The sequence below is a fragment of the Oncorhynchus nerka genome, linkage group LG5 (genome assembly GCF_034236695.1).
Source record: "Oncorhynchus nerka isolate Pitt River linkage group LG5, Oner_Uvic_2.0, whole genome shotgun sequence".
NCBI classification, from domain to species: Eukaryota; Metazoa; Chordata; class Actinopteri; order Salmoniformes; family Salmonidae; genus Oncorhynchus; species Oncorhynchus nerka.
The window spans coordinates 13,717,458-13,782,054 of NC_088400.1; the positions used below are offsets into that span (position 1 = coordinate 13,717,458).

The following is a 64,597-nucleotide window of genomic DNA, read 5'->3' on the forward strand; positions in this document are numbered from 1 at the left end:
ATGGGTAGAGGCAGGTAGCCTAATGGTTAGAGGCAGGTAGCCTAGTGGTTAGAGGCACGTAGCCTAATGGGTAGAGGCAGGTAGCCTAATGGGTAGAGGTAGGTAGCCTAGTGGTTGGAGGCAGGTAGCCTAATGGGCAGAGACAGGTAGCCTAATGGGTAGAGGCAGGTAACCTAATGGGTAGAGACAGGTAGCCTAATGGTTAGAGGCAGGTAGCCTAATGGGTAGAGGCAGGTAGCCTAATGGGTAGAGGCAGGTAGCCTAATGGGTAGAGGCAGGTAGCCTAATGGATAGAGGCAGGTAGCCTTATGGGTAGAGGCAGGTAGCCTAATGGTTAGAGACAGGTAGCCTAATGGGTAGAGGCAGGTAGCCTAATGGGTAGGGGCAGGTAACCTAATGGGTAGAGGCAGGTAGCCTAATAGGTAGAGGCAGGTAGGCTAATGGTTAGAGGCAGGTAGCCTTATGGGTAGAGGCAGGTAGCCTAATGGTTAGAGGCAGGTAGCCTAGTGGTTAGAGGCAGGTAGCCTAGTGGTTAGAGGCAGGTAGCCTAATGGTTAGAGGCAGGTAGCCTTATGGGTAGAGGCAGGTAGCCTAATGGTTAGAGGCAGGTAGCCTAGTGGTTAGAGGCACGTAGCCTAATGGGTAGAGGCAGGTAGCCTAATGGGTAGAGGCAGGTAGCCTAGTGGTTGGAGGCAGGTAGCCTAATGGGTAGAGACAGGTAGCATAATGGGTAGAGGCAGGTATCCTAATGGGTAGAGGCAGGTAGCCTAATGGATAGAGGCAGGTAGCCTTATGGGTAGAGGCAGGTAGCATAATGGGTAGAGGCAGGTAGCCTAATGGGTAGAGGCAGGTAGACTAATGGGCAGAGGCAGGTAGACTAGTGGTTAGAGGCAGGTAGCCTAATGGGTAGCCTAATGGGCAGAGGCAGGTAGCCTAATGGTTAGAGGCAGGTAGCCTAGTGGTTAGAGGCATGTAGCCTAATGGGTAGAGACAGGTAGCCTAATGGGTAGAGGCAGGTAACCTAATGGGTAGAGACAGGTAGCCTATTGGTTAGAGGCAGGTAGCCTAATGGGTAGAGGCAGGTAGCCTAATGGGTAGAGGCAGGTATCCTAATGGGTAGAGGCAGGTAGCCTAATGGATAGAGGCAGGTAGCCTTATGGGTAGAGGCAGGTAGCCTAGTGGTTAGAGGCAGGTAGACTCATGGGCAGAGGCAGGTAGACTAGTGGTTAGAGGCAGGTAGCCTACTGGGTAGAGGCAGGTAACCTAATGGGTAGAGGCAGGTAGCCTAATGGGTAGAGGCAGGTAGCCTAATGGGTAGCCTAATGGGTAGAGGCAGGTAGCCTAATGGTTAGAGGCAGGTAGCCTTATGGGTAGAGGCAGGTAGCCTAACGGTTAGAGGCAGGTAGCCTAGTGGGTATAGACAGGTAGCCTAATGGGTAGAGGCAGGTAGCCTATTGGTTAGAGGCAGGTAGCCTAATGGGTAGGGGCAGGTAACCTAATGGTTAGAGGCAGGTAGCCTTATGGGTAGAGGCAGGTAGCCTAATGGGTAGAGGCAGGTAGCCTAATGGGTAGAGGCAGGTAGCCTAATGGGTAGAGGCAGGTAGCCTAGTGGTTAGAGGCAGGTAGCCTAATGGGTAGAGGCAGGTAGCCTAATGGGTAGAGGCAGGTAGCCTAATGGGTAGAGGCAGGTAGCCTAATGGGTAGCCTAATGGGCAGAGGCAGGTAGCCTAATGGTTAGAGGCAGGTAGCCTAGTGGTTAGAGGCATGTAGCCTAATGGGTAGAGACAGGTAGCCTAATGGGTAGAGGCAGGTAGCCTAATGGGTAGAGACAGGTAGCCTATTGGTTAGAGGCAGGTAGCCTAATGGGTAGAGGCAGGTAGCCTAATGGGTAGAGGCAGGTAGCCTAATGGTTAGAGGCAGGTAGCCTAATGGGTAGAGGCAGGTAGCCTAATGGGTAGAGGCAGGTAGCCTAATGGGTAGAGGCAGGTAGCCTAATGGGTAGCCTAATGGGCAGAGGCAGGTAGCCTAATGGTTAGAGGCAGGTAGCCTAGTGGTTAGAGGCATGTAGCCTAATGGGTAGAGACAGGTAGCCTAATGGGTAGAGGCAGGTAACCTAATGGGTAGAGACAGGTAGCCTATTGGTTAGAGGCAGGTAGCCTAATGGGTAGAGGCAGGTAGCCTAATGGGTAGAGGCAGGTATCCTAATGGGTAGAGGCAGGTAGCCTAATGGATAGAGGCAGGTAGCCTTATGGGTAGAGGCAGGTAGCATAATGGGTAGAGGCAGGTAGCCTAATGGGTAGAGGCAGGTAGCCTAAGTGGTTAGAGGCAGGTAGACTAATGGGCAGAGGCAGGTAGACTAGTGGTTAGAGGCAGGTAGCCTAGTGGTTAGAGGCAGGTAGCCTACTGGGTAGAGGCAGGTAACCTAATGGGTAGAGGCAGGTAGCCTAATGGGTAGAGGCAGGTAGCCTAATGGGTAGCCTAATGGGTAGAGGCAGGTAGCCTAATGGTTAGAGGCAGGTAGCCTTATGGGTAGAGGCAGGTAGCCTAATGGTTAGAGGCAGGTAGCCTAGTGGGTATAGAGGCAGGTAGCCTAATGGGTAGAGGCAGGTAGCCTATTGGTTAGAGGCAGGTAGCCTAATGGGTAGGGGCAGGTAACCTAATGGTTAGAGGCAGGTAGCCTTATGGGTAGAGGCAGGTAGCCTAATGGTTAGAGGCAGGTAGCCTAGTGGTTAGAGGCACGTAGCCTAATGGGTAGAGGCAGGTAGCCTAATGGGTAGAGGTAGGTAGCCTAGTGGTTGGAGGCAGGTAGCCTAATGGGCAGAGACAGGTAGCCTAATGGGTAGAGGCAGGTAACCTAATGGGTAGAGACAGGTAGCCTAATGGTTAGAGGCAGGTAGCCTAATGGGTAGAGGCAGGTAGCCTAATGGGTAGAGGCAGGTAGCCTAATGGGTAGAGGCAGGTAGCCTAATGGATAGAGGCAGGTAGCCTTATGGGTAGAGGCAGGTAGCCTAATGGTTAGAGACAGGTAGCCTAATGGGTAGAGGCAGGTAGCCTAATGGGTAGGGGCAGGTAACCTAATGGGTAGAGGCAGGTAGCCTAATAGGTAGAGGCAGGTAGGCTAATGGTTAGAGGCAGGTAGCCTTATGGGTAGAGGCAGGTAGCCTAATGGTTAGAGGCAGGTAGCCTAGTGGTTAGAGGCAGGTAGCCTAGTGGTTAGAGGCAGGTAGCCTAATGGTTAGAGGCAGGTAGCCTAATGGGTAGAGGCAGGTAGCCTAGTGGTTAGAGGCAGGTAGCCTAATGGGTAGAGGCAGGTAGCCTAATGGGTAGAGGCAGGTAGCCTAATGGGTAGAGGCAGGTAGCCTAGTGGTTAGAGGCAGGTAGCCTAATGGGTAGAGACAGGTAGCCTAATGGGTAGAGGCAGGTAACCTAATGGGTAGAGGCAGGTAGCCTAATGGATAGAGGCAGGTAGCCTAATGGGTAGATGGGTAGAGGCAGGTAGCCTAATGGGTAGAGGCAGGTAGCCTAATGGGTAGAGGCCCTAATGGGCAGAGGCAGGTAGCCTAGTGGTTAGAGGCAGGTAGCCTAATGGGTAGCCCTAATGGGCAGAGGCAGGTAGCCTAATGGTTAGAGGCAGGTAGCCTAGTGGTTAGAGGCAGGTAGCCTAATGGGTAGAGACAGGTAGCCTAATGGGTAGAGGCAGGTAACCTAATGGGTAGAGACAGGTAGCCTATTGGTTAGAGGCAGGTAGCCTAATGGGTAGAGGCAGGTAGCCTAATGGGTAGAGGCAGGTATCCTAATGGGTAGAGGCAGGTAGCCTAATGGATAGAGGCAGGTAGCCTTATGGGTAGAGGCAGGTAGCCTAATGGGTTAGGCAGGCAGGTGGGCAGAGGCAGGTAGACTAGTGGTTAGAGGCAGGTAGCCTAGTGGTTAGAGGCAGGTAGCCTAATGGGTAGAGGCAGGTAGCCTAATGGGTAGAGGCAGGTAGCCTAATGGGTAGAGGCAGGTAGCCTAATGGGTAGCCTAATGGGCAGAGGCAGGTAGCCTAATGGTTAGAGGCAGGTAGCCTAATGGGTAGAGGCAGGTAGCCTAATGGTTATGGGAGGCAGGTAGCCTAGTGGGTATAGACAGGTAGCCTAATGGGTAGAGGCAGGTAGCCTAATTGGTTAGAGGCAGGTAGCCTAATGGGTAGGGGCAGGTAACCTAATGGTTAGAGGCAGGTAGCCTATGGGTAGAGGCAGGTAGCCTAATGGGTAGAGGCAGGTAGCCTAATGGGTAGAGGCAGGTAGCCTAATGGGTAGAGGCAGGTAGCCTAGTGGTTAGAGGCAGGTAGCCTAATGGGTAGAGGCAGGTAGCCTAATGGGTAGAGGCAGGTAGCCTAATGGGGCTAATGGGCAGAGGCAGGTAGCCTAATGGTTAGAGGCAGGTAGCCTAGTGGTTAGAGGCAGGTAGCCTAATGGGTAGAGACAGGTAGCCTAATGGGTAGAGGCAGGTAGCCTAATGGGTAGGACAGGTAGCCTATTGGTTAGAGGCAGGTAGCCTAATGGGTAGAGGCAGGTAGCCTAATGGGTAGAGGCAGGTATCCTAATGGGTAGAGGCAGGTAGCCTAATGGATAGAGGCAGGTAGCCTTATGGGTAGAGGCAGGTAGCCTAATGGGTAGCCTAATGGGTAGAGGCAGGTAGCCTAAGTGGTTAGAGGCAGGTAGACTAATGGGCAGAGGCAGGTAGCCTAATGGTTAGAGGCAGGTAGCCTAGTGGTTAGAGGCAGGTAGCCTACTGGGCAGGGCAGGTAAGGCAGGTAGCCTAATGGGTAGAGGCAGGTAGCCTAATGGGTAGCCTAATGGGTAGAGGCAGGTAGCCTAATGGTTAGAGGCAGGTAGCCTATGGGTAGAGGCAGGTAGCCTAATGGTTAGAGGCAGGTAGCCTAAGTGGGTAGAGACAGGTAGCCTAATGGGTAGAGGCAGGTAGCCTAATGGTTAGAGGCAGGTAGCCTTATGGGTAGGGGCAGGTAACCTAATGGTTAGAGGCAGGTAGCCTTATGGGTAGAGGCAGGTAGCCTAATGGTTAGAGGCAGGTAGCCTAGTGGTTAGAGGCACGTAGCCTAATGGGTAGAGGCAGGTAGCCTAATGGGTAGAGGCAGGTAGCCTAGTGGTTGGAGGCAGGTAGCCTAATGGGCAGAGACAGGTAGCCTAATGGGTAGAGGCAGGTAGCCTAATGGGTAGAGACAGGTAGCCTAATGGTTAGAGGCAGGTAGCCTAATGGGCAGAGCAGGTAGCCTAATGGGTAGAGGCAGGTAGCCTAATGGGTAGAGGCAGGTAGCCTAATGGATAGAGGCAGGTAGCCTTATGGGTAGAGGCAGGTAGCCTAATGGTTAGAGACAGGTAGCCTAATGGGTAGAGGCAGGTAGCCTAATGGGTAGGGGCAGGTAACCTAATGGGTAGAGGCAGGTAGCCTAATGGTTAGAGGCAGGTATTCTAGTGGTTAGAGGCAGGTAGCCTAATGGGTAGAGGCAGGTAGCCTAATGGTTAGAGGCAGGTAGCCTAATGGTTAGAGGCAGGTAGCCTAGTGGTTAGAGGCAGGTAGCCTAATGGTTAGAGGCAGGTAGCCTTATGGGTAGAGGCAGGTAGCCTAATGGTTAGAGGCAGGTAGCCTAGTGGTTAGAGGCAGGTAGCCTAATGGGTAGAGGCAGGTAGCCTAATGGGTAGAGGCAGGTAGCCTGGGTGGATGCAGGTAGCCTAATGGGTTAGAGGCAGGTAGCCTAATGGGTAGAGGCAGGTAGCCTAATGGGTAGAGGCAGGTAGCCTAATGGGTAGAGGCAGGTAGCCTATGGGTAGAGGCAGGTAGCATAATGGGTAGAGGCAGGTAGCCTAATGGGTAGAGGCAGGTAGCCTAATGGGCAGAGGCAGGTAGCCTAATGGTTAGAGGCAGGTAGCCTAATGGGTAGCAGGTAGCCTAATGGGCAGAGGCAGGTAGCCTAATGGTTAGAGGCAGGTAGCCTAGTGGTTAGAGGCAGGTAGCCTAATGGGTAGAGGCAGGTAGCCTAATGGGTAGAGGCAGGTAGCCTAATGGGTAGAGACAGGTAGCCTAATGGTTAGAGGCAGGTAGCCTAATGGGTAGAGGCAGGTAGCCTAATGGGTAGAGGCAGGTAGCCTAATGGGTAGAGGCAGGTAGCCTAATGGATAGAGGCAGGTAGCCTTATGGGTAGAGGCAGGTAGCCTAGTGGTTAGAGGCAGGTAGCCTAATGGGCAGAGGCAGGTAGCCTAGGTGGTTAGAGGCAGGTAGCCTAGTGGTTAGAGGCAGGTAGCCTAATGGGTAGAGGCAGGTAACCTAATGGGTAGAGGCAGGTAGCCTAATGGGCAGAGGCAGGCAGGTAATGGGTAGCCTAATGGGTAGAGGCAGGTAGCCTAATGGTTAGAGGCAGGTAGCTTATGGGGCAGGCAGGTAGCCTAATGGTTAGAGGCAGGTAGCCTAGTGGGTAGAGACAGGTAGCCTAATGGGTAGAGGCAGGTAGCCTATTGGTTAGAGGCAGGTAGCCTAATGGGTAGGGGCAGGTAGCCTAATGGTTAGAGGCAGGTAGCCTTATGGGTAGAGGCAGGTAGTGGTTAGAGGCAGGTAGCCTAATGGTTAGAGGCAGGTAGCCTAGAGGCAGGTAGCCTAATGGGTAGAGGCAGGTAGCCTAATGGGTAGAGGCAGGTAGCCTAGTGGTTGGAGGCAGGTAGCCTAATGGGTAGAGGCAGGTAGCCTAATGGGTAGAGCAGGTAACCTAATGGGTAGAGGCAGGTAGCCTAATGGGTAGAGCCTAATGGGTAGAGGCAGGTAGCCTAATGGGTAGAGGCAGGTAGCCTAGTGGTTAGAGGCAGGTAGCCTAATGGGTAGAGGCAGGTAGCCTAATGGGTAGAGGCAGGTAGCCTAATGGGTAGAGACAGGTAGCCAATGGGTTAGAGGCAGGTAGCCTAATGGGTAGAGGCAGGTAGCCTAATGGGTAGCCTAATGGGCAGAGGCAGGTAGCCTAATGGTTAGAGGCAGGTAGCATAGTGGTTAGAGGCATGTAGCCTAATGGGTAGAGACAGGTAGCCTAATGGGTAGAGGCAGGTAACCTAATGGGTAGAGACAGGTAGCCTATTGGTTAGAGGCAGGTAGCCTAATGGGTAGAGGCAGGTAGCCTAATGGGTAGAGGCAGGTATCCTAATGGGTAGAGGCAGGTAGCCTAATGGATAGAGGCAGGTAGCCTTATGGGTAGAGGCAGGTAGCCTAATGGGTAGCCTAATGGGTAGAGGCAGGTAGCCTAATGGTTAGAGGCAGGTAGCCTAATGGGCAGAGGCAGGTAGACTAGTGGTTAGAGGCAGGTAGCCTAAGTGGTTAGAGGCAGGTAGCCTAATGGGTAGAGGCAGGTAGCCTAATGGGTAGAGGCAGGTAGCCTAATGGGTAGAGGCAGGTAGCCTAATGGGTAGCCTAATGGGTAGAGGCAGGTAGCCCTAATGGTTAGAGGCAGGTAGCCTTATGGGTAGAGGCAGGTAGCCCTAATGGTTAGAGGCAGGTAGCCTAGTGGGTAGAGACAGGTAGCCTAATGGGTAGAGGCAGGTAGCCTATTGGTTAGAGGCAGGTAGCCTAATGGGTAGGGGCAGGTAAGCCTAATGGTTAGAGGCAGGTAGCCTAATGGGTAGAGGCAGGTAGCCTAATGGTTAGAGGCAGGTAGCCTAATGGTTAGAGGCAGGTAGCCTAATGGGTAGAGGCAGGTAGCCTAATGGGTAGAGGTAGGTAGCCTAGTGGTTGGAGGCAGGTAGCCTAATGGGCAGAGACAGGTAGCCTAATGGGTAGAGGCAGGTAACCTAATGGGTAGAGACAGGTAGCCTAATGGTTAGAGGCAGGTAGCCTAATGGGTAGAGGCAGGTAGCCTAATGGGTAGAGGCAGGTAGCCTAATGGGTAGAGGCAGGTAGCCTAATGGATAGAGGCAGGTAGCCTTATGGGTAGAGGCAGGTAGCCTAATGGTTAGAGACAGGTAGCCTAATGGGTAGAGGCAGGTAGCCTAATGGGTAGGGGCAGGTAACCTAATGGGTAGAGGCAGGTAGCCTAATAGGTAGAGGCAGGTAGGCTAATGGTTAGAGGCAGGTAGCCTTATGGGTAGAGGCAGGTAGCCTAATGGTTAGAGGCAGGTAGCCTAGTGGTTAGAGGCAGGTAGCCTAGTGGTTAGAGGCAGGTAGCCTAATGGTTAGAGGCAGGTAGCCTTATGGGTAGAGGCAGGTAGCCTAATGGTTAGAGGCAGGTAGCCTAGTGGTTAGAGGCACGTAGCCTAATGGGTAGAGGCAGGTAGCCTAATGGGTAGAGGCAGGTAGCCTAATGGTTAGAGGCAGGTAGCCTAATGGGTAGAGGCAGGTAGCCTAATGGGTAGAGGCAGGTAGCCTAATGGGTAGAGGCAGGTAGCCTAATGGGTAGAGGCAGGTAGCCTAATGGGTAGAGGCAGGTAGCCTAATGGGTAGAGGCAGGTAGCCTAATGGGTAGAGGCAGGTAGACTAATGGGCAGAGGCAGGTAGACTAGTGGTTAGAGGCAGGTAGCCTAATGGGTAGCCTAATGGGCAGAGGCAGGTAGCCTAATGGTTAGAGGCAGGTAGCCTAGTGGTTAGAGGCAGGTAGCCTAATGGGTAGAGACAGGTAGCCTAATGGGTAGAGGCAGGTAACCTAATGGGTAGAGGCAGGTAGCCTAATGGTTAGAGGCCAGGTAGCCTAATGGGTAGAGGCAGGTAGCCTAATGGGTAGAGGCAGGTAGCCTAATGGGTAGAGGCAGGTAGCCTAATGGATAGAGGCAGGTAGCCTTATGGGTAGAGGCAGGTAGCCTAGTGGTTAGAGGCAGGTAGCCTAATGGGCAGAGGCAGGTAGACTGTGGTTAGAGGCAGGTAGCCTAGTGGTTAGAGGCAGGTAGCCTACTGGGTAGAGGCAGGTAGCCTAATGGGTAGAGGCAGGTAGCCTAATGGGTAGAGGCAGGTAGCCTAATGGGTAGCCTAATGGGTAGAGGCAGGTAGCCTAATGGTTAGAGGCAGGTAGCCTAATGGGTAGAGGCAGGTAGCCCTAATGGTTAGAGGCAGGTAGAGTGGGTAGAGCAGGTAGCCTAATGGGTAGAGGCAGGTAGCCTAATGGTTAGAGGCAGGTAGCCTAATGGGTAGAGGCAGGTAGCCTAATGGTTAGAGGCAGGTAGCCTATGGGTTAGAGGCAGGTAGCCTAATGGGTAGAGGCAGGTAGCCTAATGGTTAGAGGCAGGTAGCCTAATGGGTAGAGGCAGGTAGCCTAATGGTTAGAGGCAGGTAGCCTAATGGGTAGAGGCAGGTAGCCTAATGGGTAGAGGCAGGTAGCCTAATGGGTAGGCAGGTAGCCTAATGGGTAGCCTAATGGGTAGAGGCAGGTAGCCTAATGGTTAGAGGCAGGTAGCCTAGTGGTTAGAGGCAGGTAGCCTAATGGGTAGAGACAGGTAGCCTAATGGGTAGAGGCAGGTAACCTAATGGGTAGAGACAGGTAGCCTATTGGTTAGAGGCAGGTAGCCTAATGGGTAGAGGCAGGTAGCCTAATGGGTAGAGGCAGGTAGCCTAATGGGTAGAGGCAGGTAGCCTAATGGATAGAGGCAGGTAGCCTTATGGGTAGAGGCAGGTAGCATAATGGGTAGAGGCAGGTAGCCTAATGGGTAGAGGCAGGTAGCCTAGTGGTTAGAGGCAGGTAGACTAATGGGCAGAGGCAGGTAGCCTAATGGTTAGAGGCAGGTAGCCTAGTGGTTAGAGGCAGGTAGCCTAATGGGTAGAGGCAGGTAACCTAATGGGTAGAGGCAGGTAGCCTAATGGGTAGAGGCAGGTAGCCTAATGGGTAGCCTAATGGGTAGAGGCAGGTAGCCTAATGGTTAGAGGCAGGTAGCCTAATGGGTAGAGGCAGGTAGCCTAACGGTTAGAGGCAGGTAGCCTAGTGGGTAGAGACAGGTAGCCTAATGGGTAGAGGCAGGTAGCCTATTGGTTAGAGGCAGGTAGCCTAATGGGTAGGGGCAGGTAGCCTAATGGTTAGAGGCAGGTAGCCTAATGGGTAGAGGCAGGTAGCCTAATGGTTAGAGGCAGGTAGCCTAGTGGTTAGAGGCAGGTAGCCTAATGGGTAGAGGCAGGTAGCCTAATGGGTAGAGGCAGGTAGCCTAGTGGTTGGAGGCAGGTAGCCTAATGGGCAGAGGCAGGTAGCCTAATGGGTAGAGGCAGGTAACCTAATGGGTAGAGACAGGTAGCCTAATGGTTAGAGGCAGGTAGCCTAATGGGTAGAGGCAGGTAGCCTAATGGGTAGAGGCAGGTAGCCTAATGGGTAGAGGCAGGTAGCCTAATGGGTAGAGGCAGGTAGCCTTATGGGTAGAGGCAGGTAGCCTAATGGTTAGAGAGGCAGGTAGCCTAATGGGTAGAGGCAGGTAGCCTAATGGGTAGGGCAGGTAACCTAATGGGTAGAGGCAGGTAGCCTAATGGGTAGAGGCAGGTAGCCTAATGGTTAGAGGCAGGTAGCCTTATGGGTAGAGGCAGGTAGCCTAATGGTTAGAGGCAGGTAGCCTAGTGGTTAGAGGCAGGTAGCCTAGTGGTTAGAGGCAGGTAGCCTAATGGTTAGAGGCAGGTAGCCTAATGGGTAGAGGCAGGTAGCCTAATGGTTAGAGGCAGGTAGCCTAGTGGTTAGAGGCACGTAGCCTAATGGGTAGAGGCAGGTAGCCTAATGGGTAGAGGCAGGTAGCCTAGTGGTTGGAGGCAGGTAGCCTAATGGGTAGAGGCAGGTAGCCTAATGGGTAGAGGCAGGTAGCCTAATGGGTAGAGGCAGGTAGCCTAATGGTAGAGCAGGTAGCCTAATGGGTAGAGGCAGGTAGCCTAATGGGTAGAGGCAGGTAGCCTAATGGGTAGAGGCAGGTAGCCTAATGGGCAGAGGCAGGTAGCCTAGTGGTTAGAGGCAGGTAGCCTAATGGGTAGCCTAATGGGTAGAGGCAGGTAGCCTAATGGGTTAGAGGCAGGTAGCCTAATGGGTAGAGGCAGGTAGCCTAATGGGTAGAGACAGGTAGCCTAATGGGTAGAGGCAGGTAACCTAATGGGTAGAGGCAGGTAGCCTATTGGTTAGAGGCAGGTAGCCTAATGGGTAGAGGCAGGTAGCCTAATGGGTAGAGGCAGGTAGCCTAATGGGTAGAGGCAGGTAGCCTAATGGATAGAGGCAGGTAGCCTTATGGGTAGAGGCAGGTAGCCTAGTGGTTAGAGGCAGGTAGCCTAATGGGTAGAGGCAGGTAGCCTAATGGTTAGAGGCAGGTAGCTAATGGGTAGAGGCTAAGCCCTAATGGGTAGAGGCAGGTAGCCTAATGGGTAGAGGCAGGTAGCCTAATGGGTAGCAGGTAGCCCTAATGGGCAGAGGCAGGTAGCCTAATGGTTAGAGGCAGGTAGCCTTATGGGTAGAGGCAGGTAGCCTAATGGTTAGAGGCAGGTAGCCTAGTGGGTAGAGGCAGGTAGCCTAATGGGTAGAGGCAGGTAGCCTAATGGTTAGAGGCAGGTAGCCTAATGGGTAGAGGCAGGTAGCCTAATGGTTAGAGGCAGGTAGCCTAATGGGTAGAGGCAGGTAGCCTAATGGGTAGAGGCAGGTAGCCTAATGGGTAGAGGCAGGTAGCCTAATGGGTAGAGGCAGGTAGCCTAGTGGTTAGAGGCAGGTAGCCTAATGGGTAGAGGCAGGTAGCCTAGTGGTTAGAGGCAGGTAGCCTAATGGGTAGAGGCAGGTAGCCTAATGGGTAGAGGCAGGTAGCCTAATGGGTAGAGGCAGGTAGCCTATTGGTTAGAGGCAGGTAGCCTAATGGGTAGAGGCAGGTAACCTAATGGGTAGAGACAGGTAGCCTAATGGTTAGAGGCAGGTAGCCTAATGGGTAGAGGCAGGTAGCCTAATGGGTAGAGGCAGGTATCCTAATGGGTAGAGGCAGGTAGCCTAATGGATAGAGGCAGGTAGCCTTATGGGTAGAGGCAGGTAGCATAATGGGTAGAGGCAGGTAGCCTAATGGGTAGAGGCAGGTAGCCTAGTGGTTAGAGGCAGGTAGACTAATGGGCAGAGGCAGGTAGACTAGTGGTTAGAGGCAGGTAGCCTAGTGGTTAGAGGCAGGTAGCCTACTGGGTAGAGGCAGGTAGCCTAATGGGTAGAGGCAGGTAGCCTAATGGGTAGAGGCAGGTAGCCTAATGGGTAGCCTAATGGGTAGAGGCAGGTAGCCTAATGGTTAGAGGCAGGTAGCCTTATGGGTAGAGGCAGGTAGCCTAATGGGTAGAGGCAGGTAGCCTAGTGGTTAGAGGCAGGTAGCCTAATGGGTAGAGGCAGGTAGCCTATTGGTTAGAGGCAGGTAGCCTAATGGGTAGAGGCAGGTAACCTAATGGTTAGAGGCAGGTAGCCTAATGGGTAGAGGCAGGTAGCCTAGTGGTTAGAGGCAGGTAGCCTAGTGGTTAGAGGCAGGTAGCCTAATGGGTAGAGGCAGGTAGCCTAATGGGTAGAGGCAGGTAGCCTAGTGGTTAGAGGCAGGTAGCCTAATGGGTAGAGGCAGGTAGCCTAATGGGTAGAGGCAGGTAACCTAATGGGTAGAGGCAGGTAGCCTAATGGTTAGAGGCAGGTAGCCTAATGGGTAGAGGCAGGTAGCCTAATGGGTAGAGGCAGGTAGCCTAATGGGTAGAGGCAGGTAGCCTAATGGATAGAGGCAGGTAGCCTTATGGGTAGAGGCAGGTAGCCTAATGGTTAGAGACAGGTAGCCTAATGGGTAGAGGCAGGTAGCCTAATGGGTAGAGGCAGGTAACCTAATGGGTAGAGGCAGGTAGCCTAATGGGTAGAGGCAGGTAGGCCTAATGGTTAGAGGCAGGTAGCCTTATGGGTAGAGGCAGGTAGCCTAATGGTTAGAGGCAGGTATTCTAGTGGTTAGAGGCAGGTAGCCTAGTGGTTAGAGGCAGGTAGGCTAATGGTTAGAGGCAGGTAGCCTTATGGGTAGAGGCAGGTAGCCTAATGGTTAGAGGCAGGTAGCCTAATGGTTAGAGGCAGGTAGCCTTATGGGTAGAGGCAGGTAGCCTAACGGTTAGAGGCAGGTAGCCTAGTGGGTATAGACAGGTAGCCTAATGGGTAGAGGCAGGTAGCCTAATGGGTAGAGGCAGGTATCCAATGGGTAGAGGCAGGTAGCCTAATGGTTAGAGGCAGGTAGCCTAATGGGTAGAGGCAGGTAGCCTAATGGGTAGAGGCAGGTAGCCTAATGGGTAGAGGCAGGTAGCCTAATGGTTAGAGGCAGGTAGCCTAATGGTTAGAGGCAGGTAGCCTAATGGGTAGCCTAATGGGCAGCAGGTAGCCTAATGGTTAGAGGCAGGTAGCCTAATGGTTAGAGGCAGGTAGCCTAATGGGTAGAGACAGGTAGCCTAATGGGTAGAGGCAGGTAACCTAATGGGTAGAGACAGGTAGCCTAATTGGTTAGAGGCAGGTAGCCTAATGGGTAGAGGCAGGTAGCCTAATGGGTAGAGGCAGGTAGCCTAATGGGTAGAGGCAGGTAGCCTAATGGATAGAGGCAGGTAGCCTTATGGGTAGAGGCAGGTAGCCTATGGTTAGAGGCAGGTAGACCTAATGGGCAGAGGCTAGTGGTTAGAGGCAGGTAGCCTAGTGGTTAGAGGCAGGTAGCCTAATGGGTAGAGGCTAATGGGTAGAGGCAGGTAGCCTAATGGGTAGAGGCAGGTAGGCTAATGGGTAGCCTAATGGGTAGAGGCAGGTAGCCTAATGGTTAGAGGCAGGTAGCCTAATGGGTAGAGGCAGGTAGCCTAATGGTTAGAGGCAGGTAGCCTAGTGGGTAGAGCAGGTAGCCTAATGGGTAGAGGCAGGTAGCCTATTGGTTAGAGGCAGGTAGCCTAATGGGTAGAGGCAGGTAGCCCTAATGGTTAGAGGCAGGTAGCCTAATGGGTAGAGGCAGGTAGCCTAATGGGTAGAGGCAGGTAGCCTAATGGGTAGAGGCAGGTAGCCTAATGGGTAGAGGCAGGTAGCCTAATGGGTAGAGGCAGGTAGCCTAATGGGTAGAGGCAGGTAGTAGAGGCAGGTAGCCTAATGGGCAGAGGCAGGTAGCCTAATGGGTAGAGGCAGGTAGCCTAGTGGTTAGAGGCAGGTAGCCTAATGGGTAGAGACAGGTAGCCTAATGGGTAGAGGCAGGTAACCTAATGGGTAGAGACAGGTAGCCTATTGGTTAGAGGCAGGTAGCCTAATGGGTAGAGGCAGGTAGCCTAATGGGTAGAGGCAGGTATCCTAATGGGTAGAGGCAGGTAGCCTAATTGATAGAGGCAGGTAGCCTAATGGGTAGAGGCAGGTAGCCTAGTGGTTAGAGGCAGGTAGCCTAATGGGTAGAGGCAGGTAGCCTAGTGGTTAGAGGCAGGTAGCCTAATGGGCAGAGGCAGGTAGACTAAGTGGTTAGAGGCAGGTAGCCTAGTGGTTAGAGGCAGGTAGCCCAGAGGCAGGTAACCTAATGGGTAGAGGCAGGTAGCCTAATGGGTAGAGGCAGGTAGCCTAATGGGTAGCCTAATGGGTAGAGGCAGGTAGCCTAATGGTTAGAGCAGGTAGCCTAATGGGTAGAGGCAGGTAGCCTAATGGGTAGAGGCAGGTAGCCTAATAGAGGCAGGTAGCCTAATGGGTAGAGGCAGGTAGCCTAATGGTTAGAGGCAGGTAGCCTAATGGGTAGAGGCAGGTAGCCTAATGGTTAGAGGCAGGTAGCCTTATGGGTAGAGGCAGGTAGCCTAATGGTTAGAGGCAGGTAGCCTAGTGGTTAGAGGCAGGTAGCCTAATGGGTAGAGGCAGGTAGCCTAATGGGTAGAGGCAGGTAGCCTAGTGGTTAGAGGCAGGTAGCCTAATGGGTAGAGACAGGTAGCCTAATGGGTAGAGGCAGGTAGCCTAATGGGTAGAGGCAGGTAGCCTAATGGTTAGAGGCAGGTAGCCTAATGGGTAGAGGCAGGTAGCCTAATGGGTAGAGGCAGGTAGCCTAATGGGTAGAGGCAGGTAGCCTAATGGTTAGAGGCAGGTAGCCTTATGGGTAGAGGCAGGTAGCCTAATGGTTAGAGACAGGTAGCCTAATGGGTAGAGGCAGGTAGCCTAATGGGTAGGGGCAGGTAACCTAATGGGTAGAGGCAGGTAGCCTAATAGGTAGAGGCAGGTAGGCTAATGGTTAGAGGCAGTAGCCTATGGGCAGAGGCAGGTAGCCTAATGGTTAGAGGCAGGTAGCCTAGTGGTTAGAGGCAGGTAGCCTAGTGGTTAGAGGCAGGTAGCCTAATGGTTAGAGGCAGGTAGCCTTATGGGTAGAGGCAGGTAGCCTAATGGTTAGAGGCAGGTAGCCTAGTGGTTAGAGGCAGGTAGCCTAATGGGTAGAGGCAGGTAGCCTAATGGGTAGAGGCAGGTAGCCTAGTGGTTAGAGGCAGGTAGCCTAATGGGTAGAGACAGGTAGCATAATGGGTAGAGGCAGGTATCCTAATGGGTAGAGGCAGGTAGCCTAATGGATAGAGGCAGGTAGCCTTATGGGTAGAGGCAGGTAGCATAATGGGTAGAGGCAGGTAGCCTAATGGGTAGAGGCAGGTAGCCTAATGGGCAGGGCAGGTAGCCTAGTGGTTAGAGGCAGGTAGCCTAATGGGTTAGGAGGCAGCCTAATGGGCAGAGGCAGGTAGCCTAATGGTTAGAGGCAGGTAGCCTAGTGGTTAGAGGCAGGTAGCCTAATGGGTAGAGACAGGTAGCCTAATGGGTAGAGGCAGGTAACCTAATGGGTAGAGACAGGTAGCCTAGTGGTTAGAGGCACGTAGCCTAATGGGTAGAGGCAGGTAGCCTAATGGGTAGAGGCAGGTAACCTAATGGGTAGAGGCAGGTAGCCTAATGGGTAGAGGCAGGTAGCCTAATGGGTAGAGGCAGGTAGCCTAATGTGGTTAGAGGCAGGTAGCCTAATGGGTAGAGGCAGGTAGCCTAGTGGTTAGAGGCAGGTAGCCTAGTGGTTAGAGGCAGGTAGCCTAATGGGTAGAGGCAGGTAGCCTAATGGGTAGAGGCAGGTAGCCTAATGGGTAGAGGCAGGTAGCCTAATGGGTAGCCTAATGGGTAGAGGCAGGTAGCCTAATGGTTAGAGGCAGGTAGCCTTATGGGTAGAGGCAGGTAGCCTAATGGTTAGAGGCAGGTAGCCTAAGTGGGTAGAGGCAGGTAGCCTAATGGGTAGAGGCAGGTAGAGGCAGGTAGCCTAATGGGTAGGGGCAGGTAGCCTAATGGGTAGAGGCAGGTAGCCTAATGGTTAGAGGCAGGTAGCCTAATGGTTAGAGGCAGGTAGCCTAATGGTTAGAGGCAGGTAGCCTAATGGTTAGAGGCAGGTAGCCTAATGGGTAGAGGCAGGTAGCCTAATGGTTAGAGGCAGGTAGCCTAATGGGTAGAGGCAGGTAGCCTAATGGGTAGAGGCAGGTAACCTAATGGGTAGAGGCAGGTAGCCTAATGGGTAGAGGCAGGTAGCCTAATGGGTAGAGGCAGGTAGCCTAGTGGTTAGAGGCAGGTAGCCTAATGGGTAGAGGCAGGTAGCCTAATGGGTAGAGGCAGGTAACCTAATGGGTAGAGACAGGTAGCCTATTGGTTAGAGGCAGGTAGCCTAATGGGTAGAGGCAGGTAGCCTAATGGGTAGCCTAATGGGCAGAGGCAGGTAGCCTAATGGTTAGAGGCAGGTAGCCTAGTGGTTAGAGGCAGGTAGCCTAATGGGTAGAGACAGGTAGCCTAATGGGTAGAGGCAGGTAACCTAATGGGTAGAGACAGGTAGCCTAATTGGTTAGAGGCAGGTAGCCTAATGGGTAGAGGCAGGTAGCCTAATGGGTAGAGGCAGGTAGCCTAATGGGTAGAGGCAGGTAGCCTAATGGTTAGAGGCAGGTAGCCTTATGGGTAGAGGCAGGTAGCATAATGGGTAGAGGCAGGTAGCCTAATGGGTAGAGGCAGGTAGCCTAGTGGTTAGAGGCAGGTAGACTAATGGGCAGAGGCAGGTAGCCTAGTGGTTAGAGGCAGGTAGCCTAGTGGTTAGAGGCAGGTAGCCTAATGGGTAGAGGCAGGTAACCTAATGGGTAGAGGCAGGTAGCCTAATGGGTAGAGGCAGGTAGCCTAATGGGTAGCCTAATGGGTAGAGGCAGGTAGCCTAATGGTTAGAGGCAGGTAGCCTTATGGGTAGAGGCAGGTAGCCTAACGGTTAGAGGCAGGTAGCCTAGTGGGTATAGACAGGTAGCCTAATGGGTAGAGGCAGGTAGCCTATTGGTTAGAGGCAGGTAGCCTAATGGGTAGGGGCAGGTAACCTAATGGTTAGAGGCAGGTAGCCTAATGGGTAGAGGCAGGTAGCCTAATGGTTAGAGGCAGGTAGCCTAATGGTTAGAGGCAGGTAGCCTAATGGGTAGAGGCAGGTAGCCTAATGGTTAGAGGCAGGTAGCCTAGTGGTTGGAGGCAGGTAGCCTAATGGGTAGAGGCAGGTAGCCTAATGGGTAGAGGCAGGTAACCTAATGGGTAGAGACAGGTAGCCTAATGGTTAGAGGCAGGTAGCCTAATGGGTAGAGGCAGGTAGCCTAATGGGTAGAGGCAGGTAGCCTAATGGGTAGAGGCAGGTAGCCTAATGGATAGAGGCAGGTAGCCTTATGGGTAGAGGCAGGTAGCCTAATGGTTAGAGACAGGTAGCCTAATGGGTAGAGGCAGGTAGCCTAATGGGTAGAGGCAGGTAGCCTAATGGGTAGAGGCAGGTAGCCTAATAGGTAGAGGCAGGTAGGCTAATGGTTAGAGGCAGGTAGCCTTATGGGTAGAGGCAGGTAGCCTAATGGTTAGAGGCAGGTAGCCTAGTGGTTAGAGGCAGGTAGCCTAGTGGTTAGAGGCAGGTAGCCTAATGGGTAGAGGCAGGTAGCCTAATGGGTAGCCTAAGGCAGAGGCAGGTAGCCTAATGGTTAGAGGCAGGTAGCCTAATGGGTAGAGGCAGGTAGCCTAATGGGTAGAGGCAGGTAGCCTAATGGTTAGAGGCAGGTAGCCTAATGGGTAGAGGCAGGTAGCCTAATGGGTAGAGGCAGGTAGCCTAATGGTTAGAGCAGGTAGCCTAATGGTTAGAGGCAGGTAGCCTAATGGGTAGAGGCAGGTAGCCTAATGGGTAGAGGCAGGTAGCCTAATGGGTAGAGGCAGGTAGCCTAATGGGTAGAGGCAGGTAGCCTAATGGTTAGAGGCAGGTAGCCTAATGGGTAGCCTAATGGGCAGAGGCAGGTAGCCTAATGGTTAGAGGCAGGGCCTAGTGGTTAGAGGCAGGTAGCCTAATGGGTAGAGACAGGTAGCCTAATGGGTAGAGGCAGGTAGCCTAATGGGTAGAGACAGGTAGCCATTGGTTAGAGGCAGGTAGCCTAATGGGTAGAGGCAGGTAGCCTAATGGGTAGAGGCAGGTATCCCTAAGGCAGGTAGGGATAGAGGCAGGTAGCCTAATGGGTAGAGGCAGGTAGCCTAATGGTTAGAGGCAGGTAGCCTAATGGGTAGAGGCAGGTAGCCTAATGGTTAGAGGCAGGTAGCCTAGTGGTTAGAGGCAGGTAGCCTAATGGGTAGAGGCAGGTAACCTAATGGGTAGAGGCAGGTAGCCTAATGGGTAGAGGCAGGTAGCCTAATGGGTAGCCTAATGGGTAGAGGCAGGTAGCCTAATGGTTAGAGGCAGGGCCTAATGGGTAGAGGCAGGTAGCCTATGGTTAGAGGCAGGTAGCCTAGTGGGTAGAGGCAGGTAGCCTAATGGGTAGAGGCAGGTAGCCTAATGGTTAGAGGCAGGTAGCCTAATGGGTAGAGGCAGGTAGCCTAATGGTTAGAGGCAGGTAGCCTAATGGGTAGAGGCAGGTAGCCTAATGGGTAGAGGCAGGTAGCCTAATGGGTAGAGGCAGGTAGCCTAATGGGTAGAGGCAGGTAGCCTAATGGGTAGAGGCAGGTAGCCCTAATGGGTAGAGGCAGGTAGCCTAATGGGTAGAGGCAGGTAGCCTAATGGGTAGAGGCAGGTAGCCTAATGGGTAGCCTAATGGGTAGAGGCAGGTAGCCTAATGGTTAGAGGCAGGTAGCCTAGTGGTTAGAGGCATGTAGCCTAATGGGTAGAGACAGGTAGCCTAATGGGTAGAGGCAGGTAACCTAATGGGTAGAGACAGGTAGCCTATTGGTTAGAGGCAGGTAGCCTAATGGGTAGAGGCAGGTAGCCTAATGGGTAGAGGCAGGTAGCCTAATGGGTAGAGGCAGGTAGCCTAATGGTTAGAGGCAGGTAGCCTTATGGGTAGAGGCAGGTAGCCTAATGGGTAGAGGCAGGTAGCCTAATGGTTAGAGGCAGGTAGCCTAGTGGTTAGAGGCAGGTAGCCTAATGGGTAGAGGCAGGTAGACTAGTGGTTAGAGGCAGGTAGCCTAGTGGTTAGAGGCAGGTAGCCTAATGGGTAGAGGCAGGTAGCCTAATGGGTAGAGGCAGGTAGCCTAATGGGTAGAGGCAGGTAGCCTAATGGGTAGCCTAATGGGCAGAGGCAGGTAGCCTAATGGTTAGAGGCAGGTAGCCTTATGGGTAGAGGCAGGTAGCCTAACGGTTAGAGGCAGGTAGCCTAGTGGGTATAGACAGGTAGCCTAATGGGTAGAGGCAGGTAGCCTATTGGTTAGAGGCAGGTAGCCTAATGGGTAGGGGCAGGTAACCTAATGGGTAGAGGCAGGTAGCCTAATGGGTAGAGGCAGGTAGCCTAATGGTTAGAGGCAGGTAGCCTAGTGGTTAGAGGCAGGTAGCCTAATGGGTAGAGGCAGGTAGCCTAATGGGTAGAGGCAGGTAGCCTAGTGGTTGGAGGCAGGTAGCCTAATGGGTAGAGACAGGTAGCCTAATGGGTAGAGGCAGGTAACCTAATGGGTAGAGACAGGTAGCCTAATGGTTAGAGGCAGGTAGCCTAATGGGTAGAGGCAGGTAGCCTAATGGGTAGAGGCAGGTAGCCTAATGGGTAGAGGCAGGTAGCCTAATGGATAGAGGCAGGTAGCCTTATGGGTAGAGGCAGGTAGCCTAATGGTTAGAGACAGGTAGCCTAATGGGTAGAGGCAGGTAGCCTAATGGGTAGGGGCAGGTAACCTAATGGGTAGAGGCAGGTAGCCTAATGGGTAGAGGCAGGTAGGCTAATGGTTAGAGGCAGGTAGCCTTATGGGTAGAGGCAGGTAGCCTAATGGTTAGAGGCAGGTAGCCTAGTGGTTAGAGGCAGGTAGCCTAGTGGTTAGAGGCAGGTAGCCTAATGGTTAGAGGCAGGTAGCCTAATGGGTAGAGGCAGGTAGCCTAATGGTTAGAGGCAGGTAGTAGCCTAATGGGTGGCCTAATTAGAGGCAGGTAGCCTAATGGGTAGCAGGTAGCCTAATGGGTAGAGACAGGTAGCCTAATGGGTAGAGGCAGGTAGCCTAATGGGTAGAGGCAGGTAGCCTAATGGATAGAGGCAGGTAGCCTATGGGTAGAGGCAGGTAGCCTAATGGGTAGAGGCAGGTAGCCTAATGGGTAGAGGCAGGTAGACTAATGGGCAGAGGCAGGTAGACTAGTGGTTAGAGGCAGGTAGCCTAATGGGTAGCCTAATGGGCAGAGGCAGGTAGCCTAATGGTTAGAGGCAGGTAGCCTAGTGGTTAGAGGCATGTAGCCTAATGGGTAGAGACAGGTAGCCTAATGGGTAGGCAGGGCAGGTAACCTAATGGGTAGAGACAGGTAGCCTAATGGGTAGAGGCAGGTAGCCTAATGGGTAGAGGCAGGTAGCCTAATGGGTAGAGGCAGGTAGCCTAATGGGTAGAGGCAGGTAGCCTAATGGATAGAGGCAGGTAGCCTAATGGGTAGAGGCAGGTAGCCTAGTGGTTAGAGGCAGGTAGACTAATGGGCAGAGGCAGGTAGACTAGTGGTTAGAGGCAGGTAGCCTAGTGGTTAGAGGCAGGTAGCCTACTGGGTAGAGGCAGGTAACCTAATGGGTAGAGGCAGGTAGCCTAATGGGTAGAGGCAGGTAGCCTAATGGGTAGCCTAATGGGTAGAGGCAGGTAGCCTAATGGTTAGAGGCAGGTAGCCTTATGGGTAGAGGCAGGTAGCCTAACGGTTAGAGGCAGGTAGCCTAGTGGGTATAGACAGGTAGCCTAATGGGTAGAGGCAGGTAGCCTATTGGTTAGAGGCAGGTAGCCTAATGGGTAGGGGCAGGTAACCTAATGGTTAGAGGCAGGTAGCCTAATGGGTAGAGGCAGGTAGCCTAATGGTTAGAGGCAGGTAGCCCGTAGCCTAATGGGTAGAGGCAGGTAGCCTAATGGGTAGAGGCAGGTAGCCTAGTGGTTAGAGGCAGGTAGCCTAATGGGTAGAGGCAGGTAGCCTAATGGGTAGAGGCAGGTAGCCTAATGGGTAGAGGCAGGTAGCCTAATGGGTAGAGGCAGGTAGCCTAATGGGTAGAGGCAGGTAGCCTAATGGGTAGAGGCAGGTAGCCTAATGGGTAGAGGCAGGTAGCCTAATGGATAGAGGCAGGTAGCCTTATGGGTAGAGGCAGGTAGCCTAATGGTTAGAGGCAGGTAGCCTAATGGGTAGAGGCAGGTAGCCTAATGGGTAGAGGCAGGTAGCCTAATGGGTAGAGGCAGGTAGCCTAATGGGTAGAGGCAGGTAGCCTAATGGTTAGAGGCAGGTAGCCTAATGGGTTAGAGGCAGGTAGCCTAGTGGTTAGGAGGTAGCCTAGTGGGTAGAGGCAGGTAGCCTAATGGGTAGAGGCAGGTAGCCTAATGGGTAGAGGCAGGTAGCCTAATGGTTAGAGGCAGGTAGCCTAATGGGTAGAGGCAGGTAGCCTAATGGGTAGAGGCAGGTAGCCTAGTGGTTAGAGGCAGGTAGCCTAATGGGTAGAGGCAGGTAGCCTAATGGGTAGAGGCAGGTAGCCTAGTGGGTTAGAGGCAGGTAGCCTAATGGGTAGAGCAGGTAGCCTAATGGGTAGAGGCAGGTAGCCTAATGGGTAGAGAGGCAGGTAGCCTAATGGTTAGAGGCAGGTAGCCTAGTGGTTAGAGGCAGGTAGCCTAATGGGTAGAGACAGGTAGCCTAATGGGTAGAGGCAGGTAACCTAATGGGTAGAGACAGGTAGCCTATGGTTAGAGGCAGGTAGCCTAATGGGTAGAGGCAGGTAGCCTAATGGGTAGAGGCAGGTAGCCTAATGGGTAGAGGCAGGTAGCCTAATGGGTAGAGCCTAATGGGTAGAGGCAGGTAGCCTAATGGGTAGAGGCAGGTAGCCTAGTGGTTAGAGGCAGGTAGACCATGGGCAGAGGCAGGTAATGTGGTTAGAGGCAGGTAGCCTAATGGTTAGAGGCAGGTAGCCTAATGGGTAGAGGCAGGTAGCCTAATGGGCAGAGGCAGGTAGCCTAATGGGTAGAGGCAGGTAGCCTAATGGGTGGGTAGAGGCAGGTAGCCTAATGGTTAGAGGCAGGTAGCCTAATGGGTAGAGGCAGGTAGCCTAATGGGTAGAGGCAGGTAGCCTAATGGGTAGAGGCAGGTAGCCTAATGGTTAGAGGCAGGTAGCCTTATGGGTAGAGGCAGGTAGCCTAATGGTTAGAGGCAGGTAGCCTAGTGGTTAGAGGCAGGTAGCCTAATGGGTAGAGGCAGGTAGCCTAATGGGTAGAGGCAGGTAGCCTAGTGGTTAGAGGCAGGTAGCCTAATGGGTAGAGACAGGTAGCCTAATGGGTAGAGGCAGGTAGCCTAATGGGTAGAGAGCAGGTAGCCTAATGGTTAGAGGCAGGTAGCCTAATGGGTAGAGGCAGGTAGCCTAATGGGTAGAGGCAGGTAGCCTAATGGGTAGAGGCAGGTAGCCTATGGATAGAGGCAGGTAGCCTATGGGTAGAGGCAGGTAGCCTAATGGGTAGAGGCAGGTAGCCTAATGGGTAGAGGCAGGTAGCCTAATGGGTAGGGCAGGTAACCTAATGGGTAGAGGCAGGTAGCCTAATGGGTAGAGGCAGGTAGCCTAATGGTTAGAGGCAGGTAGCCTTATGGGTAGAGGCAGGTAGCCTAATGGTTAGAGGCAGGTAGCCTAGTGGTTAGAGGCAGGTAGCCAGTGGTTAGAGGCCTAATGGGCAGAGGCAGGTAGCCTAATGGTTAGAGGCAGGTAGCCTTATGGGTAGAGGCAGGTAGCCTAATGGTTAGAGGCAGGTAGCCTAATGGTTAGAGGCAGGTAGCCTAATGGGTAGAGGCAGGTAGCCTAATGGGTAGAGGCAGGTAGCCTAGTGGTTAGAGGCAGGTAGCCTAATGGGTAGAGACAGGTAGCCTAATGGGTAGAGGCCTAATGGGTAGAGGCAGGTAGCCTAATGGTAGAGGCAGGTAGCCTAATGGTTAGAGGCAGGTAGCCTAATGGGTAGAGGCAGGTAGCCTAATGGGTAGAGGCAGGTAGCCTAATGGGCAGAGGCAGGTAGCCTAATGGTTAGAGGCAGGTAGCCTAATGGGTAGCCTAATGGGCAGAGGCAGGTAGCCTAATGGTTAGAGGCAGGTAGCCTAGTGGTTAGAGGCAGGTAGCCTAATGGGTAGAGACAGGTAGCCTAATGGGTAGAGGCAGGTAACCTAATGGGTAGAGACAGGTAGCCTATTGGTTAGAGGCAGGTAGCCTAATGGGTAGAGGCAGGTAGCCTAATGGGTAGAGGCAGGTATCCTAATGGGTAGAGGCAGGTAGCCTAATGGATAGAGGCAGGTAGCAGGTAGCCTAGTGGTTAGAGGCAGGTAGCCTAATGGGTAGAGGCAGGTAGCCTAGTGGTTAGAGGCAGGTAGCCTAATGGGTAGAGGCAGGTAGCCTAGTGGTTAGAGGCAGGTAGCCTAATGGGTAGAGGCAGGTAGCCTAATGGGTAGAGGCAGGTAGCCTAATGGGTAGCCTAATGGGTAGAGGCAGGTAGCCTAATGGTTAGAGGCAGGTAGCCTATGGTTAGAGGCAGGTAGCCTAATGGTTAGAGGCAGGTAGCCTAATGGGTAGAGGGCAGGTAGCCTAATGGGTAGAGTGGGCAGGTAGCCTAATTGGTTAGAGGCAGGTAGCCTAATGGGTAGAGGCAGGTAGCCTAATGGTTAGAGGCAGGTAGGCAGGTATGGGTAGAGGCAGGTAGCCTAATGGTTAGGCAGGTAGCCTAGTGGTTAGAGGCAGGTAGCCTAATGGGTAGAGGCAGGCAGGTAGCCTAATGGTTAGAGGCAGGTAGCCTAATGGGTAGAGGCAGGTAGCCTAATGGTTAGAGGCAGGTAGCCCAGGTAGTGCTAATGGGTAGCCTAAGAGGCAGGTAGCCTAGATGGTTAGAGAGGCAGGTAGCCTAATGGGTAGAGGCAGGTAGCCTAAGTGGTTAGAGGCAGGTAGCCTAATGGGTAGAGGCAGGTAGCCTAATGGGTAGAGGCAGGTAGCCTTATGGGTAGAGGCAGGTAGCCTAATGGGTTAGAGGCAGGTAGCCTAATGGTTAGAGGCAGGTAGCCTAATGGGTAGAGGCAGGTAGCCTAATGGTTAGAGGCAGGTAGCCTAATGGGTAGAGGCAGGTAGCCTAATGGTTAGAGGCAGGTAGCCTTATGGGTAGAGCCTAATGGTTAGAGGCAGGTAGCCTAGTGGTTAGAGGCAGGTAGCCTAATGGGTAGAGGCAGGTAGCCTAATGGGTAGGTAGCCTAATGGTTGGAGGCAGGTAGCCTAATGGGTAGAGGCAGGTAGCCTAATGGGTAGAGGCAGGTAGCCTAATGGGTAGAGGCAGGTAGCCTAATGGTAGAGGCAGGTAGCCTAATGGGTAGAGGCAGGTAGCCTAATGGGTAGAGGCAGGTAGCCTAATGGGTAGAGGCAGGTAGCCTAATGGGTAGAGGCAGGTAGCCTAATGGGTAGAGGCAGGTAGCCTAATGGTTAGAGGCAGGTAGCCTAATGGGTAGAGGCAGGTAGCCTAATGGGTAGAGGCAGGTAGCCTAATGGGTAGAGGCAGGTAGCCTAATAGGTAGAGGCAGGTAGCCTAATGGTTAGAGGCAGGTAGCCTTATGGGTAGAGGCAGGTAGCCTAATGGTAGCCTAGTGGTTAGAGGCAGGTAGCCTAGTGGTTAGAGGCAGGTAGCCTAATGGGTAGAGGCAGGTAGCCTAATGGGTAGAGGCAGGTAGCCTAATGGGTAGAGGCAGGTAGCCTAGTGGTTAGAGACAGGTAGCCTAATGGGTAGAGGCAGGTAGCCTAATGGGTAGAGGCAGGTAGCCTAATGGGTAGAGGCAGGTAGCCTAATGGTAGAGGCAGGTAGCCTAATGGTTAGAGGCAGGTAGCCTAATGGGTAGAGGCAGGTAGCCTAATGGGTAGAGGCAGGTAGCCTAATGGGTAGAGGCAGGTAGCATAATGGGTAGAGGCAGGTAGCCTAATGGGTAGAGGCAGGTAGCATAATGGGTAGAGGCAGGTAGCCTAATGGGCAGAGGCAGGTAGCCTAATGGTTAGAGGCAGGTAGCCTAGTGGTTAGAGGCATGTAGCCTAATGGGTAGAGACAGGTAGCCTAATGGGTAGAGGCAGGTAACCTAATGGGTAGAGACAGGTAGCCTATTGGTTAGAGGCAGGTAGCCTAATGGGTAGAGGCAGGTAGCCTAATGGGTAGAGGCAGGTAGCCTAATGGTAGCCTAATGGTTAGAGGCAGGTAGCCTAATGGGTAGAGGCAGGTAGCATAATGGGTAGAGGCAGGTAGCCTAATGGGTAGAGGCAGGTAGCCTAGTGGTTAGAGGCAGGTAGCCTAATGGGCAGAGGCAGGTAGCCTAATGGTTAGAGGCAGGTAGCCTAGTGGTTAGAGGCAGGTAGCCTAATGGGTAGAGGCAGGTAGCCTAATGGGTAGAGGCAGGTAGCCTAATGGGTAGAGGCAGGTAGCCTAGCCTAATGGTTAGAGGCAGGTAGCCTAATGGTAGAGGCAGGTAGCCTAATGGGTAGAGGCAGGTAGCCTAATGGTTAGAGGCAGGTAGCCTAATGGGTAGAGGCAGGGCCTAGTGGTTAGAGGCAGGTAGCCTAATGGGTAGAGGCAGGTAGCCTAATGGTTAGAGGCAGGTAGCCTAATGGGTAGAGGCAGGTAGCCTAATGGGTAGAGGCAGGTAGCCTAATGGTTAGAGGCAGGTAGCCTAATGGGTAGAGGCAGGTAGCCTAATGGGTAGAGGCAGGTAGCCTAGTGGTTGGAGGCAGGTAGCCTAATGGGTAGAGGCAGGTAGCCTAATGGGTAGAGGCAGGTAGCCTAATGGGTAGAGCAGGTAGCCTAATGGTTAGAGGCAGGTAGCCTAATGGGTAGAGGCAGGTAGCCTAATGGGTAGAGGCAGGTAGCCTAATGGGTAGAGGCAGGTAGCCTAATGGATAGAGGCAGGTAGCCTTATGGGTAGAGGCAGGTAGCCTAATGGTTAGAGGCAGGTAGCCTAATGGTTAGAGGTAGCCTAATGGGTAGAGGCAGGTAGCCTAATGGGTAGAGGCAGGTAGCCTAATGGGTAGAGCAGGTAGCCTAATGGTTAGAGGCAGGTAGCCTAATGGTTAGAGGCAGGTAGCCTAATGGTTAGAGGCAGGTAGCCTAATGGGTAGAGGCAGGTAGCCTAATGGTTAGAGGCAGGTAGCCTAATGGGTAGAGGCAGGTAGCCTAATGGTTAGAGGCAGGTAGCCTAATGGGTAGAGGCAGGTAGCCTAATGGTAGAGCAGGTAGCCTAATGGGTAGAGGCAGGTAGCCTAATGGTTAGAGGCAGGTAGCCTAATGGGTAGAGGCAGGTAGCCTAATGGGTAGAGGCAGGTAGCCTAATGGGTAGAGGCAGATAACCTAATGGGTAGAGACAGGTAGCCTAATGGTTAGAGGCAGGTAGCCTAATGGGTAGAGGCAGGTAGCCTAATGGGTAGAGGCAGGTAGCCTAATGGGTAGAGGCAGGTAGCCTAATGGATAGAGGCAGGTAGCCTTATGGGTAGAGGCAGGTAGCCTAATGGTTAGAGACAGGTAGCCTAATGGTTATAGGCAGGTAGCCTAATGGGTAGGGGCAGGTGACCTAATGGGTAGAGGCAGGTAGCCTAATAGGTAGAGGCAGGTAGCCTAATGGTTAGAGGCAGGTAGCCTTATGGGTAGAGGCAGGTAGCCTAATGGTTAGAGGCAGGTAGCCTAGTGGTTAGAGGCAGGTAGCCTAGTGGTTAGAGGCAGGTAGCCTAATGGGTAGAGGCAGGTAGCCTAATGGGTAGAGGCATGGGTAGCCTAATGGTTAGAGGCAGGTAGCCTAATGGGTAGAGGCAGGTAGCCTAATGGGTAGAGGTAGCCTAGTGGTAGCCTAATGGGTAGAGGCAGGTAGCCTAATGGGTAGAGGCAGGTAGCCTAATGGGTAGAGGCAGGTAGCCTAATGGTAGCCTAGTGGTTAGAGGCAGGTAGCCTAGTGGTTAGAGCCAGGTAGCCTAATGGGTAGAGGCAGGTAGCCTAATGGGTAGAGGCAGGTAGCCTAATGGGTAGAGGCAGGTAGCCTAGTGGTTAGAGGCAGGTAGCCTAATGGGTAGAGGCAGGTAGCCTAATGGGTAGAGGCAGGTAGCCTAATGGGTAGAGGCAGGTAGCCTAATGGTTAGAGGCAGGTAGCCTTATGGGTAGAGGCAGGTAGCCTAATGGGTAGAGGCAGGTAGCCTAATGGGTAGAGGCAGGTAGCCTAATGGTTAGAGGCAGGTAGCCTAATGGGCAGAGGCAGGTAGCCTAATGGTTAGAGGCAGGTAGCCTAGTGGTTAGAGGCAGGTAGCCTAATGGGTAGAGGCAGGTAACCTAATGGGTAGAGGCAGGTAGCCTAATGGGTAGAGGCAGGTAGCCTAATGGGTAGCCTAATGGGTAGAGGCAGGTAGCCTAATGGGTTAGAGGCAGGTAGCCTTATGGGTAGAGGCAGGTAGCCTAATAGAGGCAGGTAGCCTAATGGTTAGCAGGGCCAGGTAGCCTAATGGGTAGAGGCAGGTAGCCTAGAGGCAGGTGGGTAGAGGCAGGTAGCCTAATGGGTAGAGGCAGGTAGCCTAATGGGTAGAGGCAGGTAGCCTAATGGGTAGAGGCAGGTAGCCTAATGGGTAGAGGCAGGTAGCCTAATGGGTAGAGGCAGGTAGCCTAATGGGTAGAGGCAGGTAGCCTAATGGGTAGAGGCAGGTAGCCTAATGGTTAGAGGCAGGTAGCCTAATGGGTTAGAGGCAGGTAGCCTAATGGGTAGAGGTAGGTAGCCTAATGGTTAGAGGCAGGTAGCCTAATGGTTAGAGGCAGGTAGCCTAATGGGTAGAGGCAGGTAGCCTAATGGGTAGAGGCAGGTAGCCTAATGGGTAGAGGCAGGTAGCCTAGTGGTTAGAGGCAGGTAGCCTATGGGTAGAGGCAGGTAGCCTAATGGTTAGAGGCAGGTAGCCTAATGGGTAGAGGCAGGTAGCCTAATGGGTAGAGGCAGGTAGCCTAATGGGTAGAGGCAGGTAGCCTAATGGTTAGAGGCAGGTAGCCTAATGGGTAGAGGCAGGTAGCCTAATGGGTAGAGGCAGGTAGCCTAATGGGTAGAGGCAGGTAGCCTAATGGGTAGAGGCAGGTAGCCTAATGCAGGTAGATGGGTAGAGGCAGGTAGCCTAATAGAGGGGTAGCCTAATGGGCAGAGGCAGGTAGCCTAGTGGTTAGAGGCAGGTAGCCTAATGGGTAGAGGCAGGTAGCCTAGTGGTTAGAGGCAGGTAGCCTAATGGGTAGAGGCAGGTAGCCTAATGGGTAGAGGCAGGTAGCCTAATGGGTAGAGGCAGGTAGCCTAATGGGTAGCCTAATGGGCAGAGGCAGGTAGCCTAATGGTTAGAGGCAGGTAGCCTAGTGGTTAGAGGCATGTAGCCTAATGGGTAGAGACAGGTAGCCTAATGGGTAGAGGCAGGTAACCTAATGGGTAGAGACAGGTAGCCTATTGGTTAGAGGCAGGTAGCCTAATGGGTAGAGGCAGGTAGCCTAATGGGTAGAGGCAGGTATCCTAATGGGTAGAGGCAGGTAGCCTAATGGGTAGAGGCAGGTAGCCTAATGGGTAGAGGCAGGTAGCCTAATGGGTAGAGGCAGGTAGCCTAGTGGTTAGAGGCAGGTAGCCTAATGGGTAGAGGCAGGTATCCTAATAGGTAGAGGCAGGTAGCCTAGTGGTTAGAATGGGAGGGCCTAATGGGCAGAGGGCAGGTAGCCTAATGGTTAGAGGCAGGTAGCCTAGTGGTTAGAGGCAGGTAGCCTAATGGGTAGAGGCAGGTAGCCTAATGGGTAGAGGCAGGTAACCTAATGGGTAGAGGCAGGTAGCCTAATGGGTAGAGGCAGGTAGCCTAATGGGTAGCCTAATGGGTAGAGGCAGGTAGCCTAATGGGTAGAGGCAGGTAGCCTAATGGGTAGAGGCAGGTAGCCTAATGGGTAGAGGCAGGTAGCCTAGTGGTTAGAGGCAGGTAGCCTAGTGGTTAGAGGCAGGTAGCCTAATGGGTAGAGGCAGGTAGCCTAATGGGTAGAGGCAGGTAGCTAATGGGTAGCAGGTAGCCTAATGGGTAGAGGCAGGTAGCCTAATGGGTAGAGGCAGGTAGCCTAGTGGTTAGAGGCAGGTAGCCTATGGCAGAGGCAGGTAGCCCCTGGGTTAGAGGCAGGTAGCCTAATGGTTAGAGGCAGGTAGCCTATGGTTAGAGGGTAGCCTAATGGGTAGAGGCAGGTAGCCTAATGGTTAGAGGCAGGTAGCCTAATGGGTAGAGGCAGGTAGCCTAATGGGTAGAGGCAGGTAGCCTAATGGGTAGAGGCAGGTAGCCTAATGGGTAGAGGCAGGTAGCCTAGTGGGTAGAGGCAGGTAGCCTAATGGGTAGAGGCAGGTAGCCCTAATGGGCAGAGGCAGGTAGCCTAGTGGTTAGAGGCAGGTAGCCTAATGGTTAGAGGCAGGTAGCCTAGTGGTTAGAGGCAGGTAGCCTAGTGGTTAGAGGCAGGTAGCCAATGGGTAGAGGCAGGTAGCCTAATGGGTAGAGGCAGGTAGCCTAATAGGGGGTAGGTTAGAGGCAGGTAGCCTAATGGTTAGAGGCAGGTAGCCTAATGGGTAGAGGCAGGTAGCCTAATGGTTAGAGGCAGGTAGCCTAATGGGGTAGAGGCAGGTAGCCTAATGGTTAGAGGCAGGTAGCCTAGTGGTTAGAGGCAGGTAGGGTAGAGGCAGGTAGCCTAATGGGTAGAGCAGGTAGCCTAATGGGTAGAGGCAGGTAGCCTAATGGTTAGAGGCAGGTAGCCTAATGGGTAGAGGCAGGTAGCCTAGTGGTTAGAGGCAGGTAGCCTAGTGGTTAGAGGCAGGTAGCCTAATGGGTAGAGGCAGGTAGCCTAATGGGTAGAGGCAGGTAGCCTAATGGGTAGCCTAATGGGTAGAGGCAGGTAGCCTAATGGTTAGAGGCAGGTAGCCTAGTGGTTAGAGGCAGGTAGCCTAATGGGTAGAGACAGGTAGCCTAATGGTTAGAGGCAGGTAGCCTAATGGGTAGAGACAGGTAGCCTAATGGGTAGAGGCAGGTAGCCTAATGGGTAGAGGCAGGTAGCCTAATGGGTAGAGGCAGGTAGCCTAATGGGTAGAGGCAGGTAGCCTAATGGGTAGAGGCAGGTAGCCTAATGGGTAGAGAGGCAGGTAGCCTAGTGGGTAGAGGCAGGTAGCCTAATGGGTAGAGGCAGGTAGCCTAATGGTTAGAGGCAGGTAGCCTAATGGGTAGAGGCAGGTAGCCTAATGGGTAGAGGCAGGTAGCCTAATGGGTAGAGGCAGGTAGCCTAATGGGTAGAGGCAGGTAGCCTAAGTGGGTAGAGGCAGGTAGCCTAATGGGTAGAGGCAGGTAGCCTAATGGGTAGAGGCAGGTAGCCTAATGGGTAGCAGGTAGAGGTAAGGTAGCCTAATGGTTAGAGGCAGGTAGCCTAATGGGTAGAGGCAGGTAGCCTAATGGTTAGAGGCAGGTAGCCTAGTGGTTAGAGGCAGGTAGCCTAATGGGTAGAGGCAGGTAGCCTAATGGTTAGAGGCAGGTAGCCTAATGGTGGTTAGAGGCAGGTAGCCTAATGGGTAGAGGCAGGTAGCCTAATGGGTAGAGGCAGGTAGCCTAATGGGTAGAGGCAGGTAGCCTAATGGGTAGAGGCAGGTAGCCTAATGGTTAGAGGCAGGTAGCCTAATGGGTAGAGGCAGGTAGCCTAATGGGTAGAGGCAGGTAGCCTAAGGTAGCCTAATGGGTAGAGGCAGGTAGCCTAATGGGTAGAGGCAGGTAGCCTAATGGGTAGAGGCAGGTAGCCTAGTGGTTAGCCTAATGGGTAGAGCAGGTAGCCTAATGGGTAGAGGCAGGTAGCCTAATGGGTAGAGGCAGGTAGCCTAATGGGTAGAGGCAGGTAGCCTAATGGTTAGAGGCAGGTAGCCTAATGGGTAGAGGCAGGTAGCCTAATGGGTAGAGGCAGGTAGCCTAATGGTTAGAGGCAGGTAGCCTAATGGTAGAGGCAGGTAGCCTAATGGGTAGAGGCAGGTAGCCTAATGGTTAGAGGCAGGTAGCCTAATGGTTAGAGGCAGGTAGCCTAATGGGTAGAGGCAGGTAGCCTAATGTGGTTAGAGGCAGGTAGCCTAATAGAGGCAGGTAGCCTAATGGGTAGAGGCAGGTAGCCTAATGGTTAGAGGCAGGTAGCCTAGTGGTTAGAGGCAGGTAGCCTAATGGGTTAGAGGCAGGTAGCCTAATGGGTAGAGGCAGGTAGCCTAATGGGTAGAGACAGGTAGCCTAATGGTTAGAGGCAGGTAGCCTAATGGGTAGAGGCAGGTAGCCTAATGGTTAGAGGCAGGTAGCCTAATGGTAGCCTATGGGTAGAGGCAGGTAGCCTAGAGACAGGTAGTGGTTAGAGGCAGGTAGCCTAATGGGTAGAGGCAGGTAGCCTAATGGGTAGAGGCAGGTAGCCTAATGGGTAGAGGCAGGTAGCCTAGTGGTTAGAGGCAGGTAGCCTAATGGGTAGAGGCAGGTAGCCTAATGGGTAGAGGCAGGTAGCCTAATGGTTAGAGGCAGGTAGCCTAATGGGTAGAGGCAGGTAGCCTAATGGTTAGAGGCAGGTAGCCTAATGGGTAGAGCAGGTAGCCTAATGGGTAGAGGCAGGTAGCCTAGTGGTTAGAGGCAGGTAGCCTAATGGGTAGAGGCAGGTAGCCTAATGGGTAGAGGCAGGTAGCCTAATGGGTACAGGCAGGTAGCCTAGTGGTTAGAGGCAGGTAGCCTAATGGGTAGAGGCAGGTAGCCTAATGGTAGAGGCAGGTAGCCTAGTGGTTAGAGGCAGGTAGCCTAATGGGTAGAGGCAGGTAGACTGGTGGTTAAGGTACAGAGGCAGGTAGCCTAATGGGTAGAGGCAGGTAGCCTAATGGGTAGAGGCAGGTAGCCTAGTGGTTAGAGGCAGGTAGCCTAATGGGTAGAGGCAGGTAGCCTAATGGGTAGAGGCAGGTAGCCTAATGGGTAGAGGCAGGTAGCCTAATGGGTAGAGACAGGTAGCATAATGGGTAGAGGCAGGTAGCCTAATGGTTAGAGGCAGGTAGCCTAATGGGTAGAGGCAGGTAGCCTAATGGGTAGGGGCAGGTAGCCTAATGGGTAGAGGGCAGGTAGCCTAATGGGTAGAGGCAGGTAGCCTAATGGGAGGCAGGTAGCCTAATGGGTAGAGGCAGGTAGCCTAATGGGTAGAGGCAGGTAGCCTAATGGGTAGAGGCAGGTAGCCTAATGGGTAGAGGCAGGTAGCCTAATGGGTAGAGGCAGGTAGCCTAATGGGGTAGAGGCAGGTAGAGGCCTAATGGGTAGAGGCAGGTAGCCTAATGGGTAGAGGCAGGTAGCCTAATGGTTAGAGGCAGGTAGCCTAATGGGTAGAGGCAGGTAGCCTAATGGGTAGAGGCAGGTATCCTAATAGGTAGAGGCAGGTAACCTAATGGGTAGAGACAGGTAGCCTAATGGTTAGAGGCAGGTAGCCTAATGGGTAGAGGCAGGTAGCCTAATGGGTAGAGGCAGGTAGCCTAATGGGTAGGGGCAGGTAACCTAATGGGTAGAGGCAGGTAGCCTAATAGGTAGAGGCAGGTAGCCTGATGGTTAGAGGCAGGTAGCCTTATGGGTAGAGGCAGGTAGCCTAATGGTTAGAGGCAGGTAGCCTAGTGGTTAGAGGCAGGTAGCATAATGGGTAGAGGCAGGTAGCCTAATGGGTAGAGGCAGGTAGCCTAGTGGTTAGAGGCAGGTAGCCTAATGGGTAGAGGTAGGTAGCCTAGTGGTTAGAGGCAGGTAGCCTAGTGGTTAGAGGCAGGTAGCCTAATGGGTAGAGGCAGGTAGCCTAGTGGTTAGAGGCAGGTAGCCTAGTGGTTAGAGGCAGGTAGCCTAATGGGTAGAGAATTTGGCTAGTAACCGAAAGGTTGCTAGATCTGAATCCCTGAGCTGACAAGGTAAAAATCTATTGTTTATGCCCCTGAACAAGGCAGTTAACCCACTGTTCCTATGCCGTCATTGTAAATAAGAATTTGTTCTTGCCTAGTTAAATAAAAGTGTGTGAGTGTGTTAGCGTGTAAGCCTGTTATAAATTTGTCCAGGCATTATAAATGTGCTCAGGTATGCAGGGGAAACCACTGGATTGATTAGTGAAGTACCTGTTTGACCATCACATGGGAAAGTTGGGATGAAATAATGCAAGGTCAGGGCCACGTTCAGTTGCCAAACGTATCGAACGTTGCAGATATCAATGCATGAATAGAGCCGCCGTGATTCCGTATTCTACATGTCAGAGAGTGGCATGTTTGGTCTACATAACATATTTCTATCTGAACGTCCCAAAACGTTGAGTCCGGAGGTGCGCGATCCTGGGGAAAATCTAAACGACGCGGCGGCGCGCCTGCGCGTTCCTTCAGCGCTAGGAAAGTTTTCAAGGCAAATTGAGCGGAGCAGAGTGGAACACTTCAAACTGCGGAGCAGCACAATGCATTGGCTTGAGTACGGAGGCGTCAAGCAACAGGACGGATTAAAACAATACTGTTTTCATTGAAGTTTACAACAAGAAAGAAGGAATTGTAAATTAACTTTGGGAAATTGGATATCGCATCATAACGCGCTGTAAGTAGCATGTATTTTTAGTGATTTTTTTGTTGTTGTTGCAGGAAAAACTGGAAATAACCACGATAAACCGACTACGATAAACCAGGGGATTGCTTTGTAAATTTAAGGCATTATTGAAAATTCGCTATAGCCAAAACAATTGTCTTTATAAAGTAATTTAGCCTACATTTAATTGAGAAAAAACATGCAGAGATTATCAAATTATGAATATTCACGGTAGGCCCATGCTACCCAGGTGACTGAATATTTTTTAAATTAAAGAAAATCTATTTTAGGAACTGACACCGTTTTAGACTAAATCTGTCAATTGAATGTGTTTGTTTTGGGGGTGTCCACACAATCTCTTCGTTCCTCCTTGAATTAAAACCATCATGCTATCTTCGCCGACTTCTCCCAAATTATGTATTTATTTAACATTTTATGTTTACTTTTGAAGAATGACTGTCTTGGCTGTATAGTAGGACAAAATAGTAATTTACGGTTGGCCTAATCAGAGCTGTACGGTATTTGGCTGTGTTTAGACAAGCAGCACAATTTCTGATATATTTTTTTAAAACTTATTGTTCTTTTGACCAATCAGATGAGCTCTAGAAAAAAATCTTATGTTGAAGATCTGATATGATTGGTCGAAAAAAGATCAGAATTGTGCAGCCTGTCTAAAAGCAGCCTCTGTAGCGGCTCATACCGTGCAAATTGAAACAACTGACTTGGCATTGATTACTGGCCTCAGAGCGCCATTGTGCCCGAGTGTTGTCATTTATGCAAAGAATATCACACGAGGAATCCCACATGTTGCCATTATGATTGAATCATTTTCAATCAGATTAATTAGAAAATGCACTTGAAACCTTAGACTCATTTTTTAATAATTGCAGGAAAGGCCTATCCAAACTCACCAGTGGGTGCATGATGTTTTCGTGACCTGACATGTCCTATCTGAATAGAATCTAGTCATATTAGACACAGACAATGTAGGGGCGTTTTCTGTAACACCTTTCTGTGTGTGAGAGAGAGTAGATCTCCTGCTTCTCTACACCTCTCTCCCATTTGCAATAATTAGAAGGTAGAGCAGCAGGCAGGGTGTGTGTGTGTGTGGAGGTGTGTGTGTGTGTGTGTGGAGGTGTGTGTGTGTGTGTGGATGTGTGTGGAGGTGTGTGTGTGTGGATGTGTGTGGAGGTGTGTGTGTGTGGAGGTGTGTGTGGAGGTGTGTGTGTGTGTGGAGGTGTGTGTGTGTGTGGAGGTGTGTGTGTGTGTGTGTGGAGGTGTGTGTGTGTGTGTGGAGGTGTGTGTGGAGGTGTGTGTGTGTGGAGGTGTGTGTGTGTGTGGAGGTGTGTGTGGAGGTGTGTGTGTGGAGGTGTGTGTGTGTGGTGTGTGTGTGTGTGGAGGTGTGTAGGTGTGTGTGTGGAGGTGTGTAGGTGTGTGTGTGGAGGTGTGTAGGTGTGTGTGTGGAGGTGTAGGTGTGTGTGTGGAGGTGTGCGTGTGTGTGGAGGTGTGTGTGTGTGTGTGTGTGTGTGTGTGTGTGTGTGTGTGGAGGTGTGTGTGTGTGTTTGTGTGGAGGTGTGTGTGTGGAGGTGCGTGTGTGTGTGGAGGTGCGTGTGTGTGTGTGGAGGCGTGTGTGTGGAGGTGTGATGAACAGAGGTATAAAAGGCATAACCATGCTGGTAATTAAAAGACTAGCCAGGTGTCGGTGAGTTAGTAGCTCGCGGGCCAGCACACTGGAATACTCCAAATGCTTCTTGAAAAAAGTTCAATACCGATGGTTAGTCTGGTACAGAGTTTTACTCAAACAATACAGACAGATAAGAAATATTTGACTATTTGAAAATGTGGTATGTCAATCACAATCAACAACATAAGTTACACTGTTTCCAAATGACATAGGTTGATGTAGGCTAAGGCTCAACCTCTCATAGGTTGATGTAGGCTAAGGCTCAACCTCTCATAGGTTGATGTAGGCTAAGGCTCAACCTCTCATAGGTTGATGTAGGCTAAGGCTCAACCTCTCATAGGTTGATGTAGGCTAAGGCTCAACCTCTCATAGGTTGATGTAGGCTAAGGCTCAACCTCTCATAGGTTGATGTAGGCTAAGGCTCAACCTCTCATAGGTTGATGTAGGCTAAGGCTCAACCTCTCATAGGTTGAAGGCCTCAACCTCATAGGTTGATGTAGGCTAAGGCTCAACCTCTCATAGGTTGATGTAGGCTAAGGCTCAACCTCTCATAGGTTGATGTAGGCTAAGGCTCAACCTCTCATAGGTTGATGTAGGCTAAGGCTCAACCTCTCATAGGTTGATGTAGGCTAAGGCTCAACCTCTCAGGTAGGTTGATGTTGAGGCTAAGGCTCAACCTCTCATAGGTTGATGTAGGCTAAGGCTCAACCTCTCATAGGTTGATGTAGGCTAAGGCTCAACCTCTCATAGGTTGATGTAGGCATAGGTTGATGTAAGGCTCAACCTCTCATAGGTTGATGTAGGCTAAGGCTCAACCTCTCATAGGTTGATGCTAGGCTATAGGTTGATGTAGGCTAAGGCTCAACCTCTCATAGGTTGATGTAGGCTAAGGCTCAACCTCTCATAGGTTGATGTAGGCTAAGGCTCAACCTCTCATAGGTTGATGTAGGCTAAGGCTCAACCTCTCATAGGTTGATGTAGGCTAAGGCTCAACCTCTCATAGGTTGATGTAGGCTAAGGCTCAACCTCTCATAGGTTGATGTAGGCTAAGGCTCAACCTCTCATAGGTTGATGTAGGCTAAGGCTCAACCTCTCTACATCAGATTATCAGAATGAGTGACAATGGAACACTTAGCTTCTGAATCTCAGAGCATCTGAAGTCATCTCAAATAATGTGTAGTAACTCAAATATATGAAGATGTTAATGTCAAGCCCGGGGCCAGACTAGACACGGCCTGTATTTATAATGCATATCTGTCTTTAAATAAGTAATGTGATCGTGGACACTGGATGAAATGCTTCATTATATTGTCTGATACCCTATACTGCTGAATAGCCTATACTTTATTATACTAATAGCAGATGGCATGAGCAGTATTCTGAGGTCTGTCTGTCTATTGAACCTTCCTGAGAGTTGATTTCATTGTTGTTTTCCTAGATTGGAGGGACTGACTGAGACTTGCACCACTGTGAGAAGAGAACAGAGAGTGGACACCTTGGTTGAGTAGAGACTGTACTCGCTCGTTTGGGAAGCACCCTAACTCCCAACTAGCCTCCATGCTCTTCAACCAGTCCTAAACCCTAGTTGAGCCCTATCCTAACTCTCAACTAGCCTCCATGCTCCTCAACCAGTCCTAAACCCTAGTTGAGCCCTATCCTAACTCCCAACTAGCCTCCATGCTCCTCAACCAGTCCTAAACCCTAGATGAGCCCTATCCTAACTCCCAACTAGCCTCCATGCTCCTCAACCAGTCCTAAACCCTAGTTGAGCCCTATCCTAACTCCCAACTAGCCTCTATGCTTATTAACCTCACCGTGTCCGTCAAGGAGTCCCGTGCCTTTCATGGAACGCCACCCGCCAGCGCCTGCGGTGTTGCGCCTCTCGTCTTGGAATTGACAGCCATGAATACCCTCCCTCTCCTTCCTGGTGCTAAACCTGTTCCCGTACCCCTCATCCCTGCTCCTCCTCCTCCCCCGCCTCCTCCTCCCCCGCCTCCCTCCTCTCCTCTGACCCGTATGGACTCGGCCCGTCACAGCCGGCTGAGGAAGCTGAACTGGGAGCAGATCCCTAAGGAGAAGGTGGAGGGGAGGAAGAGTGTCTGGAGTGGAGCGGCTACGGAGGAGGAAGAGTTCCTTATAGATCTCCCCTCTCTGGATGAGCTGTTTGGACAGAAGGACAGTAAACCTCAGGACAGAGCCGGGAGTTTGAGACGCAGGTCTGTGCTGATGCGATGCAGTTCACCCCAGGACAACACCACGGATAAGGTGAGATAGCTGGGAGAGGAGAGGGCTGGAGATGGGTGGGAGAGACTGGGAGAGACAATACCACAAATAAGGTGAGATAGTTAGGAGAGGGCTGGAGATGGGTGGGGGAGGATGAGAGGACTGGAGATGGGTGGGAGAGACTGGGAGAGACAACACCACAGATAAGGTGAGATAGCTGGGAGAGGAGAGGGCTGGATATGGGTGGGGGAGGATGAGAGGACTGGAGATGGGTGGGGGAGGATGAGAGGACTGGAGATGGGTGGGGGAGGATGAGAGGACTGGAGATGGGTGGGAGAGGATGAGAGGACTGGATATGGGTGGGGGAGGATGAGAGGACTGGATATGGGTGGGGGAGGATGAGAGGACTGGATATGGGTGGGGGAGGATGAGAGGACTGGATATGGGTGGGGGAGGATGAGAGAACTGGAGATGAGTGGGGGAGGATGAGATGACTGGAGATGGGTGGGGAAGACTGGGAGAGACAGCACCACAGACAAAGTATGGGATAGGAGCACAGTATGAGTTAGTGCCAGTATGTGTGTGCATTCAACAGTGGTATGTTGTTGCTGTGCCAAGAAAACAGCATGCTGGCTAGAGGCGGACACCGACTAGGTGTAGTTTAGACTGGCACTGACTGGCACTGAGGCGAGGTGTAGTTTAGACTGGCACCGAGGTGTAGTTTAGACTGGCACTGAGGCGAGGTGTAGTTTAGACTGGCACTGAGGCGAGGTGTAGTTTAGACTGGCACTGAGGCGAGGTGTAGTTTAAACTGGCGGCGAGGTGTAGTTTAGACTGGCACTGAGGCGAGGTGTAGTTTAAACTGCCAGGTAGCCTATATTGATTACATGTGTTGTCTGTAAAGTTGAAAGAGATACTGTATAAACCACACAGGAGGTTGGTGGCACCTTAATTTGGGAATAAGGGATTGTGGTGATGACTGGAGCGGAATCAGTGGAATGATATCAAACACGCTGTTTCCATGGTTTCCATTAGCTCCGTTCCAGCCATTATGATGAGGCCGTCCTTCCCTCAGCAGCCTCCACTTGATCATAGTATCTGACATGTTCTCTGTGTCTGTGTTTGCAGGTCTCACTACTGGACTCCAAACGCAGTATGAATGTGGGAATATTTCTACGGCAGTTTAAGACGTAAGGATCAACTTCCATTTCCTCATCACACACACTTTCATTTTTCTAAGTATTTATCTGTAAGGTCCTAGAGAGCATGAGCTGCTCTGGTATCAGAGGTCAAGCACCATGAATGGGAGAAGCTCTTAGTCTATAGGAGGAAGTACAAGGGGGCCGGGATAGTACCCAGGGGAACAACCCTTCACACTATCGAGGAGTAGGAAGTGAGTGGGTGGGTGGGTGTGTGTGTGTGTGTGTGTGTGTGTGTGTGTGTGTGTGTGATGGGACAGGGGGTGTCACGAAGGTAACAGGTGCAGATGAAATGGCATCCTGCCTGAGCAACTGGACTGTAGGGGGGCACAAAGTGGTAGGGGGTAAGATGGTGACCCGAGGGGTCAAAGTTGACACCTGCTCAGACCGTTAAGGAGAGCTGCCCTTCAGTAAAGACGGTAGAACACAGGCTGTGTCCCAAATGTCACTCTATTCCCTTTACAGTGCACTACATTTAACCAGGGCCCTGTAGCGAATAGGGCACCATTTTGGACTCACTAATAGACAGCTAGTCGTCCTCCTCTACGCTGTAGCTTTTGAGTCTGGAGAAACAAGGTGAAAAGTCTTAACATGTTTTGTAAAACAAAGGGTTGCACTTTTCTGTAGCTCAATGTTTTCACTTTTATTTTATGTAGAGTTTAGATTGTAGGTTTAAAATCGGTGTACTGTTTGGAATGTCTTTGTTGATGCTGTGTCTGTGTGTTGGTCTCTGTGGGTCAGATATGGTTGGTGTCTCTGTGGGTCAGATATGGTTGGTGTCTCTGTGGGTCAGATATGGTTGGTGTCTCTGTGGGTCAGATATGGTTGGTGTCTCTGTGGGTCAGATATGGTTGGTGTCTCTGTGGGTCAGATATGGTTGGTGTCTCTGTGGGTCAGACATGGTTGGTGTCTGTGTGGGTCAGACATGGTTGGTGTCTGTGTGGGTCAGACATGGTTGGTGTCAGAAAGGGTTGGTGTCTGTGTGTATTAGTGTTCCACGGTATACCGGAGCTTTGGTACTTCTTCCGATACCAGAACATGAAAAACGGTGTTACTTTTGGTACTTCTGTCAAATGTGTCTCACGTCGTCTACTGATTTAGAGAGGATCAAGTCTATCAGCGCAGCCGATTATTACCCTTATAGAGCGAGAGCATCATGCCTGCTCCACAGCCTCCACTTACTCATTGCTAGCTCTAGCTCATGTTAGCTCCCCTCTAGCCTGTCCCTAGGAACGGGCTCTGTGGGTCCTTGCTACCGGGCTCTGTGGGTCCTTGCTAGCGGGCTAACTTTCCTTGTGGCTAGCGTTCCTGGCTAGTGGGCTAGCGTTCCTGGCTAGCGGGCTAACTTTCCTTGCAGCTAGCGGGCTAGCGTTCCTTGCTAGCTTACAGCTGAAGAACACATCAATTCACTATCCTAGTGTTTGTGATATTTTTAAAACTTTACAATGACTGCCTACCCCGGCCAAACCCTAACCCGGACAATGCTGGGCCAATTGTGCGCTGCCCTATGGGACTCCCAATCAAGTCCGGTTGTGATACAGCCCGGAATCGAACCAGGGTCTGTAGTGACGCCTCTAGCACTGAGCTGCAGTGCCTTAGACCGCTGCGCCACTTGGGAGTCCCCCCCCAAAAAAATATGCAAACCATAACGCTAAATATTGCTGATTGTCACCAAAAACATTATTGATTCACTTTGTTTCCCCCGTCTCACGTCTCTCAGTCAAGATCATCTTTGCTCGAGCCTTGAACGGACTCTGTGTGAATGATGTCATGGGTCTTAGAGACCGCTCACACATGTGTAGAAGAAGAGAGCTTCTTCTATGCAATAAAATAAGTCCCACATGGAAGGATAAACAGAGTTTTTCATCGGTATCTTCTTGAAATCAGCCAAAACAAGCTCAGTAACTCTTATTGAATACGCCAGATTTACCCAGTTTATCAATAGAAATTTACCATTCAAATACATGATTACCATAATGTGGTTAGATTGATTGTATAAGTGATTCATTAATGCATTCAAACATTTCAACAGTAATGATATTGAACTTTTACAGATCTGTCTGGATCAAGTGTCATTTTGTGTCTTTGGATAAAATGACATGTTGTTTTTGCTGTGGTATCGAGTATCGAAGTCAAAATTCTGGTTTTGTGAGAACACTAGTGGGTATGACTGTAGTTACCAGGCGATGCCCTCTTGCAGAGTAGGTATGTTGTCATGCCCACGCGTGTACTGCACACTGAGTTCACAGAGATTCAATTGTGCGCATCCTAGTTGAAGAGCGCTTTTCTCTCTCTAAACAGCATATGTCAGAACATGTAGTTGAAAGCCTTTATGAAGGGAGAAGAGCCTCTCCAATGGACAAAAACGTGTCCTCTTACATGGAGCTTGTTTTGTCTTGTGTGAGTCACAAAGTACTTTTAGATTTGCGACATGGGTGGAAGTCGTTTGAACAGATTGGTCCCTTCGTGAGACAATATGGTATTGATATGTGTGCTACTTCCCTCTACCTTTTCATGACGCTTTATTTCAGCTGTGGCGACAATTATTGTATCCAGCATTCAGTGGTGTATAGAAATAACAGGCCGCAGGCTACAAAGGCAAAAACCTTTTATTGAACTCTTTTGAATCAGTATAATCCCAGTTGAGCCACGTGTATTTTCACTCCTCAACAGAGGTTACTGTTATCTCTGATTCAGACGGGCAGATCTGTGGTATTAGTGAACACAGGGCCGACAGGCAGATCTGTGGTATTAGTGAACACAGATCCGTGGTATTAGTGAACACAGATCCGTGGTATTAGTGAACACAGATCCGTGGTATTAGTGAACACAGGGCCGACGGGCAGATCTGTGGTATTAGTGAACACAGGGCCGACGGGCAGATCTGTGGTATTAGTGAACACAGGGCCGACGGGCAGATCCGTGGTATTAGTGAACACAGGGCTGACGGGCAGATCCGTGGTATTAGTGAACACAGATCCGTGGTATTAGTGGGCAGATCCGTGGTATTAGTGGGCAGATCCGTGGTATTAGTGAACACAGAGCCGTGGTATTAGTGAACACAGGGCCGACGGGCAGATCCGTGGTATTAGTGAACACAGAGCCGTGGTATTAGTGAACACAGAGCCGTGGTATTAGTGAACACAGAGCCGTGGTATTAGTGAACACACATCTGTGGCATTAGTGAACACAGAGCCGTGGTATTAGTGAACACAGAGCCGTGGTATTAGTGAACACAGATCCGTGGTATTAGTGGGCAGAGCCGGGGTATTAGGGAACACAGAGCCGGGGTATTAGTGAACACAGAGCCGGGGTATTAGTGAACACAGAGCCGGGGTATTAGTGAACACAGAGCCGTGGTATTAGTGAACACAGAGCCGGGGTATTAGTGAACACAGAGCCGGGGTATTAGTGAACACAGAGCCGTGGTATTAGTGAACACAGAGCCGTGGTATTAGTGAACACAGAGCCGTGGTATTAGTGAACACAGATCTGTGGTATTAGTGAACACAGATCCATGGTATTAGTGGGCAGAGCCGGGTTATTAGTGAACACAGGGCCGACGGGCAGATCTGTGGTATTAGTGAACACAGGGCCGACGGGCAGATCTGTGGTATTAGTGAACACAGAGCCGTGGTATTAGTGAACACAGAGCCGTGGTATTAGTGAACACAGATCTGTGGTATTAGTAAACACAGAGCCGACGGGCAGATCTGTGGTATTAGTGAACACAGATCTGTGGTATTAGTGAACACAGGGCCGACGGGCAGATCTGTGGTATTAGTGAACACAGGGCCGATGGGCAGATCTGTGGTATTAGTGAACACAGGGCCGACGGGCAGATCCGTGGTATTAGTGAACACAGGGCCGACGGGCAGATCCGTGGTATTAGTGAACACAGGGCCGACGGGCAGATCTGTGGTATTAGTGAACACAGGGCCGACGGGCAGATCTGTGGTATTAGTGAACACAGGGCCGTGGTATTAGTGGGCAGATCCGTGGTATTAGTGAACACAGAGCCGTGGTATTAGTGAACACAGAGCCGTGGTATTAGTGAACACAGAGCCGTGGTATTAGTGAACACAGAGCAGATCTGTGGTATTAGTGAACACAGAGCCGTGGTATTAGTGAACACAGAGCCGTGGTATTAGTGAACACAGAGCCGTGGTATTAGTGAACACAGAGCCGTGGTATTAGTGAACACAGAGCCGTGGTATTAGTGAACACAGAGCCGTGGTATTAGTGAACACAGAGCCGTGGTATTAGTGAACACAGAGCCGTGGTATTAGTGAACACAGATCCGTGGTATTAGTGAACACAGATCCGTGGTATTAGTGAACACAGGGCTGTGGTATTAGTGAACACGGATCAGTGGTATTAGTGAACACGGATCAGTGGTATTAGTGAACACGGATCCGTGGTATTAGTGAACACGGATCCGTGGTATTAGTGAACACAGGAGGAAAGACCGAAAAAGACAGAAAAAGGGGAATATAGGGGAGAGAGAAGCAAGGGGACGAGGGAGGAAACTAAGTATGTAATGAAGAGGGGGGGTAGGAAAGTCAACAAAAGAGTGAAGGAGAGAGTGGAAAAGCCAGGGAAAGAGAGAGGGGGAGAGGCAGGGAAAGAGAGAGTGGGAGAAGCAGGGAAAGAGTGAAGGAGAGAGTGGGAAAGAGAAGGAATGGTGGAAGCCGTCTGATGTAGGGAGTGATGAAAGGAGAGATGTATCTCTAATAGACTCCTGGCTCCTGGAGGGGTTGAGCTGCAGACTTGTCATTTGGAGGAAGTTTGAGTCGAGGAGAGGTCATACAGTCAGGGAATGGCCGGTTTCTGCTCTCTCTCTCTCTGTCTGGTGATACCTCAACCTCTAAGGACCGCTGTGTGTGGGTGTCTACATACGTGTTTGCTGAAGTGTCTGTGTTGAGCGCCTGTGTGTGTGTTTTATCTGTGTATGTATTTGCTCAGGACACATGTCATGCAGTGTGTCGCCAATGTGGCGTCAAAGACCTTTTCCCTCAACAGTCAGTCAGATAAGAGGCGATAAGCTTTACCATGTGTGTGTCTGATACCCCCTCCACCGTTCCACACCCCTGCATGATACCCCCTCCACCGTTCCACACCCCTGCATGATACCCCCTCCACCCCTGCATGATACCCCCTCCACCCCTGCATGATACCCCCTCCACCCCTGCATGATACCCCCTCCACCCCTGCATGATACCCCCTCCACCCCTGAATGATACCCCCTCCACCGTTCCACACCCCTGAATGATACCCCTCCACCATTCCACACCCCTGAATGATACCCCTCCACCGTTCCACACCCCTGAATGATACCCCCTCCACCGTTCCACACCCCTGCATGATACCCCCTCCATGATACCCCCTCCACGATACCCCCTCCACCCCTGCATGATACCCCTCCACCCCTGCATGATACCCCTCCACCCCTGAATGATACCCCCTCCACCGTTCCACACCCCTGAATGATACCCCCTCCACCCCTGCATGATACCCCCTCCACCCCTGCATGATACCCCTCCACCCCTGAATGATACCCCCTCCACCCCTGAATGATACCCCCTCCACCCCTGAATGATACCCCCTCCATCCCTGAATGATACCCCTCCACCGTTCCACACCCCTGAATGATACCCCTCCACCGTTCCACACCCCTGCATGATACCCCCTCCACCCCTGCATGATACCCCCTCCACCCCTGAATGATACCCCCTCCACCCCTGAATGATACCCCCTCCACCCCTGAATGATTTCTTAAATAATTAGTGTTCTCTTGAAACACCTCAGTATATCAGTAACTTCTGTGTGCGCGTGTGGACCATGGAGCTGATGTGTGTTGTCATGTTTCTACAGGGCTGTCCAGGAGATAGTGGAGGATATCCGGCAGGGGGTCGGGACCCGCTACGGGGCCGAGAAACTGTCTGAGCTCTGCAAACTGCTGCCTGACGCAGACGAGGTAAAGTCTCTGCGCTGTGTCGTCTCCGACACACCATAGCTCCTACTGCAACAACACTGACTAGCCTGTAGCTCCCCCTACCCCTCTATTCATCTAGATCTCATTATCCAGATCAACAGTTTGCCATTTCACCATCGTCTCAGACTTGTGAAAGGCTTACTGACGATGTGATAAAATATGTTCCCAATGGTGCCACGTGTTGTTGTATATGGACACTGTTATAAGAATGAGTCATCCTGGGTGATGGGGGTTCTACCACTGCACTCACCCAGGGTGATGGGGGTTCTACCACTGGACTCACCCTGAGTGATGGGGGTTCTACCACTGCACTCACCCAGGGTGATGGGGGTTCTACCACTGGACTCACCCTGAGTGATGGGGGTTCTACCACTGGACTCACCCTGAGTGATGGGGGTTCTACCACTGCACTCACCCTGAGTGATGGGGGTTCTACCGCTGGACTCACCCTGGGTGATGGGGGTTCTACCACTGCACTCACCCAGGGTGATGGGGGTTCTACCGCTGCACTCACCCAGGGTGATGGGGGTTCTACCGCTGGACTCACCCTGGGTGATGGGGGTTCTACCGCTGGACTCACCCTGGGTGATGGGGGTTCTACCACTGGACTCACCCTGGGTGATGGGGGTTCTACCGCTGCACTCACCCCGGGTGATGGGGGTTCTACCACTGCACTCACCCCGGGTGATGGGGGTTCTACCACTGCACTCACCCCGGGTGATGGGGGTTCTACCACTGGACTCACCCTGGGTGATGGGGGTTCTACCGCTGCACTCACCCCGGGTGATGGGGGTTCTACCACTGCACTCACCCCGGGTGATGAGGGTTCTACCATTGGAAAGCAAAGCTTTAAATTAGAAATCTTATTTTGGGAGATTCTAGTAAATGAAACCCAGGTGGAATTCCCAGTAAAAGGAATGAGGTTTGTAGACTGTAACAGGAAAGCTGACTGATAATATCTCTAAGCTGTCTGTCCTGGTGTTTATACAGGAGGCTCGCCTGAAGAGGTTCAAGGCAGAACGCAGTGGGCTTGGGGAGTCTGACCTCTTCATGATTCTGCTAGTGGACGTCCCCAGGTATACCACACACCCCCTATCACTTCACTGTTTTACAACTATTTCAAACCCTAACTTTGAAGTTCAAACGATGTTGCAAAATATGACAATTTTTCTGCTGTTGTCATTTTTGCAGTGACTCCCACCCTCAACACACTATAATGGCTGATTCACTGACTTTCCAGTCTGTGCTGATGTGTGTCTGATGATCGATAAGGCTCTGACCTCTTCCATCCTCTCCTCCCCCTTTCCTTGCCCATTAGCTTTCGTCTACGTCTGGACACCATGATCCTGCAGGAGGAGTTTGACCCTGCCGTGACCTCTCTCTGTCTGGCAGCCAGATGTCTGAGGGAGGCGGCCAGAGGTAAACCATCAACGGGGGGGCTTTAGCAAATATGTTATTCTAACTGTCCCAAATGGTGCCCTATCCCCTATATAGTGTACTACTTTTGACCAGGTCCCATAGGGCTCTCCCATAGGGAATAGGGTGCCATTTGGGATGAACCCTAGGTGTACTCTACTCCCTATCACCGCCCCTTCAAACTCTTTTGTGGCCGTTCCTCCCGTACCGCTCCCTCCCTCCCGTACCGCTCACTTCCCCTTTTAGTGCTCTTGTCTTGTTGGACTTCAGTATGAAATGGTGGAAGTTATTTAGTTGATTTAGTTTTACTCTACACTACTACTCATCACCGTCCCTTTAATTGTGGCCCATCCACTTCCCCTTTTTAGATACTATCAATACATCCCAAATGGCACCCTATTCCCTACATAGGGCACTACTTTTGTCCAGATCCATATGGGCCCTGGTAAAAAGTAGTGCATTATAAAACGTATAGGGAGCCATTTGGGACACAAACATGACCTACCGCTCTTCATCAGTGCCCCCACCCCTTTAATCAGTGTCCCCTTTAATCAGCGGGGGGGGGGGGTTGGTTTAGTTTCCCCTTTAATCACCAGCAAGGTGGGGGGTTAGTTTCCCCTTTAATCACCTGTCTCTCTGTGTCTGTCTGCCTGCCTCTGTCTCTCTGTGTCTGTCTCTCTGTGTCTGTCTCTCTGTGTCTGTCTCTCTGTGTCTGTCTCTCTGTGTCTGTCTCTCTGTGTCTCTCTCTCTGTGTCTCTCTCTCTGTGTCTCTCTCTCTGTGTCTCTCTCTCTCTGTGTCTCTGTGTCTCTGTCTCTGTGTCTCTGTCTCTGTCTCTCTGTGTCTCTGTCTCTACGTGTCTCTGTCTGTTTGTGTCTCTCTCTCTGTCTCTCTCTGTCTCTCTCTGTGTCTGTCTGTGTCTGTCTCTCTCTCTGTGTCTGTCTGTCTCTCTCTCTGTGTCTGTCTGTCTGTCTGTCTCTCTCTCTCTGTGTCTGTCTCCCTCTGTGTCTCTCTCCCTCTGTGTCTCTCTGTGTCTGTACCTGTCTCTCTCTCTGTGTTCTGTCTGTCTCTCTCTCTGTGTCTGTCTGTCTGTCTCTCTCTCTCTCTGTCTGTCTGTCTGTCTCTCTCTCTGTCTGTCTGTCTCTCTCTCTGTCTGTCTGTCTCTCTCTCTGTCTGTCTGTCTCTCTCTCTGTGTCTGTCTCTCTCTCTGTGTCTGTCTCTCTCTCTCTGTCTGTCTCTCTCTCTCTGTCTGTCTCTCTCTCTGTGTCTGTCTCTCTCTCTGTGTCTGTCTCTCTCTCTGTGTCTGTCTGTCTGTGTCCCTGTGTCCGTCTGTCTGTGTCTGTCTGTCTCAGAGCTGTTGAGCTGTCCTGAGCTGCACTCCATCCTCCGTCTGGTTCTGAAGGCAGGAAACTACATGAACGCTGTGAGTATTATACTTTTTCTTCTCCTTTCTTTTTACCTTTCAGTTGAAAGAGAGAGACGTCCTTTATCTGTGTGCACAAAGCTCCCGGTGTCAGACTGGGGTCTGTTCCAGAGCGTCAGTCTGGTTTATCTGCCTGCACAAAGCTCCCGGTGTCAGACTGGGGTCTGTTCCAGAGCGTCAGTCTGGTTTATCTGCCTGCACAAAGCTCCCGGTGTCAGACTGGGGTCTGTTCCAGAGCGTCAGTCTGGTTTATCTGCCTGCACAAAGCTGCCGGTGTCAGACTGGGGTCTGTTCCAGAGCGTCACTCTGGTTTATCTGCCTGCACAAAGCTGCCGGTGTCAGACTGGGGTCTGTTCCAGAGCGTCACTCTGGCTGCACCTGGGTTTTGTAATGTTGTGTTTGTTTAAGATGTCAGGTGTTTGTGTGTGACCTCTGTTCACTGACCTACTGTATTTGACCTCAGGGCGGGTATGCAGGCAACGCAGCAGGGTTCCGAATCCCTTCCCTGCTCAAACTGGCCGACACTAAAGCCAACAAGCCAGGCATGAACCTCCTGCACTTCGTGGCCATGGTAAGACCTGATCTAGGATCAGGTACTTTTTGTGCATAATAGCTGTATTCCTTGTCATCTAAAATGCAAAACTGATCCTACTGTAGTTCAGCACTCCTACCCTGATGTAGTCCAATATACACCTTCCTAATATTGAGTTGTTGTACCCGCTTTTGCCCTCAGAACAGCGTCCATTCATCAAGGCATAGACTCTATACAAGGTGTCTAAAGCATTCCACAGGGATGCTGACCCATGTTGACTCCAATGCTTCCCACAGTTGTGTCAAGTTGCTGGATGTCCTTTGGGTGGTGGACTATTCTTGGGAAACTGTTGAGTGGAAAATAAAATAAAAACAGCAACGTTGTAGTTTGACACTCAGTGGTGCACCAGCACCTACTACCATACCCTGTTCTACCGTACCCTGTATCACCATACCCTGTTCGACCATACCCTGTTCGACCATACCCTGTTCTACCATACCCTGTTCTACCATACCCTGTACTACCATACCCTGTTCTACCATACCCTGTTCTACCATACCCTGTTCTACCATACCCTGTTCAAAAGCACTTCTATCTTTCTTCTTGTCCATTCACCCTCTGAATGACACACATACACAATCTGTCTCAATTGTCCCAAGGCTTAAAAATCCTTCTTTAACCCGTCTCCTCCCCTTCATCTACACTGATTTAAAGTGGATTTAACTAGTGACATCAATAGGGGGGTCTTATCTTTTACCTGGTCAGTCTGTCATAATGTTTTGTACACTCCGTGTAAGTCACACTGCAGTGAAGAGGAGACCCTTGAAGTGCTTGACTTGAATGTATCTTTCAGTGAAGACTTAAGCTCAAGCATTAACATGCCACATCATAAGAACTTCTCTAGATGCAGTTCAAAGACGATATAATGAATCCCAGACTACTATTTACTGAAGACTAACAGCCGTTTGACAGACTGCACATTTTAGTTTCCTTTTAAAAACTTGACACTTGTTATATTGCAGAATTGTTCAATTGGCACAGATGAAAAGGGTCTCTTTCAAACTGTGTTGGGTATTTGTTGTATTTGACCAACCATGAATTATTACATTCACAATAACCATATCAACACACTGAATCGTGACATAATGCAATGATTCATCCAGAATTATGACGGCTCACTGTGTGAAACAATAGCTGGATCAGCTCTGTCTCCGTCTCCACAGGAAGCAGTGAAAAAGGACCAGAGTTTACTGTCGTTTCCTGGCCAACTAGGACACGTCGGCCCCGCCTCCAGGTTAGTAAGAGCCAATAATACACCCCCCCAAGTTTAGAAATTACCCTCCTGCCTCAAAAAGACTAAGCCACGTTCAGTTGCCAAACCATTGTTGTTGCAGATAGAATTGCTGTGAATAGAGCCAACATGATTCCTTGGTCTACACGTCAGAGAGGCATATTTTTTCTATGTTACCTATTTCTATCCGAACGTTCCAAAACGTTGTCCTGCTGGACGCGTCCTTGTTCTAATAGTTAGTGTACCTTGGGACAAACACAGAACTTTACGTGATCTGCTTGTAAAGCAAGGTTTCCATTTCCTTGCTTTTAACCAGTCCAGCAGATCTGTAATTAATTAGAGGAAAGAAGGAAGGAAGGAAGGAATCTGAAGTGTATGAACGTGGCCCGTGGTGTTTTGGATGCTTCTGGGGAGCATATGAGCTCCGTCCTATAACATCAATACGCCCCAGCAGGCTGCTATCTCACACACACACACACACACACACTACGCCCAAAAAGACCCCTTTCAACAGGACTGTATTGCGTTACTGTACTGGAGCTCTGTCCAGCTGTTAGTGATATAGCTACATCCCCTTGTTTTAATATGGCTCTTCACAACATTTCTGTTTCAATCCAGTATTACTGCTCTGTTGGGGTTTTGGGTTTGGTTAGATATGAAGGACACTTAGATTGAGTCCCAAATGGCACCCAGTACCTTTTGTCAAGGCGCTATATTGGGAATAGGGTGCCATTTGGGATGCACGCTTTACTGTCAGTTACTCTGTGGGTATCGGTGTTACTGTAAGACCTAGTAATGAGCGACGGCCTACTCCTGCTGGGGCGGAGCCAAAGGGGACATTTTGGATGTGTTAAGATGTCTGTCAGAGGAAAATAACAGCTTTATGTAGGTCACAGTTTAGGGACCACTGCTTTGAATTAGAGTCACAGCTTAGGGACCACTGCTTTGAATTAGAGTCACAGTTTAGGGACCACTGCTTTGAGTTAGAATAACAGCTTTATGTAGGTCACAGCTTAGGGACCACTGCTTTGAATTAGAATAACAGCTTAGGGACCACTGCTTTGAATTAGAGTCACAGCTTAGGGACCACTGCTTTGAATTAGAGTCACAGCTTAGGGACCACTGCTTTGAATTAGAGTCACAGTTTAGGGACCACTGCTTTGAATTAGAGTCACAGTTTAGGGACCACTGCTTTGAATTAGAGTCACAGCTTAGGGACCACTGCTTTGAATTAGTCACAGCTTAGGGACCACTGCTTTGAATTAGAGTCACAGCTTAGGGACCACTGCTTTGAATTAGAGTCACAGTTTAGGGACCACTGCTTTGAGTTAGAATAACAGCTTTATGTAGGTCACAGCTTAGGGACCAGTGCTTTGAATTAGAATAACAGCTTTATGTAGGTCACAGCTTAGGGACCACTGCTTTGAATTAGAATAACAGCTTAGGGACCACTGCTTTGAATTAGAGTCACAGTTTAGGGACCACTGCTTTGAATTAGAATAACACCTTAGGGACCACTGCTTTGAATTAGAGTCACAGTTTAGGGACCACTGCTTTGAATTAGAGTCACAGTTTAGGGACCACTGCTTTGAGTTAGAATAACAGCTTTATGTAGGTCACAGTTTAGGGACCACTGCTTTGAATTAGAGTCACAGTTTAGGGACCACTGCTTTGAGTTAGAATAACAGCTTTATGTAGGTCACAGTTTAGGGACCACTGCTTTGAATTAGAGTCACAGCTTAGGGACCACTGCTTTGAATTAGAATAACAGTTTAGGGACCACTGCTTTGAATTAGAGTCACAGCTTAGGGACCACTGCTTTGAATTAGAGTCACAGTTTAGGGACCACTGCTTTGAATTAGAGTCACAGTTTAGGGACCACTGCTTTGAATTAGAGTCACAGCTTAGGGACCACTGCTTTGAATTAGAGTCACAGTTTAGGGACCACTGCTTTGAGTTAGAATAACAGCTTTATGTAGGTCACAGTTTAGGGACCACTGCTTTGAATTAGAGTCACAGCTTAGGGACCACTGCTTTGAATTAGTCACAGCTTAGGGACCACTGCTTTGAATTAGAGTCACAGTTTAGGGACCACTGCTTTGAATTAGAATAACAGCTTTATGTAGGTCACAGCTTAGGGACCACTGCTTTGAATTAGAATAACAGCTTTATGTAGGTCACAGTTTAGGGACCACTGCTTTGAATTAGAGTCACAGCTTAGGGACCACTGCTTTGAATTAGAGTCACAGTTTAGGGACCACTGCTTTGAATTAGAGTCACAGTTTAGGGACCAGTGCTTTGAATTAGAGTCACAGCTTAGGGACCACTGCTTTGAATTAGAGTCACAGCTTAGGGACCACTGCTTTGAATTAGAGTCACAGCTTAGGGACCACTGCTTTGAATTAGAGTCACAGTTTAGGGACCACTGCTTTGAATTAGAGTCACAGTTTAGGGACCACTGCTTTGAATTAGAATAACAGCTTTATGTAGGTCACAGTTTAGGGACCACTGCTTTGAATTAGAATCTAAGTAACAGCATCTTCTGAAACACAGATTACCATATGGTTTACTTTGCCTCGTCGTCTCTCATGGATCGCAGCAACAAGTTGGGTTGTGTCTCAGCAACAGGTTGGGTTGTGTCTCAGCAACAGGTTGGGTTGTGTCTCGGCAACAGGTTGGGTTGTGTCTCAGCAACAGGTTGGGTTGTGTCTCAGCAACAGGTTGGGTTGTGTCTCAGCAACAGGTTGGGTTGTGTCTCAGCAACAGGTTGGGTTGTGTCTCAGCAACAGGTTGGGTTGTGTCTCAGCAACAGGTTGGGTTGTGTCTCAGCAACAGGTTGGGTTGTGTCTCAGCAACAGGTTGGGTTGTGGGTAAAAACACAAGGTTTTATCCAGAGCCGTACATTGGCCAACGTTTGGAATAGACGCCATCTATTTTTTGGGGGTCACAGAATTTCGCATCAATCACTTTACTATCATCTATAAAGGTAAACCCTGCAAAATGACGTTGCCACAAGCAGCACCGGAGATATTGAGATAAGCGAGATGCAACACAGTCACAAACAGTATCTGCGCATGTGCACAGATTTGCTTCAGCCTGTTCAGTGTGATGGCCATGGAGTAGTTGAGCCTCGCGCTTCAACGTTCTTAGTTACGGAAATTGATCCACTTATGCTGTTAACTTTCTGCGTCTGTCTCATATCGCTGAATCTACCTTTTAATGTCATGTCAAGTAATGCATCTCTTGTCTCTGTCTTCCTATAGGTTGTGTGAGGAGTCTGTAGTAGAGGATCTCTCCAGGCTCCACAGCCGTGTGGCATCCCTCAGGATCAGTGTCCAGACGGAGGCAGAGATCCAGCAGCTCACACAGGCTTTCCTGGAGGTACGCAACTAGATTCTAGAACATGGACTTAGAACACACACTGATCTAGAACTTGCATAATTATAAAACACTGATCTATGGTGTCTAGTGAAGTGAGAATTGATGAACTCACAAAGAACAACATTGAAACTCATATGGCTTTGGTTAACTTTGAGTCTCTTTTCACCATATTCTTGCTCCTTGGTCAAAACAGTGAGTCTAATCTCCCTTTCTCGCTCTTTCGATCTCCTCCTCTCTCTCTCTCTCTAGGTGGCAGAGGACCGTCTGAAGGAAGCAGAGGATGACGTGGAAGGGATGAGGATGTCCAGTCAGGCTCTGGTTGAATTCTTCTGTGAGGATGACAGCATCTTTAAACTGGAGGAGGCCTGCAGGGTCTTTCACTCCTTCTGCCTTCGCTTCCAAAGAGCCGTACAGGTGAGACCGACTGCTTTACATCAAGCTGCCTGTATGGGTTCCCACTACATGGCCAAAGTCCACATTTTGTCCATATTGTAAACATTTATGAAAACTAAAATGAGCCTTTTGGTCTTAATTCAAGGTTTGGGTTAGGCTTTGGGTTAGGGTTAGGGTTAAAATCAGATTTTAAGAAGAGGACTAGGTTGGGCTTCTGACTTTGTATCTTGGGCAGATAGTTATGAAGACATCAAAACTATGGAATCATGTAGTGACCAAAAAAGTGTTAAACAAATCAAAATATATTTGAGATTCTTCAAAGTAGCCACCCTTTGCCTTGATGACAGCTTTGCACACTCTTGGCATTCTCACAACCAGATTCATGAGGAATTCACCTGGAATGCATTTCAATTAACAGGTGTGACTTGTTAAGTTAATTTGTGGAAGAGAGAAACGACAGTCCATTACTTTAAGACATGAAGGTCAGTCAATCTGGAAAATTTGCAGTTGCAAAAACCATCAAGCGCTATGATGAAACTGGCTCTCATGATGACCACCACAGGAAAGGAAGACCCAGAGTTACCTCTGCTGCAGAGGATAAGTTCATTAGAGTTACCAGCCTCAGAAATTGCAGCCCAAATAAGTGCTTCACAGAGTTCAAGTAACAGACACGTCTCAACATCAACTGTTCAGAGGAGACTGCGTGAATCAGGTCTTCATGGTCGAACTTCTGCAAAGAAAACCACTACTAAAGGACACCAACAATAAAAAGAGACTTGCTTGGGCCAGGAAACACGAGCAATGAACATTAGACCGACGGAAATCTGCCCTTTGGTCTGATGAGTCCAAATTTGAGCTGTTTGGTTCCAACTGCCGTGTCTTTGTGAGACGCAGAGTAGCTGAACGGATGATCTCTGCATGTGGTTCCCACCGTGAAGCATGGAGGAGGAGGTGTGGGGATGCTGATGATACTGTCAGTGTTTTATTTAGAATTCAAGACACACTTAACCAGTGTGGCTACCACAGCATTCTGTAGCGATACACCATTCCATCTGGTTTGTGCTTTGTGGGACTATCATTTGTTTTTCAACAGGACAATGACCCAAAACACACCTCTAGGCTGTGTAAGGAGTATTTGACTAAGGAAAGTGATGGAGTGCTGCATCAGATGACCTGGCCTCCACAATCACCCGACTTCAACCCAATTGAGGTGGTTTGGGATGAGTTGGACCACAGAGTGAAGGAAAAGCAGCCAACAAGTGCTCAGCATATGTGGGAACTCCAAGACTGTTGGAAAAGCATTCCAGGTGAAGCTGGTTGAGAGAATGCCAAGAGCGTGCAAAGCAAATGGTGGCTACTTTGAAGAATCTAAAATAGTTGTTTAACATGTTTTTTTGGTTACTACATGATTTCATGTGTTATTTCATGGTTTTGACATTGTATTCTACAATGTATAAAATAGTAAAAATAAAGTGTGTGTGTGTGTACACACAGACAGGAGTTATAGACTGATGAGGACAAAAAGACAGAGAAGATAGAGGTGTAGATGCTGTGCTGATTAATGTATACTTGATGTTTATTCTTCTACCATAAAGTAATCATCCTGTTCCCTCTCAGGAAAATGCCGAGCGGGAACAGAAGGAGCAGAAACGGATGGAGCGAGAGCGTGAGATGGTGGAGAAGCGTCGCTCTGTGGCCGTGTGTACAGGCCTGGACCTGGGTGTGGTTCTGGGTCGGGTGTCCCCACTGGGAACCCAGAAGAACCAGGATGACCTGGAGAGAACCCTTGAGAACCTGAGCCACACCTGGAGCCAGCGCAGCCTTAGAACCCAGGAGAACCGCAGACACTCCCACTACCTCCAGAACACCACCTCCGCTCCTCTTCAGACATATCCCCACCTCAACAACTCCTCCATCCTCTGTAATACCTCCATCCACCCCCAGACCTCCCCAGGGCTTCCCTGCCCCACCTACCCAAGCCAGGAGAGGCCATCCCTGGGGACAGAGACCAGGATAGAGCCCCTGGTCCATCAGCACCAACCAGTCCTGGAGACTAAGAGACCAAATCATGAGGGGACAACTCAGACTCAAGTCTCACAAACTCAACATGAACTGACTTCTAACGTCACTAAAACCCAGTGTGGACGTAGATTCAATGTCCCCCAAAACAGGCAGGACATTATTGCCTATGTCACTCAAACCCAACATGGAATTGCCACTAACATCATTGAAAGCCGACTCGCACCAACGACTCAAGTGACTGAAACTCACCATGAACGAACAGTTGATGCCAGCCCTGACCAGCGTGTACTGACCACTAAGTCTATGGCCAGTCCTTATAGACACTCCTCCACTACCTCTACTGCCATCCCCAGTGTGAGAAGAAATACCATTGGTCTTAGACACAGGCATGACCTAGAGGGGACTGACCCTACCCCTATTTCTCAGGCGAAACGCACAGACACCTCAGTCAGAGACGCAGAGCATCAGGACCCTGACTTCGCTCCTCTCCCAGTTTATACGGTCACTGAGGTGACTGAGCAGCCCTTTGAGAGCCAATCAAAATCATCCATGGCCACTGACACCCCAGACGGTGTCCAATCGCAGGAGTCTAAGGGAGCCAAGGAGACCTCACAAGGAAGTGGTGGTTCCTTGGAGCTGAGGCTTTCACCTGAGGGGGGAACAACCCAGCAGAGGGAAACAGAATCTCTCTCTACACCAGTGGAACAGAGATGGCTGCCTCCCAGCCTACCAGAGCTGAGCCCGCAGCAGGCACATCAATGCCCAGAGGTCTGCAGCCCTGACAGGGAAAGGGACCGGTCATACCCATGTGTGGGCGAAACCCTGGAGTGCCACACCCTGGTCCGAGGCCTGCGTTCCTATGACAACCTATCCCCTCCTCCCACCCCAACCACACCCCTCCCCAAAGCCCCACCCAGCCTCTGCTCCAAGTGGAGGAAAGAGAGGCAGGCGGAGACTCCAGGGTCTGGTGCCGGACCGCCAATGGGGAAAGAGGACTCTCGGAGCGGGGGGAACACTCCTGTTGTCCGAGGAGGGGCTAAGAGGGGCGTGGTACCCCGTACACGTCTGCCTAACGATACAGGCATCCATAGAGCCCTTTTAATTTCCAAACCAGAGACACAGACACCCACTGGGCCTGTCCCAAATCCTAATTTACAGACTACACCACGTTCCACTCGTCTGGCGTCCCCGTCCGTACGCAGCTCCTCCATGCGCTCCTCCCCCATCACACGTCCTACTACTACCCAGACAGAGGTGAAGCGGAGCAGTAGCACCAGGAGTGAGAGGAGCCAGGCTGGGGGTGAGAACCAGCAGCAGGCCCCAGGGAAACCCACCATGACCCGCCGGGCATCAGAGAGAGCTGGGCTGGGGCTTGGACCAGAGAGGGAGAGGACTTCTAGCACCAGCACCACTAGTAGTACAGCTACTACCCAGCCAGCCTTTGTCAGGGGCTCCCCTCTCAGGGTGACCAAACGTCTCGCCCCCACCTCCAACTCTGAGACCCAACACTCCTCTCAGCCCCGCTCCACACACAGCCCCTCCTCTGCTACAGCTAAAACCATCCGTACAGCTGTTATAGCTGCGGCCAGGACTAAAACGGCCAAGACGAACCCCGGCACAGAGCTCTCTAGAGCTGCTGTCCCTGCCTGTAAAACCCCCACAGCAACACGGATACCTGGACCTAAAATGGACCGTCCTGCTTCCTCGCCCATGTGGAAGTGATCATGGCAGATCATACCACTTTTTCAACTTTATACAGTAGTCTTACTTACGCACATACACGTACCTATGTGTGTTTGGGTCCATTGTACATGTATGTGGGAATCACAATTCACCAAGTAATTTATCAGACCTCTCTGTTCTGGAGGAGTAGGTAGTTGCTGGTCCATTCAGACTCTATTCAGCTGGTCCAGAATCGATGGGGTGTTTTCACTTCGGTCTCTCCCATACACTTTCTTGTCTGCTGGGAAGATGACAAAGGACTGCAACTCCAACAAAATGGCTGCCACTACACCAGTCTACAGCTGTTCTGTTTTGGGCTGTACTGTCACCGTAGATAGAAATATCTTCGGTTCTACACACCACCTCCATCCACTAGTGTCCTGTGCAGTCAAAAGGGGACTTCAGGGAGAGACTACTACCCCCTCCCCACACACACACACACACACACACACCCAACCTGGACTTTGTCAAGCAGCCTGAAATGTGTGCCTCTGACCTTGTTAATCTGTAGAAAATCCTTAATTTAGGATTGTGGCACTGCAGCCTCCTCTTGGTCGTCCAACAGAATCATTCTCATCATCTTGTTTTTTTTAGGGTGCATGTTGAAAATGGCAGTTTTTTTTCTTTCAAGTGGTTAATTTATTTAACTTTAGTTGTGTCCTAAATGGCACCCTATTCCCTATACATTGAGTATACCAAATATCCTAATATTAAGTTGCACCCCCCTCCCTTTTACCCTCAGAACAGCCTCAATATGTCAGGGCGTAGTGCACTACTTTTGACAGGAGTCAATAGGGCTCTGGTCGAAGGTAGTGTACCATGTAGGGAATAGGAAGCCAGTGGGGACTCCACCACCATACTTGATCAGTCCAGCTCCTATGTGCCATGTCATTTCTGAATCCTCAATGAATTGAGTGTGTAGTCTTAGAAGTGTATTTCTAAATGATTAGATGCATGGACCAGACTCCTCAGACTGAATATAGTGTGACCCTTCTTTCTCTTTCGTTGCTTTCTCACCTCGGGCTATTTGTTTGCTCAATCAGCAATCAATCAGTATGATATATCTAATTGATTATTGGTAATCAATCAGTATGATATATCTAATTGATTATTGGTAATCAATCAGTATGATATATCTAATTGATTATTGGTAATCGATCAGTATGATATATCTAATTGATTATTGGTAATCGATCAGTATGATATATCTAATTGATTATTGGTAATCGATCAGTATGATATATCTAATTGATTATTGGTAATCGATCAGTATGATATATCTAATTGATTATTGGTAATCGATCAGTATGATATATCTAATTGATTATTGGTAATCGATCGATTTTTGTTGGTTATCCTCATCTTGAATGTGATCTTCATTCTGATGCACTTTAACAAGTGAAGGGGAGACCTGTTGCTAGGATACTCACTGTAATATTCTACTGCTGATGTTTATATCAAAAAAGAGATGTTAACTTAAATTGAACGACATGAATTGTGATCCATGGCGACAATGTGTGCATTTGTAAAATAAAATATAAAATAAAAATGCTAATCACTCCGGGTGTGTTTTGTTAGTTTTACTTCATTAAAGGACTGTTTTTGTGTAAACACAATAAGGAACTGCAAGGCAGCTGTTCTTTTATGAGTGTGTGCACAGCTGTTCTTTTGTCTTTTCTAGTGGTTACTGGCCGTCTCCACAATCAGTTTCCCCAGACATTGGGATGGTCACAGTACGGTTGCTTGCATCCCAAATGACACTCTATTCCTTATATAGTGCACTACTTTTGATCAGATACCTACAGTGAGGCAAAAAAGTATTTAGTCAGCCACCAATTGGGCAAGTTCTCTGACTTAAAAAGATGAGGCCTGTAATTTTCATCATAGGTACACTTCAACTATGACAGACAAAATGAGAAAAAAAAATCCAGAAATTCACATTGTAGGATTTTTAATGAATTTATTTGCAAATTATGGTGGAAAATAAGTATTTGGTCACCTACAAACAAGCAAGACTTCTGGCTCTTACAGACCTGTAACTTCTTCTTTAATAGGCTCCTCTGTCCACCTGTATTAATGGCACCTGTTTGAACTTGTTATCACTATAAAAGACACCTGTCCACAACCTCAGTCACACTCCAAACTCAACTATGGCCAAGACCAAAGAGCTGTCAGAGGACACTAGAAACAAAATTGTAGACCTGCACCAGGCTGGGAAGACTGAATATGCAATAGGTAAGCAGCTTGGTTTGAAGAAATCAACTGTGGGAGCAATTATTAGGAAATGGAAGACATACAAACCACTGATAATCTCCCTCGATCTGGGGCTCCACGCAAGATCTCACCCTGTGGGGTCAAAATGATAACAAGAACGGTGAGCAAAAATCCCAGAACCACATGGGGGGACCTAGTGAATGACCTGCAGAGAGCTGGGACCAAAGAAACAAAGCCTACCATCAGCAAGGGCATTGAAGATGAAATGTGGCTGGGTCTTTCAGCATGACAATGATCCCAAACACACCGCCCGGGCAACGAAGGAGTGGCTTCGTAAGAAGCATTACAAGGTCCTGGAGTGGCCTAGCCAGTCTCCAGATCTCAACCCCATATAAAATCTTTGGAGGGAGTTGAAAGTCTGTGTTGCCCAGCAACAGCCCCAAAACATCACTGCTCTTAAGGAGATCTGCATGGAGGAATGGGCCAAAATACCAGCAACAGTGTGTGAAAACCTTGTGAAGACTTACAGAAAATGGTTTACCTCTGTCATTGCCAACAAAGGGTATATAACAAAGTATTGAGATAAACTTTTGTTATTGACCAAATACTTATTTTCCACCATAATTTGCAAATACATTTTTTTTCTCATTTTGTCTGTCATAGTTGAAGTGTACCTATGATGTAAATTACAGGCCTCTCTCATCTTTTTAAGTGGGAGAACATGCACAATTGGTGGCTGACTAAATACTTTTTTGCCCCACTGTATGTGCCCTGGTCATAAGTAGTGCAATATATAGTGAATAGTCTGCCACTGGTCACAGTATTTTAGACTAGAGAGCTGTCTTAATAACCAAGCTGCTGGCTCGTTATCAGCATCACGAGACGCCGTCCTCCAGAGACAAAGCTGTCCTGCTCTACTAACACACCATTGTCCTCTTCCTCACTCCTCTCCCTTCCTCTCTCCACTACTCCTCAGGTTCACTCCTCCCTCCCTCTCTCTACTGCTCCTCAGGTTCACTCCTTCTCTCCCTCCCTCTCTCTACTGCTCCTCAGGTTCACTCCTTCTCTCCCTCCCTCTCTCTACTGCTCCTCAGGTTCACTCCTTCTCTCCCTCTCTCCACTACTCCTCAGGTTCACTCCTTCTCTCCCTCCCTCCCTCTCTCTACTGCTCCTCAGCTTCACTCCTCCCTCCCTCCCTCTCTCCCTCCCTCCCTCCCTCCCTCCCTCCCTCCCTCCCTCCCTCCCTCTCTCCACTGCTCCTCAGGTTCCTCCTCCCTCCCTCCCTCCCTCCCTCTCTCCACTGCTCCTCAGCTTCACTCCTCCCTCCCTCCCTCCCTCTCTCCACTGCTCCTCAGGTTCCTCCTCTCTCCCTCTCTCTCTCCCTCCCTCCCTCCCTCCCTCCCTCCCTCCCTCCCTCCCTCTCTCCACTGCTCCTCAGCTTCTCCTCCTCCCTCCCTCCCTCCCTCCCTCTCTCCACTGCTCCTCAGCTTCCTCCTCCCTCCCCCTCCCTCTCTCCCTCCCTCTCTCCCTCCCTCCCTCTCTCCACTGCTCCTCAGCTTCACTCCTCCCTCCTCCCTCCCTCTCTCCCTCCCTCCCTCTCTCCACTGCTCCTCAGCTTCACTCCTCCGTCCCTCCCTCCCTCCCTCTCTCCACTGCTCCTCAGGTTCACCTCCTCTCTCCCTCCCTCCTCTCTCCCTCTCTCCCTCCTCTCTCCCTCTCCTCCCTCCCTCCCTCTCTCCACTGCTCCTCCTCACTGCTTCCTCCTCCCTCCCTCCCTCTCTCCCTCCCTCTCCCTCCCTCCCTCCCTCTCTCCACTGCTCCTCAGGTTCCTCCTCCCTCCCTCCCTCTCTCCCTCCCTCCCTCTCTCCACTGCTCCTCAGCTTCCTCCTCCCTCCCTCCCTCCCTCTCTCCACTGCTCCTCAGCTTCACTCCTCCCTCCCTCCCTCTCCCTCCCTCCCTCCCTCCCTCCCCCTCCCTCCCTCACTCCTCCCTCCCTCCCTCCCTCTCTCCACTGCTCCTCAGGTTCCCACCTCCCTCCCTCCCTCCCTCTCTCCACTGCTCCTCAGGTTCACTCCTCCCTCCCTCCCTCCCTCTCTCCTGCTCCTCAGGTTCACACCTCCCTCCCTCCTCCCTCCCTCTCTCTACTGCTCCTCAGGTTCCTCCTCTCTCCCTCCCTCCCTCCCTCCCTCCCTCTCTCCACTGCTCCTCAGGTTCACCTCCCTCTCTCCCTCCCTCTCTCTACTGCTCCTCAGGTTTCCTCCCTCCCTCCCTCCCTCTCTCCTTCTCTCCCTCCCTCTCTCTACTGCTCCTCAGGTTCACTCCTTCTCCCTCCCTCCCTCTCCTCCCTCCCTCCCCTCCCTCCCTCCCTCTCTCTACTGCTCCTCAGGTTCACTCCTCCCTCTCTCCCTCCCTCTCTCCACTGCTCCTCAGGTTCCTCCTTCTCTCCCTCCCTCCCTCCACTGCTCCTCAGGTTCACTCCTCCCTCCCTCCCTCCCTCTCTCCACTGCTCCTCAGGTTCACTCCTCCCTCCCTCCCTCCCTCCCTCCCTCCCCCTCCACTGCTCCTCAGGTTCCTCCCTCCCCCTCCCTCCCTCCCTCCCTCTCTCCACTGCTCCTCAGGTTCACTCTCCCTCCCTCCCTCCCCTCTCCTCCCTCCTCCCTCCCTCCCTCCCTCTCTCCACTGCTCCTCAGGTTCCTCCTCCCTCCCTCCCTCCCTCCCTCCCTCCCTCTCCACTGCTCCTCAGGTTCACCTCCCTCCTCCCCTCTCCTGCTCCTCCTCCCTCCCTCCCTCCCTCTCTCCACTGCTCCTCAGGTTCACCTCCTCCCTCCCTCCCTCCCTCCCTCCCTCCCTCTCTCCACTGCTCCTCAGGTTCACTCCTCCCTCCCTCCCTCCCTCTCTCCACTGCTCCTCAGGTTCTCCTCCCTCCCTCCCTCTCTCCACCTCCCTCCCTCCCTCCCTCTCTCCACTGCTCCTCAGGTTCACACCTCCCTCCCTCCCTCCCTCTCTCCACTGCTCCTCAGGTTCACACCTCCCTCCCTCCCTCCCTCCCCTCTCTCCACTGCTCCTCAGGTTCACTCCTCCCTCCCTCTCTCTCCACTGCTCCTCAGGTTCACACCTCCCTCCCTCCCTCTCTCCACTGCTCCTCAGGTTCACTCCTCCCCCTCCCCCTCTCTCCACTGCTCCTCAGGTTCACACCTCCCTCCCCTCCCTCCCTCTCTCCACTGCTCCTCAGGTTCACCTCCCTCCCTCCCTCCCTCTCTCCACTGCTCCTCAGGTTCACCTCCCTCCCTCCCTCTCTCCACTGCTCCTCAGGTTCACTCCTCCTCCCTCCCTCCCTCTCTCCACTGCTCCTCAGGTTCCTCCTCCTCCCTCCCTCCCTCCCTCTCTCCACTGCTCCTCAGGTTCACTCCTCCTCCCTCCCTCCCTCCCTCTCTCCACTGCTCCTCAGGTTCACTCCTCCCTCTCTCTACTGCTCCTCAGGTTCACACCTCCCTCCCTCCCTCTCTCCACTGCTCCTCAGGTTCACTCCTCCCTCCCTCCCTCCCTCCCTCCCTCCCTCCCTCTCTCCACTGCTCCTCAGGTTCACACCTCCTCCCTCCCTCCCTCTCTCCACTGCTCCTCAGGTTCCACCTCCCTCCCTCCCTCCCTCCTCTCTCCCACTGCTCCTCAGGTTCACACCTCCCCCTCCCTCCCTCCCTCTCTCCACTGCTCCTCAGGTTCACTCCTCCCTCCCTCCCCCTCTCTCCACTGCTCCTCAGGTTCACACCTCCCTCCCTCCCTCTCTCACTGCTCCTCAGGTTCACCTCCCTCCCTCCCTCCCTCTCTCCACTGCTCCTCAGGTTCACTGCTCCCTCCCTCCTCCTCCCTCTCTCCACTGCTCCTCAGGTTCACACCTCCCTCCCTCCCCTCCCTCTCCCTCCCTCCACTCCACCTCCCTCCCTCCCTCCCTCTCTCCACTGCTCCTCAGGTTCACTCCTCCCTCCCTCCCTCCCCCTCTCTCCACTGCTCCTCAGGTTCACACCTCCCTCCCTCCCTCCCTCTCTCCACTGCTCCTCAGGTTCACCTCCCTCCCTCCCTCCCTCTCTCCACTGCTCCTCAGGTTCACACCTCCCTCCCTCCCTCCCTCTCTCCACTGCTCCTCAGGTTCACTCCTCCCTCCCTCCCTCCCTCCCTCCCTCTCTCCACTGCTCCTCAGGTTCACACCTCCCTCCCTCCCTCCCTCTCTCCACTGCTCCTCAGGTTCACTCCTCCCTCCCTCCCTCCCTCCCTCTCTCCACTGCTCCTCAGGTTCCTCCTCCCTCCCTCCCTCTCTCCACTGCTCCTCAGGTCTCTCCACTGCTCCTCTCCTCCCTCCCTCCCTCCCTCTCTCCACTGCTCCTCTCACACCTCCTCCTCCCTCCCTCCTCCCCTCCCTCCCTCTCTCCACTGCTCCTCAGGTTCCTCCTCCCTCCTCCCTCCCTCTCTCCACTGCTCCTCAGGTTCACACCTCCCTCCTCCCTCCCTCTCTCCACTGCTCCTCAGGTTCACACCTCCCTCCCTCCCTCCCTCTCTCCACTGCTCCTCAGGTTCACTCCTCCCTCCCTCCCTCCCTCTCTCCACTGCTCCTCAGGTTCACACCTCCCTCCCTCCCTCCCTCTCTCCACTGCTCCTCAGGTTCACTCCTCCCTCCCTCCCTCTCTCCACTGCTCCTCAGGTTCACTCCTCCCTCCCTCCCTCTCTCCACTGCTCCTCAGGTTCACCTCCCTCCCTCCCTCCCTCTCTCCACTGCTCCTCAGGTTCTCCTCCCTCCTCTCCCTCCTCCTCCCTCCACCTCCTCCTCCCTCCCTCCCTCCCTCTCTCCACTGCTCCTCAGGTTCACACCTCCCCCTCCCTCCCTCCTCTCTCTCCACTGCTCCTCAGGTTCACTCCCCCCCTCCCTCCCCTCTCTCCACTGCTCCTCAGGTTCACCTCCCTCCCTCCCTCCCTCTCTCCTCCCTCCCTCCCTCTACTGCTCCTCAGGTTCTCCTCCCTCCCTCCCTCTCTCCACTGCTCCTCAGGTTCACACCTCCCTCCCTCCCTCCCTCTCTCCACTGCTCCTCAGGTTCACACCTCCCTCCCTCCCTCCCCTCCCT

The 64,597-nt window shown here is 51.3% G+C and overlaps 1 protein-coding gene across 1 annotated transcript; it reads left to right on the forward strand.

Annotated features, from left to right (window-relative positions):
* Positions 1-33,840: 33,840 nt before the first annotated feature.
* Positions 33,841-58,833, forward strand: fhdc2 (FH2 domain containing 2). Its single transcript, XM_029653851.2, has 12 exons — positions 33,841-34,005; positions 37,116-37,942; positions 39,029-39,090; positions 44,974-45,076; positions 46,085-46,170; positions 46,413-46,513; positions 47,861-47,931; positions 48,395-48,502; positions 49,687-49,757; positions 53,018-53,135; positions 53,385-53,549; positions 55,146-58,833. Exons 2-12 carry the CDS (start codon positions 37,475-37,477, stop codon positions 57,270-57,272), a joined length of 3,480 nt encoding a protein of 1,159 aa, XP_029509711.1. The 5' UTR covers positions 33,841-34,005; positions 37,116-37,474; the 3' UTR covers positions 57,273-58,833.
* The last annotated feature ends 5,764 nt before the right edge of the window (positions 58,834-64,597 follow it).

What these genes read in the sequence shown, in the direction of transcription:
- fhdc2 (XM_029653851.2), top strand. Translation starts at nt 37,475, where the DNA reads ATGCTTATTAACCTCACCGTGTCCGTCAAGGAGTCCCGTGCCTTTCAT. An exon ending in AGGACAACACCACGGATAAG is followed by an intron (nt 37,943 to 39,028) that starts GTGAGATAGCTG and finishes CTGTGTTTGCAG; the next exon opens with GTCTCACTACTGGACTCCAA. An exon ending in CTGCTAGTGGACGTCCCCAG is followed by an intron (nt 46,171 to 46,412) that starts GTATACCACACA and finishes CTTGCCCATTAG; the next exon opens with CTTTCGTCTACGTCTGGACA.